At 35.7% G+C, this 66,710-nt stretch overlaps 4 protein-coding genes and 2 pseudogenes across 5 annotated transcripts; all 6 read left to right on the forward strand.

Moving 5' to 3' along the window:
• Positions 1–31,599: 31,599 nt before the first annotated feature.
• Positions 31,600–33,676, forward strand: LOC143598471 (ABSCISIC ACID-INSENSITIVE 5-like protein 2). Its single transcript, XM_077076675.1, has 3 exons — positions 31,600–32,544; positions 32,627–32,698; positions 33,451–33,676. Exons 1-3 carry the CDS (start codon positions 31,789–31,791, stop codon positions 33,529–33,531), a joined length of 909 nt encoding a protein of 302 aa, XP_076932790.1. The 5' UTR covers positions 31,600–31,788; the 3' UTR covers positions 33,532–33,676.
• Positions 33,677–35,299: 1,623 nt separating this feature from the next.
• Positions 35,300–37,427, forward strand: LOC143598473 (uncharacterized). Its single transcript, XM_077076677.1, has 3 exons — positions 35,300–35,572; positions 36,120–36,629; positions 36,989–37,427. Exons 1-3 carry the CDS (start codon positions 35,300–35,302, stop codon positions 37,223–37,225), a joined length of 1,020 nt encoding a protein of 339 aa, XP_076932792.1. The 3' UTR covers positions 37,226–37,427.
• Positions 37,428–40,565: 3,138 nt separating this feature from the next.
• LOC143598474 (ribonuclease II, chloroplastic/mitochondrial-like) lies at positions 40,566–45,494 on the forward strand. Its single transcript, XM_077076678.1, has 14 exons — positions 40,566–40,830; positions 41,614–41,776; positions 41,856–41,969; positions 42,043–42,120; positions 42,193–42,324; positions 42,986–43,207; positions 43,289–43,471; positions 43,576–43,638; positions 43,763–43,869; positions 43,948–44,097; positions 44,178–44,337; positions 44,410–44,805; positions 44,881–45,105; positions 45,184–45,494. The coding sequence occupies exons 1-14, from the start codon at positions 40,583–40,585 to the stop codon at positions 45,310–45,312; spliced, it is 2,370 nt and encodes a 789-aa protein (XP_076932793.1). The 5' UTR covers positions 40,566–40,582; the 3' UTR covers positions 45,313–45,494.
• Positions 45,495–48,230: 2,736 nt separating this feature from the next.
• LOC143598475 (protein ABA AND ROS SENSITIVE 1-like) lies at positions 48,231–55,033 on the forward strand. Its single transcript, XM_077076679.1, has 8 exons — positions 48,231–48,313; positions 48,510–48,609; positions 48,850–49,054; positions 50,868–51,105; positions 53,381–53,456; positions 53,559–53,605; positions 53,700–53,891; positions 54,826–55,033. Exons 1-7 carry the CDS (start codon positions 48,231–48,233, stop codon positions 53,872–53,874), a joined length of 924 nt encoding a protein of 307 aa, XP_076932794.1. The 3' UTR covers positions 53,875–53,891; positions 54,826–55,033.
• Positions 55,034–58,691: 3,658 nt separating this feature from the next.
• LOC143598466 (beta-glucuronosyltransferase GlcAT14A pseudogene) lies at positions 58,692–60,872 on the forward strand (annotated as a pseudogene). Its single transcript, XR_013147116.1, has 3 exons — positions 58,692–58,714; positions 59,853–59,969; positions 60,058–60,872. The product of XR_013147116.1 is annotated as a beta-glucuronosyltransferase GlcAT14A pseudogene (transcript).
• Positions 60,873–61,989: 1,117 nt separating this feature from the next.
• On the forward strand, positions 61,990–66,704 carry LOC143598467 (RHOMBOID-like protein 1; annotated as a pseudogene).
• The last annotated feature ends 6 nt before the right edge of the window (positions 66,705–66,710 follow it).

Genomic DNA, 66,710 nt, shown 5'->3' on the forward strand with positions numbered 1-66,710 from the left:
CAATTTCGGGTCTCGATTCGCATTCGTTTTGTAAACTTTTATTATGTAAAACGACCCGTTTTGTAAACCGAAGCTTATGATATAATCAAAATGATGGATTTTATGTTACAATATTGTTTCACACTTGTTGGGTCTTGAAAACATCCTTTTCGGTCTTGAAAACGCGTAAAAATCACATAAAACGAACTATAGGGACTAAAACTGCCATTTTTCAAAGTTTGGTGAAGCTGGTCATCACCCCATCGCGATACGCGATGGGGGACACCCTACCTTTATTGCGTGGCGCGACCACGTGCAGACCAGCAACCCGTTTTTTGTTCATTTTTATGAAAACGTGTGACTAAACCATCCCATTTTCATGCAAAACACTTTATACTTGACCATTTCAACTTACCCTATATATACACCACCATATCACTTTATTTTCCCTTACTACAACTTCAAATTCTCTCTCAAACTCAATAGATTCAAGGTTGTTTATTATTGTGTTCTGAAAGGTTTGACTTCTAAAAGTCAAATTGAGTTTAATCTTTCATTCTAATTAACTTATATAGTCTTATTAACACTTGTTTATGGTACTACAACATATATATAATATATTACCCCTTGTTACCTTTGGTAGTTACTTCTCCGGTTCCGATCGGTGAGGTTTCGGACCTTGTAAGGCAAAGCTTCATGGAGAACTTCGTGTTCTTGATATATATATATATATATATATATATATATATATATATATATACATATATACACTTAAATAACTTGTTTATACATACTAACCATGCTTAACTTCTGCTCATTTTAGTTTATTTACAAGTTCCATGGTTATGGGTTTAAGGGTCTATGCTTCGGTTTAACCATAAATAGCTCTAAACCGTAAACCGAACTTTGCTTACTAGTTTTAGTTAAATACTTGTTTTGAACATGTTTAATGTTAGATCTCAGTTTATAAAACCATTTTTATGAGTTCCATGGCTATGGGTTAGTAGATTATAAACTCGGTCTTAACCCGAAACTAGATCCGAACCGTAAACCAAACCTTGGTTTAAAGACTTTATTGTTAACTTCTTGGTTGTAAAACTTAAGTATTTTCATTTGAGCATTATTATACAAGTTCTTGGATCTTTGGGCATGTGGAAACCATCTATAAACTCTTTGTGAGATGGAAACCGAATTAAACCGATTTTCACTCGCTTAAGACACACAAGTGTGTTTTTAGCTATCAAGACTTGTATACTTCTTTAAAAATAGTTTACAAACTGATTTTAATTATTTTCTTAAGTACTTGGAAATGTTGGATCCAACTTGATCTCATAACAAAGTTTGGACCGACAAAACCGAATACTCGCTTAACGTAGGTTGTTAGTTCTAAATCAATACTTGGTTAAGTATTATTGGATTTTTATGAGTTATCTCATAACATTTAATATTTTGGAAAGTTGACTTTGGGTTTGACCAATTGTCAAGATCCGAACCAACAACCCGAACACTCATGAAAACCCGTATTTTTTATCTTTATCCCAGGGGACTTGCATTCTTGCATTTTACCCACCTTATTACTTAACATAGTTTGAGTAAATCTTAAGGTTAGATACTTTAACCCGGTTTCGTGCAAACTTATATTTTAAAGGGTTATTATTATAAATTCTTAAATATTTACATTTCAAACCTTGAACTTTAATTGTTTACTTTTCTCAACATTTATTTTACTTAAAGACTTTCAAGACAAACTTTCTAAATCCGAGACTTCTTTCCTTTTAGGCATTGTTCATTAAACCCGTCGTTCCGACAAATTTTCAAAATATCATCTTTCAAGTTTATTACTAACGTGAGTACTTTCATACCCCGTTTTCCATCTTTTATTTTGGGGGTGACATTTCATACTTATTCAACTAAATGCTTTATTTACTCGAGTCTTAAACCACAAACGTTATTGTATACTTTACTTAAATATTTGCTCGATTTGGTGTTCTATGATTATATGCTTATGTGTTTATCGCTTTTGGTTGGTGGAACTATAAAATCCTAGTCTATTTGACATCACCTTATAGCAAGGTGTCGATAACGTAATGCAATTTACGATAACTATAAAATCCTAGACTATTTGGCATCCCCTTATAGTTAGGTGTCGCTAACGTAAATCTATTAGCGATTTTATCCAAATTATTGCTTTTATTTATTGTTTCGTATACGATTTTTGTAGCTCTTTCTTACTATATATCTATATGCTCAAACTTATGAATTGCTCACCAACCTTTGTGTTGATAAACTTTATTTTATGAAATGTTACAGGTTTACATCTTGTTTGATTATGGAGCTTGAAGAAAACGTCACAAATACCTTTAGGATATTAGGAAAAATGAACAATATTTAATTTGCTATATTTTTGTGATATCTTGTTATGTTTATTTATGTTTATTTGTTATGTGACATTTTTGATGTTGTGAAATGAAATGAGTTTGTTAAATATTGTCGCTTTAATTAGTGTCATGTGCTTATGGGCAGTCAATACACATCGGCATGTTCTGCCACCTTTGGTCGAGGTGTGACATATTGGTATCAGAGCCATGACAATAAGATAAGTGGTTAGACATAACGACCTAGAATTGTTATGCTTAGGGTCCTATATGTGTGCTCATACGTGTTTACTCTATTTTAAATTGTTCATATTGCATGTTATTTATAATTTTTTTTAAAATTCACCAATATCTAAATGTTCACATACACACACTTTCATAGTATTTCCAAGGTATCCTTACCTTAAAACGCAAAAAGTAGATTTTCATTGTGTTTTATGGATTACAAGATTAACTTGGATCCCGTTGTTTCAAATCCCTTAAAAGTTGCGTTTATATCGGGTTTGTAGCCATCATAGCAAATGAGACATTATAAAACGACCATTTGACAAAAAGATTCCAAGAATCGAAAGTGATTTACTTACCTGGGATGGTTGGATTATAGTGCTCGTTTTCTAGGCCACAAATCGTGTTATACATGTCAATACTTTAAGTTGTCGAATGCGAGCGTTTCGGTCGCCATCCTAATTTTTCGGTGTCAAAACAATAGAACAATGGTGTTTCGTGGACTAGTGTTTTGACATGACATTGTATCTTGATTTATTGTGTTACTATCGTTATTTGAGTCAAAAACATGAAAAAGTTGTGGTGGTTCGTACACATGTTTAGACTCCAATATGTTGTTTTATAAAATTTTTTAGTGTTGGATTATCAAATCATGGTGGTTCATGTACGATTTTCCGACTCTATAAATCTCAAAATCTCAAATTTTCAAGCTTTAACCTCTCAAAAACCATTTACTATTGTTTTTGGTTTTGTTGTTTATATACAAAGATTTACATTTTTATCTAACACTAACATCTCCTCCTTACTAACTCTAGGATTCACAATCACTAATTTAAACTTCATCTTATTTTATTTTATACACCTTCATATTCATTTCTTTTTACCCAAAAACTTATTCCATTTTCTTTATAATCTTTTAGCATGCCTCCACTAAGACCGCGCAAGAACACCAACCGACGTATGGCTGCTTTTATCGTCAAGCAAATGGTCGCTGTGATTCCCGAACTTGTAACCCAAATCCAAGCTAACCAACCCGCGCCCGTTGAACCCAAACCCGCATCTTACTTGTATAAACAATTTACTAGTGCCAACCCGTCCGAGTTCCTTGGAACCAACTGCGCGACTACCTTGTTGCAATGGTTCAAATCGATCGAGAGTGTGCTTCGACACAGCGAATGCCCAGAAGAGAAAAAGACAAATTTCGCTTCAAGCATGTTTAGAAAGACCGTTCTAACATGGTGGGGTAGTGTTATGCATCTCCAAGTTTCGGATACGGCTACGGCTCTTCCATAGGCCGATCTCAAGGCGCTTATGATGAAGAAATTCTGTCCCAAACACGAGCTCCAAAAGCTTGAGGAAGAACTTTGGAACCTAAAGCAAGAAAGTGGTGATAACGTCGCTTATTCACTCCGATTTCACGAGTTGAGATTTCTTGTCCCTCACTTGGTTACCCCGACTGAGCGCGAAATTGACAAATATATTGGGGGTTTACAGATGCAAATCCGGGACTCAGTCAGAGTAGCAAACCCGTGAATCTTGAGGATGCCATCACTCTAGCCGGTGCGCTATCGGAGAATCATGTGAAGGCGGGTACCCTAACCCTCAAGAAATCAAACGAGAAAGCCAAGCCCGAGCCCGCACCTCAAGCCAAGGTTGAACCCGCACCATAAGCTATTATCTAACTCTTCCCGTCACAACAACAACAACAAGAAACCCAAAACCAACTACCGAAACTATGCCGTCACTCAACCTCAACCACAACAACAAACCCAAGCTCCACCCAAAACCAAAGACTCTATACCAGTACCGCCCCGCTATGTAACACTTGCCAACTCCACCACCCACCAAACACGCCTCGTCGTCATTATACTATTTGTAACCGACTTGGCCATCTCAATACCACTTGTCGATCTGCCCAGCGAACCAAACCAAACCAACCAAGGAACTTTCCCCAAAATGCCCAAAACCGATATGCACCTTATCCACCAAACCAACCCCAACAACCCCGAGCTTGCTTCAATTGTGGCGATCTTAACCATTTCTGCAACAATTGTCCTCGATTAACCTTTGCCAACCAAGCTCAAATCGTGACCGTTCCCTACTACCAAACCCAAGCTTACCAAGTTCAAACTTACCAACCCCAACTTCCCCAACTCAATGCACCACTCATCCAACCCATCCAAGCCATACAAGCACCACCTCCACCTCCACAACAAGCACCTCAAGTCAACCATGGCAACCAAGGGCGAGCTTTTATGATGAACACTAATCAAGCTCAAGTGGCAAACGTTGTTGTGAACGGTATGCTCTTGGTGAACCATCACTTGGCTTCTATTTTATTTGATACTATGCCTCGAACCAAGCTTTCCCGACCGTTTTCCGTTGAAGTCGCCAATGGAAATTCTATTACCATCAAATTCGTTGTCCGCGATTGTACTCTCATCCTTGCTAATCATAAATTCTCCATCGGTCTCATCCCGATGCAAATGGGAAGTTTAGATGCCAAGTAGGCATGGATTGGTTGTCTTTGCACCGTGCCGAAGTTGTTTGCTTCGATAATTTCATTCGCATTCCGCTCGTCAGTGGTAAAATTCTTAAAGTCTTTGGAAACGCTACTTCTAGAAGATTTAATCTCATTTCGTGCTCCCAATCGCCAAAGTACTTACGCCAAAAGTATGTTCCATTTCTAGTTCTCTCGGTGACTAAAGACAAAAAGGAAAGGAAAATCCAAGATATTTCCATTGTTCGCGATTTCCCTGATGTCTTTCCCGATGATGTCACCGATCTTCCACCCGTTCGTCCGATTGAGTTCCGAATCGATCTTGTGCCCGGCGCAATGCCTGTGGCCAAGGCTCCTTATCGTCTAGCCCCGTCGAAAATGCAAGAATTGTCAAACCAACTCGAAGAACTTTCCGATAAAGGTTTCATTCATCCTAGCTCTTCTCCTTGGGGCGTTCCTGTCTTATTCGTGAAGAAGAAGGATGGTTCGTTTCGTATGTGCATCGATTACCGAGAGCTTAACAAACTCACCATCAAAAATCGATATCCCTTGCCACGTATCGACGACCTATTCGACCAACTTCAAGGCGCAACTTGTTTCTCCAAAATCTATCTTCGATCAGGATATCACCAATTGCGTGTTCGCGAAGAAGACATTCTTAAAACCGCTTTCCGTACTCGATATGGACATTTCGAAATTTTGGTTATGCCCTTCGTGTTAACAAATGCACCCGCGGTATTTATGGACCTCATGAACCGCGTTTGCAAACCATTCCTCGATAAATTCGTCATTGTCTTTATTGATGACATCCTTATCTTCTCTAAATTCAAAGCCGAACATGAGCGTCATTTGTGTTCCATTCTCGAACTCCTTAGAAACAAACGAATTTACGCCAAATTCTCCAAATGTGAATTTTGGCTCGAGGAAGTTCAATTCTTGGGACATATCATAAACGACAAAGGTATTCATGTTGATCCCGCTAAAATTGAGGCCGTTAAGGATTGGAAAACTCCAACGACTCCCACGGAAATTCGATCCTTCCTCAGTTTGGTCGGCTATTATCGGCGTTTCATTCAAAACTTTTCTAAGATCTCTTTGCCTCTTACCTCCCTTACTCATAAAGGGAAACCATTCGTTTGGGGTTTGAAGCAAAAGGAAGCCTTTTGTACTCTCAATGACATGCTTTGCAATGCTCCCGTTCTAACCCTTCCCGATGGAAACGACGATTTTGTTGTATTTTGCGTTGCCTCTCATCAAGGACTTGGTTGTGTTCTCATGCAGCGAGGTCAAGCCATCACTTACGCATCAAGGCAACTAAAGGTCAACGAGAGGAACTATACGACTCATGATCTCGAACTTGGTGCCGTCGTTTTCGCTCTCAAAATTTGGAGACATTACCTTTACGGTACGAAATGTGTAGTTTTTTACCGATCATAAAAGCCTTCAACATATGTTTGACCAAAAAGATCTCAAAATGAGACAACTACGATGGGCGGAATTACTTAGTGATTACGATTGCGAGATTCGCTACCATCCCAGTAAAGGGAATGTTGTCGCCGACGCCCTAAGTCGAAAGATTAATGTTAAATCCATCATGCTCTTAAGCGTTGTTGTTCAAACCAATCTTCAAATTCGTATCTTCCAAGCTCAACATGCCTTCGTTGAAGAAGGTAAAATGTACGATGAAATGTCATGTGGTGCTGAACTTCAACTCGAAACCAAATCCTATGGTCTTTTGTACTTCCTTAATCATTTGTGGGTTCCTAATCACGATGACCTTCGTACTTGTATACTCGACGAAGCTCACAATTCGCGGTATTCCGTTCATCCCGGTGCAGATAAGATGTATTTCGATCTTCGTGCTTCCTTTCGGTGGCCGGGTATGAAAAAGGACGTAGCGTTGTTTGTATCTAAATGTCTTACTTACTCAAAAGTCAAAGCCGAACACCAAAGACCTTTTAGTCTACTTGAGCAACCACCGATTCCCGTTTGGAAATGGAAAGACATTGCTATGGACTTTATCACTAAACTACCCAACACCCAAAAAGGCAACGATAGTATTTGGGTGATCATTGATCGTTTAACCAAATCTGCTCATTTCATTCCGATCCGCGAAAAGTATTCTGTCGATCCGCTTGCTCAAATCTATGTTCGGGAAATTGTGTGCCGACACGGTTTACCATTGACTATCATTTCTGATCGCGATACTCGTTTTACCTCTCATTTTTGGCGATCTCTTCAAGAAGCCTTGGGAACTGTAATGCCCCGTTCCCGATAGCCCTACTTTAGCGTCAGATTTACTCATAAACACAGTTCTTACAAATCAGAGCTAATAAAAACTTTTGCGGAAACGTTAATCTTTAATCATTCATTACAAAACATTAAATCATTTCTTTGATACCATAACACAAAACATTATATTTAAAACATCATTTCTTCCATCTTTAGATGCCAGCCGTTCAATCCATGCCAAGTGTCATTCTCATTCTAGCTCTTCAGTCTGATCACCTGCGTGCATACTAAAAGTCAGCTACGCTGAATGGTTCTAGTTAATCAAGCAACTTACCATACAACCATTACATGCACTATATACGTATCCGAAGACACACAGTTCACTATCTAACCTGTTCACTTTACCACTTAACCCCTTAATTGCTCCTAACCACTTAGCCACTTGTTTACGGAAGCACATAGAGACTTGCTCTCCCACGTACTCACGTTATGCCACTTCAATAACGAAGACACGTATAGGCTTACCCAATCACGCACTCACATTATGCCACTTAATAACGAAGGCACGTATAGGCTTACCCCACCACGTACTATCGTCATGCCACTAACACCCTTACTAGACCCTTGCCACTTTTATCACACCCTACTTCTACTTGTCTACAACACACTTTATATCATTACGTCATTCACATAATAACCAAGTTACATCACAACATTTATATACACACTAATAACCACTTGGGGATCATTCCCGAATGAAGGTATGCGCAATATCCGTAGATCGTTCCCACACCGACTAATGTTACCTTCCCTGTCTACACGTGCAATATCCGAAGATAGTTCACGCACCAACAGACAACCATTCATAACATATATAAATATACCACATCAAACATTATAGCATACGCTTACCACTTAAGGTAAGTGTATTCACACTTTCACGTCGAGTATGCACACAGCCTCGAAAACGTAACAAGGAAGTGGGGCTAGAAACTCACCTGATCTCAGTTACATTCACTGATTATGGCTATTCCTTTCTCGAGTTGTGCACGGCTAACTGTATAATAATTACATGTATCAATTAACTATTACTACTCATCGTATTTCCAGTTTAATTATAACCCTCAACAAACGGGGGTCCGAGGGCAACGCCCCTGGCAGCGGGGTCTAGGGGTGGCATCCCCTAGCAGGGTCCAAGGGCAGAACCCTTGGCTGGGGTCGAGCTGCCAGGTCAGCTTGGAAAAATTTTATTTCTATTAACTGTCTTAACACATTTTCCATTAAGATTTTAAATTATTATTTTATTCACCCTCAAATTTTCTGTAACGAATTAATCATAATTCTTTATCATATCACAGTCTAATTCGTTATCTAGCACATGATCTGATTGGTTATCTTTCCTTAGCTGATTCGTTATACTAGTTCGTCACCTTTCATAACGAATTGGGCCTTTATAACGAACTGAACCCATAACGAACTGGGGATCATTCGTTAGTTCTTCCTTAACGAACTACTTAACGAATTGGAGATTCTTCGCTAGTTATCCTTAACCAATGACTTAACGAACTGCTTCTAGTTCGTTACTTCCAATTAACGAAATGGATTAACGAATTGCCTTCTAGTTCGCTAAGTCACCGCTAACGAACTAGGGTTAGGTCAGAATGTCAGAGAACATTCTCTGACATCCTTACCTCGTACACCCAACTCCGGCGCCGCCTTTCCGACGCCGCCTTCACCGGAAAACCGGGATATCGCCGGAAAAACGATATCTCAGCCGTTTCACCACCGTTTTCACCTTTTTTCGTCCCGTTCGTTCCAGATCTGAGCTAGGGTGACCCTTAAGCTGATCTTAGGTTCGGTTTATACCCGATTCCACCCGGATCTCATAACTTTAACGGTTGAAGGTGTCGGCTCGTCGTTTCGCGACTATATCTAACGGGTTTGGATCTCTACAATATCATACTATCATGACCTCGGGTTGATGCTTGGTTTCTTCTTGCTATTTCGGCTAGAGAGAGAGAGTTGGATGAGAGAGGGCTAAGTGTGTGTTTTGGGTGGTGTATGGAATATGTGTGAAATGAATGAAAAATGGGAATTTAAGGTTTATATAATTATGGATCATGGGCTTAAGCCCATGATCTCTTCCTTCTTTCCCAAGTCCACAACCCATATCCATTACCCATCACTAGCCCAACCCATACTAACTCCTACTTATTTAATTATTTTCCGTTAACCAGAGTAAACTTCCTCACTGACAATAAATAATATAACTAATATTATTTTAGAAATTTCGGGATGTTACAGGAACTCGTCTCGATCTTAGCTCCGATTATCATCCTCAAACGGACGGTCAATCCGAACGTACGATTCAAACACTCGAGGATATGCTACGAGCATGTGTTCTTGATTTCGGTGGAAATTGGGATTCTCACATTCCGTTCATCGAGTTCTCTTATAAAAATAGTCATCATTCTAGCATTGATATGTCTCCTTTTCAAGCTCTTTACGGTCGTAAATGTTGTTCTTCGATTAGTTGGAACAAAATCAGTGAAGCTCAAATCACGGGACCCAAAATGGTCCAAGAAGCTACCGACGTCATTTATCAAATCCGTAAGAACTTTCTAGCCGCTAGAAGTCGTCAAAAGAGTTACGCCGACAAACGGTGAAACCCGATCGAATTTAATGTTGGCATTCTTGTCCTTCTAAAAGTATCTCCTTGGAAGGGGGTAGTCCGTTTCGGAAAGAAGGGTAAGCTAGCTCCTCGTTTCCATGGTCCTTTCAAAATTCTTGAACGTGTTGGGAAGGTAGCTTATCGACTCGAACTACCACAAGAACTTGCTGGTGTTCATCCGACATTTCATGTTTCAAATATTAAAAAATGCTTAGACTAAGGTAATCTCCATATACCTCTCGACGAAGTACATGTCGATGAGTCAATAACCATGGTTGAACGACACATTAAGATCATGGATTGCAACGAGAAGAAAACCAATCGTAGTCGTATTCGGTTAGACAAAGTTCAATGGGAATCACGGCGTGGCGCGGAATTCACTTGGGAACGAGAGGACACAATGAAAGAGAAGTATCCACATTTGTTTGCATCATTGTCTTCATCTTAATTTCGGGACGAAATTTCCTAAGGTAGGGGATACTGTGATATTCGTCAATTTTGGGTCTCGATTCGTATTCGTTTTGTAAACTTTTATTATATAACACAACCCGTTTTGTAAACCGAAGCTTATGATATAATCCAAATGATGGATTTTATGTAACAATATTGTTTCACACTTGTTGGGTCTTGAAAACATCCTTTTCGTTCTTTAAAACGCGTAAAAATCACTTAAAACGAACGATATGGACTAAAACTGCCATTTTTCAAAGTTTGGTGAAGCTCGCGATGGGGGACACCCTACATTCATCGCGTGGCGCGACCACGTGCAGACCAGTAGCCCGTTTTTTTTTTCATTTTTATGCAAACATATGACTAAACTATCCCATTTTCATGCAAAACACTTTATACTTGACCATTTCAACTTATCCTATATATACACCACCATATCACTTTATTTTCCCCTGCTACAACTTCAAATTCTCTCTCAAACTCCATAGATTCAAGGTTGTTTATTATTGTGTTCTTGAAGGTTTGACTTCTAAAAGTCAAACGGAGTTTAATCTTTCATTCTAATTAACTTATATAGTCTTATTAATACTTGTTTATGGTGGTACAACATATATATAATATAATACCCCTTGTTACCTTTGGTAGGTACTTCTCCGGTTCCGATCTATGAGGTTTCGGACCTTGTAAGGCAAGGCTTCATGGAGAACTTCGTGTTCTTGATATATATATATATACATACATATATATATATATATATATACTTAAATAACTTGTTTATACATACTAACCATGCTTAAATACTGCTCATTCTAGTTTATTTACAAGTTCCATGGTTATGGATTTAAGGGTCTATGCTTCGGTTTAACCGAAAATAGCTCTAAACCGTAAACTGAACTTTGCTTACTAGTTTTAGTTAAATACTTGTTTTGAACATGTTTAATGTTAGATATCAGTTTATAAAACCATTTTTATGAGTTCCATGGTTATGGGTTTGTAGATTCTAAACTCGGTCTTAACCCGAAACTAGATCCTAACCGTAAACCAAACTTTTGTTTAAAGACTTTATTGTTAACTTATTTGTTGTAAAACTTAAGTATTTTCATTTGTGCATTATTATACAAGTTCTTGGATCTTTGGGCATGTGGAAACCATCTATGAACTCTTTGTGAGATGAAAACTGAACTAAACCGATTTTCACTCGCTTAAGACACACAAGTGTGTTTTTAGCTATCAAGAATTGTATATTTCTTTAAAAATAGTTTACAAACTGATTTTAATTATTTTTTTAAGTAATTGGAAATGTTGGATCCAACTTGATCTCATAACAAAGTTTGGACCGACAAAACCAAACGCTTAACGTACATTGTTAGTTTAAAACAATAGATCTACATACTTGGTTAAGTATTATTGGATTTTTTGAGTTATCTCATAACATTTAATATTTTGAAAGTTGACTTTGGGTTTGACCAATTGTCAAGATCCGAACCGACAACCCGAACACTCGTTAAAACCCGCTTTTTTATCTTTATCCCAGGGGACTTGCAGAACACACACTCGCATACCTACCCTATATTCGATTACAATACGATCGATTACAAGAACTAGATCCCATTGAACATTCAATTCGCTTACAAAGTATTCAATCACCACTCGCTTACACTAGTAATCGGTCACAGTCGATATACTCGATCACATTAGAGGCCAATTAGATCTGCTTAGACCTCAACCCAGATCGCTCAACATCCCAGAAACTCGATTACAAGGTGATTCGTGTACACCCAGCACTGATTACAACAAAACTCGCATACATTGTATGCGAGTTCAGAAACTGTGAATGAACACTTATACCCGTTCACAATTGGACTCGATCACAAATACAGCTCGGTTACAATGGAAGTTCTCACACACTGAAAATCGATTACATTGAAGATCGATTACAATAAACTCGATTACGCCGTATACATTCAGACTCGCTTACAATCCAACCTGAACATAATCAACATCGCTTACAATAGAACTCGATTACAGCAAGACTCGCAAACATGGTATTCTATGTATAGCTCGCATACAATACTTATAATATATAAAAATATACAAACTCGCTTACACAGACTTCGATTACAATAACTCAGATACATTGAAGTTCGATTACACCCAAATCCTATTACAATCAGTGTCCTGCCCTAAATCTCAAGCTTTGTGACTCGAATACAATTGGGATCGCATACAATACCTGATCGATTACACTGTTACACTCGATTACATTGTAATCGATTTAGAGGGACTCGATTTCTTGGAGCTGCTGTAGGGAAATAGAGAAGAAGACAAAAAAATAACGAAGGAGGAAGGATGGTGAGCAAATGGATGAGATAAGAAGGATGGGCCTATGTATCTTATTTATTTTATCAAAACCCGGCCCAAAACTTAGCCAAGCCCAATCACTCCTTACACTCAATCACTTGGGCCTAGTTCAAACTTCTTGATCAAACCCGGAGACCATCCTAGCTTACAATGAGACCCGAGTTCAAGAAAAAGAAAAGAGAGGCTAAAGCACGATTAGGGTTTTGAAATGGAAAGATAATATTAAGATAATCTAAATGTCCTATATTAATAATAAAATATTAAAGAAAGAAAGAGGAATATTAAATAATTAAAAGTCGTGTACACTAGAATTTATATAAAATATAATCTAAGTATCATGTAATACAATGACCCTAGATTACTCTAGACATAGAACCGATATTAATATGTGTACCCTATATACAGCTAGCAGGGCACAGTTAAAGAAGAGAATTACGATAAACGGAGAAAGAAACAGGATCCAGGTGAGTTTCTAGCCCCTTTCCTTGTTATGTTTTCGGGGCTGTGTGCATACTCGATGTGATAGTTAATACACTTACCTTAAATGGTAAGTGTATGCCATGTATGATATATGTGATAGATACGATTGATTGCTTGTCGGTACGTGAACGATCTTTGGATATTGCACGTATTGCCAAGGGAAGAGATTAGTTCCTTACATGGATATTAAATAATAGTTTATATACAGTGCTCCTTCTATGGATAATATAGAGTTATTTCTATGGATAATATATAATGTTCCTTCTATGGATAGCATAGTGTCCCTTTTATGGATAGTATAGTGTTCCTTCTATGGATAGTATAGTGTTCCTTCTATGGATAGTACAGTGTTCCTTCTATGGACAGTATAGTGTTCCTTTTATGGATAGTATAGTGTTCCTTCTATGGAAAGTATATAGGGTGTTCCTTCTATGGATAATATATATATAGTGTTCATTCTATGGATAATATATGTGTAGAGTGTTCCTTCTATGGAGAATACATATGGTATGAATAATAGTTATAGTTCTTTTAATAGGTATTATGTGACGTTCCTCTTATGGATATTTATACAAAGGTAAAAGTATCAATACGTGTCTTCGGATACGTTAAGAAGTATATAAGAATGAATTGTATGTTGCCTGATTAACTAGAACTCACTCAGCGTAGCTGACTTTTAGTATGCACGCATGTATACATGTTTATTGTGAGAGCATGAGGAGGACACATGACATGGATTGAATGGCTGACATCTGAAGATGGAAGAGAAATAAATAAGATGTTGAATATTATGTTTTAATGAAAAGATCAATTGTTTTGTATCGAATGATTAAAGTAAACATTTCCACGAAAGTTTTAATAAACTCTGATTTGTAGAACTGTGTTTATGAGTAAATTCGACGCTAAAGTAGGGCTACCGGGAACGGGGCCTTACAACTTGCATTCTTGCATTTTACTCACCTTATTACTTAACATAGGTTGAGTAAATCTTAAGGTTAGATACTTTAACCCTCTTTCGAGCAAACTTATATTTTAAAGGGTTATTATTATAAATTCTTAAATAGTTACATTTTAAACCTTGAACTTTAATTGTTTACTTTTCTCAACATTTATTTACTTAAAGACTTTCAAGACAACCTTTATAAATCCGAGACTTCTTTCCTTTTAGGCATTGTTCGTTAAACCCGTTGTTCCGACAAATCTTCAAAATATCATCTTTCAAGTTTATTACTTGAACGTGAGTACTTTCATACCCATTTTTCTATCTTTTATTTTGGGGGTGACATTTCATACTTATTCAACTAAATGCTTTATTTACTTGAGTCTTAAACCACAAACGTTATTGTATACTTTACTTAAATATTTGCTCGATTTGGTGTTCTATGATTATATGCTTATGTGTTTATCGCGTTTGGTTGGTGGAACTATAAAATCCTAGTCTATTTGGCATCACCTTATAGCAAGGTGTCGATAATGTAATGCAATTTACGATAACTATAAAATCCTAGACTATTTGGCATCCCCTTATAGTTAGGTGTCGCTAACGTAAATCTATTTGCGATTTTATCCAAATTATTGCTTTTATTTATTGTTTCGTATACGATTTTTGTGGCTCTTTCTTACTATATATCTATATGCTCAAACTTATGAGTTGCTCACCAACCTTTGTGTTGATAAACTTTATTTTATGAAATGTTACAGGTTTACATCTTGTTTGATTATGGAGCTTGAAGAAAACGTCACAAATACCTTTAGGATATTAGGAAAAAATGAACAATATTTAATTTGCTATATTTTTGTGATATCTTGTTATGACTATTTATGTTTATTTGTTATGTGACATTTTCGATGTTGTAAAATGAAATGAGTTTGTTAAATATTGTCACTTTAATTAGTGTATTGTGCTTATGGGCAATCGTTACACCTCGGCATGTTCCGCCGCTTTTGGTCGGGGTGTGACAATTATAGGTACGGGTAAAGATACAAGCACGTGTATTACGGGTACTGGTATTCGTTTAGAATATGTAGAGGCTTTTATTAGGTTTCCAACATTCATTACGTAACCTTCAAGCGGGATTTTCAAAACATAATATATATTAGTTGAATAGTTCATTCTTTATGAAATGTTACAGGTTTACATCTTGGTTGATTATGGAGCTTGAAGAAAACGTCACAAATACCTTTAGGATATTAGGAAAAAATGAACAATATTTAATTTGCTATATTTTTGTGATATCTTGTTATGACTATTTATGTTTATTTGTTATGTGACATTTTCGATGTTGTAAAATGAAATAAGTTTGTTAAATATTGTCGCTTTAATTAGTGTATTGTGCTTATGGGCAATCGTTACACCTCGGCATGTTCCGCCGCCTTTGGTCGGGGTGTGACAATTATAGGTACGGGTAAAGATACAAGCACGTGTATTACAGGTACTGGTATCCGTTTAGAATATGTAGAGGCTTTTATTAGGTTTTCAACATTCATTACTTAACCTTCAAGCGGGATTTTCAAAACATAATATATATTTGTTGAATAGTTCATTCTCAATCTATATGTGTATATTCATATATTGTGTATTCGTATATTTTTATTTCATGTGTGTGTAATTGTGTATATCATTAAATAACATGTATTAAATTTCTCTCTTGTTTTTTTTATAGAAATTGAGGAAGCAATAAACAAAGAAAATGAAAAGAGAATGGATTTTATATTATGGTGGATTTGTTTCATTTTTAGTTTTAGTATTATGTTTTGGTTGTGGTATTATGGCATGAGGTATTACAATTTTGGTATTATAGATAATTGATTGTTGGTACCGTACCGTTATCGATACCTAGTTTAATGGAGATTTTGTGTTAAAAGAACAAAGGGGTACCAAAGAGAGTAATACCCAAAGTACATGTACCCATACTCGTTCCTGTACCATATAATTCGGGTACGGGTATGGGTATCAAGATTTACTTATTTTAGGTACGGGTAATTTCGGGAACAAGTACGGGTACGGTCCCGATCTCATCCCTAAATTACAGAGAAGAAGGATATAAGCTTGCATAATTACTAATTCCTTCAGTTCCTAGCATTGTTTAATTAATCGATTATTCCGACTTACATTGGCAAACCTCATATTTTCGGGTACGGGTATATGGTACTTATTTGAGTTATATGTGAATTTGCAGGTCCGGGTGCCCGTCCGACGAAGAAATGACGAAAAGATGGTGTTTTTAGGACAATAATTGTCACACCCCGACCAAAGGGCGACGGAACATGCCGGGGTGCAACGATTGCCCATGAACACATGACACTATTTAAAGTGACAATATTTAAACAACTCATTTTATTTCATAACATCATAAAGTCACATAACATACTTGTTCACAAGATAATCATAACAAAATATAGCAAATAATATATTGTTCATTTTGCTAATATCCTAAAGGTCTTGATAACATTTCTCCACGATCTCGAGTCAACCAAAAGGCAAACCTGTAACATTGTATAAAATAAAGTTTATCAACACAAAGGTTGCTGAGCAATTCATAGTTTTGAACAATTATGTATATAATAAGAAATGCCACAACTTGTATACAAAATGATAAATAATAGCAACAATTAGGATAAATGAAATCGCTGATAAAAATACATTAGCGACACCTCGCTATAGGTTAGTTTAGGATTTTGTATGAAATCGTTAATAAGAATACATTAACGACACATTGCTATAAGAGAATACCAAATAGCTTAGGATTTATGAATCAACCCTCCAAAAGCGGTAAACACATTAGCATATAAGCATGTAAGCATAGAACACCAAATCGAGCATTTATTTAAGTAAAGTATACAATAAAGTTTGTGGTTTAAGACTCAAATATAAAACATTTAGTTTGAATAAGATATGCAATATCACCCCCAAAACGAAAGATGGAAAACGGTGTATAAAAGTACTCACATTCAAGTATAAAACTTGATTGGTAAAGACGAGTGATCGGAAGGACGAGGTTTAACGAGAAAAGCCTAAATGGAAGAAAGTCTTATATTAGAAAAGTTGCCTTGGAAGTCTTTAAATAAAAATAAATGATGAGAAAAGTAAACAATTAAAGTTTATGGTTTAAAATGTAAATATTCAAGAAATTATAACAATAGTCCTTTAAAAATATAAGTTTGCTCGAAACCAGATTAAAGTATCTAGCCTTAATATTTACTCAACCTATGTTAAGTAATAAGGTGGGAATAAATGCAAGAAAGCAAGTCACTTTGTAATGTAGATACTAAAACGTGTTTTAACGAGTGTTCGGGTTGTTGGTTCGGGTCCTGATAATTGGTCAAACCCAAAGTCAACTTTCCAAAATAATAAATGCTATGAGATAACTCCATATAATTTAAGAAGGCTTAACCAAGTATGTAGTTCTATTGTTTTAGAACTAACAACGCCCGTTAAGCGGGTGTGCGGTTTTGTTGGTCCAAACTTTGTTATAAGATCAAGTTGGACTCAACATTCCAAGTACTTTGAGAAATATTTATAATCAGTTTATAAACTATTTTTAAAGAAATATACAAGTCTTGATAGCTAGAAACACACTTGTGTGTCTTAAGGAGTGAAAATCAGTTTGGTTCGGTTTTCATCTCACAATAAGTTCATGGATGGTTCCACATGCCCATATATCAAAGAACTTGTATAATAATTTATAAATGATGATACCTAAGTTTTACAACCAAAAAGTTAACAATAAAGTCTTTAAATGAAAGTTCGGTTTTCGGTTTGAATCTTTTTTCGGGTTAAGACTGAGGTAAGATTCTACAAACCCATAACCATAGAACTTATGAAAATGATTTTAGAAACTTAAGTCTAACAATAAGCATTTTTAAACAATTATTTAACAAAACCAGTAAACAAAGTTCGGTTTACGGTTTAGAGCTATTTACGATTAAACCGAGGCTAGCCTCTACAACCCATAACCATGGAACTTCATAAATATGATATACAAACTAAAATGAGCAGAAGTTAAGCATGGTTATTATGTATAAACAAGTTATATAAGTATATATATATCAAGGACTACAAAAGTCCTCCATGTAGCCTTGCCTTACGAGGCCCAACAATTCACCGACCGAGGCCGGAAAAGTGACCACCAAAGGAACAACGGGTGTATATTATATATATGTTGTGCCATAAGCTTCAAGTATTAATTAAGACTAAATAAACTAATTAAAATGCAAGACTTGGTCAGTTTGACTACTAAAGTTAAACTTATCAAAAACATGAAAATAACCTTGAAAGAACCTTGAATTTGAGCTAGGAAAAGAATTATGAGCAGGAATGAATGTAGGAGAGGGTCTTGTATTTATAGGATAAGATTAAATGGGTTAAACAAGAGATTTAGTTTGTAAAAACCGGATTTTAGGTAATATAACAAACAAGAAAACACAAAACTGCAGATCTGGTCTGACTGTCGTCGCGCCACGAGACCACAAGAGGGCTCCCCCATCGTGTAGCGCGATGGGATGGGTGTCCAGGAAATTTCAAAGTTTTAAAATTGGCAAAAATGGTCCCTGAAGTTCGTTTTAAAAGTTTTTAAGGCGTTTTAAGGACCGAAAAGGATGTTTTCGAGAACCAACAAGTGTAAAACAATATTGTAACATAAAATCCATCATTTTTATTATATCATAAGTTTCGATTTACAAAACGGGTCGGTTTACATCAAACGATTACAAAATGAATACATATCGGGCCCGAAATTGACGAATGTCACAAGAATCAAGAATATGCCAAATGTGCATGAACATGCCAAGCAAATTCAAGACCATGCCAAGCTAAGATGACCTGCACTGGCAGTGCCAAGCCAAAAATGACCCAGCACGATCATGCACTTTATGTGCATGACCGTGCATGCCGAGAAGATGGTGCTGAGAGTTGACCCAACGCGACCGTGCACATTTCCAGGCACGAACATGCATATTTCCAAAGACAGATAGACCATGCACGATGGTGCATCAGAAAATGTCGGATATGCACGATCGTGCACTTTATGTGCATGACCGTGCCAATTCATAGAAACTGCAAATCTGGTCAGCCGAAAATGAACCATTGACTTACTAAATCGGTGCACGGCTGTGCACTTTTTGTGCATGACCATACACCACATCCAGACAACTTATAAACATTCATTTATCTTCATTTGTGGGGTGTGAAGCCTTGGTGATTCTCTCTCAATCTTTGCAAAATTTTTAGTGTGTTTCCAAGAGAGTTTAAAGGCTTCCATCATCCTCAAGATCCTTTATTCCAATCTCCAAGTTTGATCTTAGTTTGCATTCCTTTGTTTTTGAACATGTTTTTTAAGCTTATTTCTATTTTGTTCTATTAAGCCTTATGGGCTAATTACTTTGTTATCTAGACAATGTTTAAACTCTTGCTAATGTGATATATTATCTATGCATGATTTTGGTATATTGGTGTTCTTTCAAGAATATGGTTGAATTTATGAGTTGATATTGATGGTGTTCATGCTTTTTAGAGTTGCATAACCTTGTTGGTTTTACAAATGTTTAGGCATTCATGTTGGAAAACTATGTTCTAGATGTTTGCTTGTAAACTTTGAATGTTCATGTTTTCTCTGTTTACATTTCTATGTTAGGAATGACTAGTAAAGATTAACTTGGTTGTAATATTGTTGATGAGCATGGAACCTAACACTTAATATTGGAAAATTGATGAGTGTTGTTATGATTCTTGACTTGGAGACTTGCTAGTTAAAGTTATATAAGTTGATATTAATTTCATGAGTTTAATTGACTAGTTTATTGTAATTTTAGGTGGTTAAAATGTTTGTTCATGCTAGATTTCCTTTAATTATGAGACTTTGTTGTTTTGACAAACAAGTTTGTCTATATTTATATCTTGATTGAAAACCTATCATGACGATTATTTGCTAGTATTAGGTTGCTTGATCGTAATCTAATATTTATGTTTAGATTCATGATGTTTTGTCATATCATTGCTATTTTATCATGTTAATAGAGTGGATTCATGTCTAGGTAGTTTGTTGGAGTGATTGTTTTCTTGCATTGTTACTTGCTTTGTGTTCATTTCATGCTAGTTTAGTTCATTACAATTCAAATTTTGATTTACTTGTTTGGTTGGTCATTTACAAAGATTTAGTAGTAGAAAGTTGTTGTGTCCATGGATTGATACTTCATACTCGGTTCTTGCCAACACTTTATTACAAACGATAGGTACACTTGTCTTTCGTGTATTGGTTTAGTTGTAGGTGAAAACCTATTTTAAAACTCGATTTGTGTGGAACTTTTATTCATATATATATATATATATATATATATATATATATATATATATATATATATATATATATGAGCTAGTGTATGAAAAGTGGACTTCAACATAATCGAAATTTTAATAGTTAGGTTTCATCTTATTTGGTTGTTCTCACATAGATACACTGAATTTTGAAATACATAATTTTCTAAACTTAGAAAGCATGTTTAGTTAAAGGAAAGATATGTTTATTGAATTTGATTTTCTATTGCATATTGTAAAGTGAGAAAGGACTTGTAGGTTTTGGCTTTGTACTACTAGTTGTCAAAATATGGGAGTTCGGGACTATAATTTAAAAGCGTAGCATAAAAAATTTGCTATGTATTATGTATTGAGAATTATAATTTCAATAACGAAAAGAAATCCCCACTTGTAGTTAAATAGTTGGTGCGAATCCAAATTTTGCTATATGTTATTATGCAATTTTTTTTTTAATTTTAATGTATTCTATTAATTTAAATAACAAGGATTTGAGAAAATAATTTTTGGATAAAAATAAAGTAAAAAATAGATGAGATGTTGAAATTAATTGATGTTTGAAAGGGGGCGCATTAGTGAGAAATTGAATGTTTTTGAAAAATGGATACACTAAGAGAGTTTTGTGAAAATTTAAAATAAAAGTAAACAAGATAAAAGTATACATAGCTGATTTTGAAATTAAATGGCTTTTGAAAAAGGATAAACTTGAGAGAAAATGAATGTTTCTAACAAATGGATGAAAAGCTTATGCAGGAGTTGAAGTGGCGTGTTTGCTAGAACTTAAACTAAATGTAAAAACTAGATGTGTTGAAATTAAATGACGTTTGAAAGAAGATGGACTGGAGAGAAAATGATGTATATGAAAGATAGATGAAAATCTGATGTAAGGTGTGACGCGACGTGTTTGCAAGAGTTTAAAAAAGATGCATTGGAAGGTGTTATAAAAACTGCTCATAAATCAGACCGGTAAACAGATTCATAATTTTTAAATAAACCGCTCTATAAAAGTGTTTTGATATGGGTTCCTACCAAGCACTACAAGTGCTAATGATCTGGTTTCATACCAACTAGACAATGAATGAAGTGACATCCCACCCACAAGGCAACAAAGTGATTATTGGATAAACAAAATAGCTTACGATCAGTCACACTTTTATAAAATGAAGCATCATCTGTTTTGTAAATGTGAAAACCAACGAACCCACATAAAAAAGAGCAAGAACCAAATGGGATAAAGGCACCAAGAAAACATGTCCATAATAACAAAGAAACATAACAAATAAAATCTCACCAATAACAATGCTATTGATATAGTCTTAAAGTGTAGGATAAGGACAAGCCTTAAAATAGAGAGGTTGCTCCCTATGAGAGCCCCGTCTCCGAAGGCCCTTTCAGTGAGACACAAAATAGTAAGCCATGTTACATAAAATGACTATAAGCCTCGAAACAATCGGACAAGAGTACTAAATGATAATAGTAAAATACTGATAATGTATAAAGTTGATACAAATATAATAGCAACAAATAAAGAATCAAAGGGACAAAAAAACAATATACTAACACCATCAAAAGTACATTTGTGCTCTCTACCAATTTATATGTCAAGACATGCCAAAACAAGACTAAGGCTAAAGCAAAAGCAAATGGAAAAAAATTAAAGCAGAGTAACGGTCCATGACATATAAAAACAAGTTCTATACACTCCTAAAAATCCATGACCTTAAGCCGACGGCTCCAAGAAATCATATCCCCGATCATGTCCTTAGAGAGCTGCAAGTTTAACAAATCATGTTTGAGCCTTTCATCCAATGCTAGTTTTGATTTGCCTCTACCTCTCTGTCCCTCGACTATGAGGATTTCCACAGTTCTCACTAGAGTCGTCATGTCCATAATAACACATACTTTTAAAAAACGAATACTTAGACCACCCGCAATGCAGGTGGACCGCATTTTCTCTCCTCTATAATATTCTTCTTCTAAGCCTGCTTGTTAATATATATTTTTCACTCACTCTATTCTCCTCACGTTCTCTCCATTCGTTTTTTTCTCTTCCACTTCAGTCCATGGCCTTCACAGACGAGAACATATATAAGCTTGGCTAGCATGTGGTAATTATACTTTCAATGTACATAAAACAATTGTATTGTTTAATTAAATCTAAGGTGAATAACTAAGCACACTCGAAATGTGGTTAATTCATAGTGAAGTATACATAAGGGTGTAAAGAAAGTTTTTTGGTCATCTATAGTTTGAATGGTTATGGAATAATTATGTTGGGCATCTAAGTGTAACATGATTCGTTTGGTCGGATTTAAAATATATTTTATTAAAAAGTATACTTTAATTTAAACAAAAACATATATCAATAACCAAATTACATATAAAATATTACATGTTGATGTTCACACGTTAAAGTACTCCAATATATATATATTCTTTTAGCGTCTTAAAAGTTTTTCAAATTAATTTTCTATAACCATGAAAAATGATTGAAGAATATAGTTGTAAGATGATAATCTCATTTTTTTTTCTATTGATCTTAAATCGTCATCAAATTCAACTTGTCTAGAAAGATATTGGTGATACTCATAGGTTTTTTTTTAATTATTTTTTATTTTTTGCTGTGGTAAATGGTGTATTTTATAAACCCATGATGCATGAAGTTTAAAACAATTGTTTACGAAAATAAATACGATGCATAATTGCATCTCTCAAAAATAAAAATGGTTATTTATACAAAATTAAAGCAAAAGAATTAAGCAACATGCAAATGTTTTCCTTTTATCGTTTGGTGAACCGCTAGAAGTGTAATTGAGTTAAAGGTTGGCGTTTTAATGTCACCAAAGTTATAAAAATGTGAATAGTTATACAAATGGTGTGATATATATATAATATTTTTCAAGAATACCATGAAACATTCAAAAAGAACATATTCAAGCCTATTATCACTCGAAACGGATTGTCGTTTCTTTCAAGGATCTAATAGGTTGAAATTTTGCTTCCTCTTTCGTGATTGTGCGGGTTGGACCGTCAATTGCACTTAGTAGGATGGCTAAACTTTACCTATATCTGACCTGCGTGTAGGTTTTCCTCATCCTTTTGTTAGAAATTCTCTGTTTTGAATAACCGTTCGACGCGCGGTTGTTAATAGGTTAGTGTTCAGTTTCCTCTCATGATTCATGCGGATAGACCGGCACTTTCATTTAATGGGATAACTGAACTTTTCCCCTTCAACTGACCTGCGTGAAGGTTTGTCGTTTTTTGGGTTTATGCGGGTTTTGCCGCCTTCCCCACACAACGACTTCACGTAATTATGCGGTGAAAACCAGCATATCCGTGTTGAATAAATTAACCGTTCGACGCGCGGTTGTTAATAGGTTAGTGTTCAGTTTCCTCTATCATGATTCATGCGGATAGACCGGCACTTTCATTTAATGGGATAACTGAACTTTTCCCCTTCAACTGACCTGCGTGAAGGTTTGTCGTTTCTTGGGTTTATGCGGGTTTTGCCGCCATCCCCACGCAACGACTTCACGTAATTATGCGGTGAAAACCAGCATATCCGTGTTGAATAAATTAACCGTTCGACGCGCGGTTGTTAATAGGTTAGTGTTCAGTTTCCTCTATCATGATTCATGCGGATAGACCGGCACTTTCATTTAGTAGGATGACTGAACTTTTCCCCTTCAACTGACCTGCGTGACGGTTTGTCGTTTTTTGGGTTTATGCGGGTTTTGCCGCCTTCCCCACGCAACGACTTCACGTAATTATGCGGTGAAAACCAGCATATCCGTGTTGAATAAATTAACCGTTCGACGCGCGGTTGTTAATAGGTTAGTGTTCAGTTTCCTCTATCATGATTCATGCGGATAGACCGGCACTTTCATTTAGTAGGATGACTGAACTTTTCCCCTTCAACTGACCTGCGTGAAGGTTTGTCGTTTTTTGAGTTTATGCGGGTTTTGCCGCCTTCCCCACGCAACGACTTTCCACGTAATTATGCGGTGAAAACCGGCATATTAGTGTTGATAGTTCATAAAGTAAAAATGTAAAATCATCAGCGTCGATGTTCTAAGGAGAATCATTTCCATTAGAAGTGGCTCTTGGCCTTTTCTTTACAAATTTGGAATTGATCTACATGCAAACTGTGTAATTGAGCTCCCTTCCATGTTGTTGGGATGGGAGTGCCATCGAGCCGATACGCACCTGGTTCGGGATCTCGTTCTTTACGCAGCATGTAGTCTCCACATTGAAGCTGGAATTTTATTCGTGTTTTCCCCAGCTGGGGTTCTACACGCATCAGCCTGCTCAGCGATCATCGCGCCACGATGTGCGCGAGCGTCCCATCTCTGACAAATGCTTCGACCATGTCCTTTACGTCTATGCATTCTTCGGTGTTGTGGCCTTTTGTCCTGTGAAAGTCACAGTATTTGCTCTGATCAGCATTGTGACGATGTCGGATTATTTGAGGCTTTGGCCATGGGAGCTCTTCAGTAGCGAATATCTCGGTGACGCTTTTGGTGAGCGGCGTCCATCTGGAGTTCTTGTTTGACTGTACGTTATCCCTTCCGCCTAACCGATGCTGCAAGCCGGATGAGGTGTCAAAGTTTACCCTTGACTGCCAAATGCCTAGCTTTCGCTTTTTGTTTAATCGGGCGGTAAGGACGTTGTCTTCCCTTGTTTTCTGGGTGTAGAGGTTTGTGCTCTGAGGGAGATCTCTACCCAGTTGCTTCTCCGTTTCCGCAAAGCGTTTAGCTGCTGTCATGATGGCATCCCATGTGGATGGCATGCCATCTTTACCCGTTAAGGTGCGAATGAGCTCTGGGTCGTTCGCGCCCTGAATAAAGGCAGCGCGAACAAGATCTTCGCTAATGTTACCCAGACTTAGCTTCTTTGAATTGAAGCGAGTGATGAAGTCTAGCAAAGATTCATCTTTTTCTCGAATGCACTTGAGGATTGTCCATTGCTCTTCGGTATACTTTCGTTGTTGGCTGAAGTGTTGGCTAAACTTCTGTTGGAAGTCAGCCCAGTCGTAGATGTGGTTGACCGCTAGACGATCGAACCACGCTCTAGCAGCCCCGACAAGCGTCATTTGGAACATGTAACACCACGTGGGTTCCGTCCAACTACTGACGGTTGCCCCCGCTATGAATCTGTTCAAATGATCATCTGGGTCGGATATACCATCATATGTGCCTATGCTGGACATTTGTTTGGCACTTTTTGGGGCAATTGCTTCTGCAATGTCCCTTGCAAATTTGGACGTTCCTGCATTTGCAACATTTGGTCTGAATGTTTTGGAGAAGTCACGTGGACTTCCACCTGTGTTTTTTGGTTTGAAGGCTTCTCCAAAATGCCTTCTCGGTTGGGAGTCCGTTTCCTTACGCTTCCCTTTTGCCCTATGGCGAGGGTTCGCGTCGGAGTCGGACTCCTCCGAGTCATCGTCCAAGTATTCTTCGAATTCGTCAGCCTGTTGGACGGAACGCAAGCGTTCTTCCAACTCAGCTTGGAATTCCTTCTGACGTGCCTCCGCCCATGCCTTGACTTCATCGAGTGTTTGGCGGGGGAGTCTTGTTCGTTTTTCTAACTGGGTATCGGTGAATCCCAGTGAGCGATTATTTACTGCACTTGCCCCAGCTTGGGTAGCTGGGGTAGTGTTCGTAAAATTTACTTCACTTGCCCCGGCTTGGGTAACCGGGGTAGTGTTTGTAAAAACTGTGTAGCCGGTATTTCCCCCAGTAGCTGGGGTTGTGGTTACCGGAGTTTCTTTAACCATCTTTCCAGAAGTTTGAAAAAACTGGAGAAAAATGAAGTTCTAGCTTTATGCACGGATGGCGCCAATGAAGAAACACTAACCGGACCCCGGGCAGATTACGGGTAACCTGGGGGTTAGATAGATGTTTCCCACGAGGGGTTAGACCCGGTAAAGATGGTTCTTCTGATAACCTGCAAAATAGACACCGTGAGCTTGTCACTGAGAAGAGGGGGGTTCCTTCTTGTGACCACCCTCCGGCGTGAGAATCAGACTAGATTGCTCTTTAAATATAAAAGTATATTAAGAGATTGCTAGAGTAGATATCAGGTATAATATGATAAGATATGATAAGATAAGATGAGATGGTCATACCATTTGTGGTATTTATAGCCGAAGGTAGGTTTCCAAGGAGGTGTGGCCGGCTGCAACAGTATTCCTGTTCCACCAACAGTGGCCTACGCACGTGCCCTGCTGGTAGTTGGTGGGTAGGCAGCGGCTGATAGTGACCAGGCCTGCTGTGTACTATTCCTTTTCCACCAACTGCCGGCTATGCACGTGGTATGGCAGTAGTTGGTGAGTAGGCAGCGGCTAATAGTGACATACAGTACAGGAGCATGCTGCTCGCCATACTGTTGTCAATAAGCTGTCGTATCTTTAGTCAGATCTTTTGCCCATACCTCGTCAGGTACAGTACAGAAGATCTTCCCGTATCGTACGGACTGGCTTATTTGGGCGGGAGTATTCCCCCTCCCGCCCTTGTGCGGGATTGTTCCCGGCTTTGCTCATTCCTTCAGGTGACACTGAGTGATTTGAGAGCTAAGTGCCTTGTGCGTGTAGCCTTGCTGCGCGGGTGGCCTTCCCTGATGGCTTGTATCCGAAGCTGCGGGAACAGGCGGAGTCCTTCACCATTGGGAGGCATTTCCTGCGGGAACAGCTTGCGTACTGCGCGTAAGGACGTCACGTCTCTGAGCATGGTTGGTCCTGCGGATCCAGTTGGTTTCTGCGCAGACGTCCCTCTTCAAGGTGAGTCTTGCGGGTCCAACTGGGCTCTGCTGGGACCTACCTCTTCAGTTTCGTAAAATATTATGAAGATTAAAGACGTCTGAGTCAAACAATTAAACGGCCTCTATGGAGTCATGGGTCCTGATTTGAACATAGACGATGCGGGTTTCCCCAACTATGAATGTTGCAAGCGACATTATCATTTAATCAACAAGAGTCATGAAGATCATTTCGAAATTTAACATATTCACCAAATAAGATGTCTATGACCAAAAGCGAATTTGTTTGAAAAATGTGTGCGCCAGACATGAGGAACAAAGGGTGAGGTACATGGAAGAACAACAAAAGGAAAACGGTTTGAATTTTTCCTAAAGTCGCATGATAAGTTGACGGGATCGATGTTGAATGTGGTGGTTGGTCGAAAGTGAAAGGTAGCTGAATGTTAGGGTTGAGAGTTATATTATATTGTTTTTATTACTTTAATGTTTTTTAAGTGTTTATTTTTATTTAATTTTGTATAGGGGTAGTGACTAATGTAAAAAAATCGATGTTACGTTAATGAGTAGGAGAGCGGGTAGTGGAATGGGAATGTTGGAAAGATACGTGGTGGAGTATTCAAGATCAACCATCTCATGGTGTGTGTTGCGAAAATGTTCAAAACTCATGATGTGTGTTGGATTACTGACGGACCAATGACTCGTTCGATCATCTTCATTTCACCCTTAGAAGAAAATCCATTGTAGAAGAGAAAATCCATGGCCCAACTTGGAAACTTTTATTTATTATTTATTTAATTATTACTTTTTTTTATTACGAGTAGGACTTAAACCTAAGATCATCCTTTTTTTAAAAATTATAAAATGAAGTCTTCATATGAAAAACCTTTTATTTTTCCTTTGTCACGGGTAGCACTTGAACATAAGAACTTCATTTTAAAAATAAAGTCTTTTATGTCTCACACTCTCACTTCAATCATCCGGCCAGGATCATCAACAAACGTCGATTTAAATGGCTTAATATATTTATTTGATGCGAATGTATATGTTTATCTACTTTTCCAGTTGTATGCCAATGAAAACAAAGGTTATGTCATCCTAGTGTCAACCAAAGCTTAACTTTTTATCGTAGTTTTAACAATCTCTTTTCACACGTAATAATAAAATAAGTAATCTAGTTAATTAAGTTAAAACATATGCATATATTAATTTGCATGCATATACCTGTTTTGAAAAGCTTAGGCTCATACACCATTTTAGATCTTCACATGTTATTTTTGCCTATATGGCACGTATAGTGCTATACAGGTCTTATAACACCTGAGTCGTGTCAGTTTATGTCGGACATTATCGGTCATTGTTTGGAGTGTCTCGTATAGGCCAATATTGGCTGTATAGGCCTATACAGGTGGTATAGGGCTATACGAGTTGTATAGACAATTTTGTTACACAAATTTTGATTAACATATATTTATGTGATTTATGACTTTAACATCTTATATTTATGAAACCATCATCCAGACTTCCACCATATTTTTTTAGCAATTTTAGCCGCTTTGTTTTTTGACCATTGCATGTTTTGTTTCAATTATATAGAATTATGTTTTATATTGAAAGGTTGATTATTATAATAGAATAATTTGTCTATTAAAATTTACATAACATACTTTGCTAAGTAATTTGTAGTTTTACCCTAAGAACATTCGCTTAAATTTTATTATGTTACACAATAATCAATCAATGATTAAGCAAACAACAAAACATTTGGCTAAAATAACATATTGAAAAACATCTAGCCCGCATACATAAAATAAGTTTTCTATACGGTCGTATAGCTCTATACCACCCGTATAGAGGTTTATGGTGTATCAGGTGCTATACGAGCAATTAAATGTCTATACGGCTCGTATAGATCTATAGAGTCGTATAGGCTGCAAAAAGGCTGTTTTTTTGTCCCCTCCGTACACTTGTCAGTCATGCGTAGCCTATACGGCATGTATAAACCAATACGAGCCATATAGGCGTGTCCAATCAACTTGAAGTGATATATGAGGATAACATCCCATAATAAAATAAAGAAGAATTTCGTTTAATAAACCTCTCGCAATAAATTTCTTATAATAAATTTAAAAGTTGTTATCCATACTGATGAATAATTTTCCCGGAAACGCCCAAGCCAAACTCTAAAGCCAGCGTGAGCTCAGTTAAGACAACATAGTCTGGTCAGAGTGGGGCATTGGGACTCTCCAAATTTGGATAGTCAATTAATCAATCAATCATACCCAGTGAAGTCCCACCAACAGCAAAGCTATATGTAGGGTCTGGGGAGGGTGGGATGTAGGCACACCGTACCTCTATCCAAAGGGATAAAGAGGTGGCTTCCAGAGAGACCCTCAGCTCTAAAATACATATGTATGAAGCAATACAAAGGAAATCAAAGTTAAACAGTAGTAATAATAATAATAATAATAATAATAATAATAATAATAATAATAATAATAATATATTGAAAGTATATACTATTATGGTGTGTGACCTAAATAAGGTAAATAGAATACGGTAGCCTAAATACAAGAAAGTCATTATTATAAAAAATAATACAAAATAAGTATAACTATTTTAGAAATACAAAATCTCCCATCTCACGTATAAAAGGAAAAAAAGAAAAGGTATAAAAAATTACATAAAAGGAAAAAAAAGGCTACAAAATTACATAAAATGAAAAAAAAAAGCCTACAAAATTACACATGTTTTCATCTAACATTAAGAGAAAAAAGTGAGACACAAAACCCAAACTTATCATATGCGTTAAAAAGTTGTTTAAATTAAATTAGTGAGATTGAACCGTACGCTGTGAAGCTAGCACGATGAAAATTCGGTCTGCATCAATTCAGTTTCTTATGATATCGAAAAAACCCTAAATATAAAATCATGATATGCCTAAAAACATATTGATGCATATTTTACATAAATTTATTGATTGAAAACAATAAAACTGAATCGATAATAGCTTTAACCGATATTGTTCGATAAGTACTGATTCGTCATAGTTACGTCAATGCACCGACACTCACATAGCAATCTATTTTATTGACCGTGTACAAAAGTACTTGTATAATTAAAATTAACCACAAAGATTAAAGTAGATGATTGAGACTTTAGTATAACAAAATAACTTTTAACCCACTTTCTATTCTTTTAACATGTCTAGACAATTTAGAATCTTAATCTTATATTCAACAACTTTTTCAAGAAAAAGTATAAAGATATGCTAGTCTTTTTTATATAAAATTAGATTAAAGATGTAAAGCAACAAGCTTTCATACGGAGAAAAGACAATTTTTCATTGCGATAATCAATAGAATCGGTTTTATCATTTAAAAATGAGTTATAAACGTTAGGGATGAGCAAAATCGGGATCGGTACCGATTGATACCGGTACCGTACCGGTACCGAATCGGTACCAAAGTTTTAAGTTTCAGGAACGGTACGATACCGGTATTTCCCGATTTTTTACCTCAGGTACCGGTATAATCCCGGTACCGTCGCGGTACCGAACCGAATATTTCGATACCGGTACCAAAAATTAGAGATTTTCGGGATCGGGACTGGTCGGTACCGGTCCGGTACCATGCTCATCCCTAATAATCCTAATTTATTATACGCTTACATGCATCTCTTTTCTTTTGTAACGGAATACTTTTTATTGAAAATATTAAAATTTATTTCATAAATTCCAATTTTTATTTGTATATTTTAATAATAATTAAACAACTTCCGAAGGCTCCTTTACGTTTCCAAGTGACTCACTTAATTTGTACCCACTTGGCTGGCATCACAATTTCCCTCCCCCAATTCTTCTTGGTACGATTCTTGAAAAATAAAATAAAAAGTTCACCACTTTGTAACACTAATAATAATATTATTATTATTATTATTATTATTATTATTATTAAATTATTCTTTGGGAGTACGAGAATCTCTCTGGAATGTGAGCATATGTTTCGTCTCTGTTGGATTTAATGTAACCCATTTTATATTTATAATTTATAAATCCAATAGTAATAATAATAATAATAATCTTCCACACTCGTGTTCAAAATCTCTGATGATTTACTCAACCTATTGTTTGTCTTTGTCCTTGTCCTGATCCCATTCATTCTACTGCATGGATCAACAACTCAATTCAATCATCTGGGTTTTCTGTTTGTTTTTCCGGTGAGTTCTTCATCAATTCGTCTCCGATTCATATATTATTAGGTTTGAATCAAGAAACTGTAAACCCAATTTCGAATGCCGTGGATTCATTATTATTATTATAGGGTTTCGGAGTAACAACAGTTCTTGTCTCGGTATTAACGAAAGGGGTTATAAAAATTTGATCTTGATCTGGTTTTTAAGTTTTTAATTCAAGTGATTCATTGATTAATTGGGGGTAGTGGATAGTTTGATAATGGGATCGAACGGCCGGCATAAGTCTGGTGAATTGGCGAGGCAGGGATCGATTTATAACCTAACTTTAGATGAAGTTCATAACCAATTAGGGGATCTTGGAAAACCCTTGAGTAGTATGAATCTTGATGAGCTTTTGAAGAGTGTTTGTACTGCTGAAGATAATATGAATCTTGAGTACTCTCACGGTACTCAGCCCGCTCGCCAACCGAGCCTTAGTTTGGATCAGGATCTGAGAAAGAAGACGGTCGATGAGGTGTGGCAGGATATCCAACAGGGTCAGGAAAAGAATGATGATGTTGTTATCGGTAATGATGATAGTAATAATAATCGAGAGAGACAGGTTACGTTAGGTGAGATGACTTTGGAGGATTTCTTGGTAGTCGGGATTGTTTCGGGATCCGGGAAGAGTAATGTGGAGTCGAATGTGTCGGGTCAACAGAGTATGAATAGTCAACAGGCGCAGTGGATGCAGTATCAAGTTCCGCCGATACAGCAGCAGCCTGTGTATGTTACAAGTCATCATCCGGGACAACAATCTTTGGCTATTGGGGCGGGCCCGATGATGGAGATGGGTTATCCGGAGGCCCAAATGGCAATGTCGCCTTCGCAGTTGATGAGGAATTTATCGGATACGCAAACGCCTGGAAGGAAGCGGGTTGCTTCGGGTGATGTGGTGGAGAAGACTGTGGAAAGGAGGCAGAAGAGAATGATTAAGAATAGAGAATCTGCTGCACGATCACGGGCAAGAAAGCAGGTATGGTTTTAAAAAGGTTTAGTTTGATTTAAACTAGATTTTGTAAGCAAGTTGTAAAAATGGTTGCTTTTGGTTAAATTAGGCTTACACACATGAACTGGAGAACAAGATTTCACGCTTGGAAGAGGAAAACGAAAGACTTAAGAAACAGAAGGTATGCTTGTTGTTGAACTTCTTTTTTTCTTTATAAAGATTTGCTTTTTATGAGATAAAGCTGTCTGAATTCACCTAAAGATTATTCAAATAAATATATAAATATATTTTTAAGGCTACAAAAGAAGATTATTTAAGATTGACTATCTTGGAAGTATGGAACTTCTTTTTCATGGTTTAGGGTCAACAACCCATTCATTTTGATGAGATTTCAAGTATGATAAATTTATTATTGCCTTTAGATAAGTATAGTTAGGAAAATATTTATGTTCAAAGTAGTCTTATTATACATTAGAGATGCAATATCTGATTGGTTATCAGATGATTTAATGAAATTGTTACAAGTTTTATCATTTCTTTAGCGAAACCATCCCGCTTAGGTGAAATTATAAATCTGAAGAGATCCTTGTCTGTTGCTTGCATTTCCAAATTACATTCGTTATTATACATTGGAGAGTGACTTGTAATTCACCAAGTTTTGTTGAACATCATGGATTAATCTGCATTTTTGGGTTCAGGGGATCTTTACTTACTAAAAGTTTGGGCTGGTTTGCTACATTTAGAAAACTGCATGGTGTGTTTCATAATTTCTGCATTTGTAGGGGCTGAAAGTTTGAAACATCTTTAAATACAAAAATCGTACGATATATGTATGAACCTTAGGCTTATACAATGTAAAGGATCTGACTTTAAGTGCATCTTTTATGCTAAAGTATAACCTGGTTCGCTAAACTATTGTGGGCCCGTGTGCAGGAGGCAGGGCAGGTATTGCCAAGCGCACCGCCACCCAACCCCAAGTACCAGCTCAGGCAAACAAGTTCAGCTCCTATCTAACAAGATCTCTGAAACCGTGTCAAGAATTATGTTATGTAGAGGCGTTTTGTCTTGTTTTTATTTTTTCAGTTTTCCTTAGGGCCATGTCTTTGTTAGTGTTTGTTTCTTAGTTTTGCTAGTGTATTGGGTCAATATCATGGGCAATATACAGACTCTCGCCGGTCGGTCTCTTGTATTCCCCATGATTATGATTGCTATAAGACACGAAACACTTTTTCTTGTATGTATATTGTTTATGAATCTCTTTGATGCCAGTTCTGAGTTTCTTGCGCAATTAGTCATTTCTTGATTGTGTCGTTTCGCTTTACATGAACAATGTTGCCATTGTAGCTTCTATGTTGCAATGAATTTTGTACATTTTTAACGAGGTTTAAATTGTTAAAACCTCCAAACATTGCTTATTATGATCACGGATGAATCGAACTTGGCTCTCATGTTCATATCTTGCAGCTTATGGAACCAATTTTTTCAATTGAAGTAATAACCGAACCTTCTTTTCTACATTCATGTCGGTTAATCTGTTTGCGAAAATTTGAAATGTTAAATTACAATCAAAGTGAATGTTTAATGTGTGGGCGTCAATGGACCCCTCTAGTTCTGTTCATGTTTTAGACCGGTTGTTGTGGGCGTGAAAAGGGGCTTTAAAAGTTGATGTGGTATGGCTTTAAAGCCTGCTACACCACATCGAGGTGGTAAGTGTAACATTTGGGGTGTGAGAGAGTAACGGGAGAGGCTTCAAGGCAAAAAAAAAAAAAAAAACTTTAACACATGGTGGGGCTTTAACGTAACGTGACACTCTAACTTGGGCTCTAAACCCATTCATAACAACCGGCCTTATAGAGACTGGTGATAATTCAACATCAATGAACCTTTAAAGGGTGACAAACAAAGTGTATGATTTCTATTTAGCATGTTTAAATCCTGGTTTCTTGCCATAAACAAAGCTACAATTTACTTGATTTCCATGTGTAAACCAAAACTAACATTTGAATGAAAATCTTGATAACAATACATAAATTTCTTAAATTTAAATACATTAACGGTATCCACAATAAGAAGTTATAAAAACATAAACAAAACACACGCTTAATCAACAAATTTCATTATTTATAAACACTCAAAACTATCACAATAAAAAATTCTAAAAACACCAAAAAACATTGTCACACCTTTGTCAACTTTTACATTGGGAAACCCACATGGCCCCACCTTCATCTCATTATTTCTAGTTTAGAGCATATACAATAATATATTTGTATAGGCTTATGGGTGATGTTCGCAGCACTCATTTTGATCTATGGTGGTTGTAGCTTTTTTCTTGCATTTTTTATTACGTTTTTCCGCAAGAATAACAAAAAAACATGGCCTTTTGCAAGTGGTGGGGTCAAGGGTTTTTTTTGGGTGAAAAACGTGGTGATAATGGAACAATGTTTTTAGGATTTGTTATTAAATGAGTTTTTGGTGTTTTTAAAGAATGATTTTAATTTTTATGATGTGACAAATGATTAGACATTTCTATTGATTGTTTTAAGAGTTGTTATTGTGAATGCTGTTATACCCAAGAACATCTTATAAAAACGCCAAATAAAAATGATGTAAAAACTTAACTATGTATGATATAATTTGAATATTGGGTGGTTGTTTCTAGTTTCTACATATATTTCTAATTCTAAGAGTGTTTTTTTTTTTTTTGTTTTTTTTTTAGTTTTAGCAACCCCCCTATCCAATCCATAACATAACTCACTCAACTCCACCATCGTACCTGCCAATGGCTGCTTCTTCTACCACCTTCCAGATAACACCTTCCGCCTGCAATCTCAATCTCAATCCAAATCCAACACCAAACCGTCTTAACTCCATCTCAAACCTCTCTTTTGTCTCTCTCCGACGCACCAGGCCAACGCACTTTCCTCTTATTTCAATCACTTTCTCACCTCGTCTTCCCTTCGCCTTCAGTTTCTGCTCCGCCTCTTCACAGGACGAAGCCCTAGTTACCGAAGACCAAAACGACGTCGTTTCCAATGATGAATCTCACCCTCAGGTACTTTACTTTCATTTCATACAGTATTGTTTATTTATTTAGTATTGCATTATTTCTACAATTCATACTTAGATATAATAATATAATAGCCTCCACCAAATTAACTAATAGGTTTTCGGTTAACGGTTCGGTTAGTTATAAACCCAAATTAAATTTGGCCAATTACCTTCATACTCAAACTTAAGACAAAATTAGTCAACTAGCTCACAATTAAATCTATTGAAATTGGTCAAAATCGATCCGGAATCGATTGAACATGATTAATATTTGATCAAAATTCACTGCACCATGAAATGGTGGTATAAATACATAAAATGGAGGTATAAATACATGAATTGGTGGTATAAAACATGAAATGGAGGTATAACATCTAGACTTATATTATAATATGAATGATTTGGTTCAGTTATTTTTGGTTAACTGAGGATACAAAAAATAATCGATAACCGCTTTTCGTTTAATTCGGTTTCGTCGGCTTTCGGTTCGTTTTGGATATTGATGACCCCTACTCTAGATTTAATTTTGTGTTTTATTGTGTTGATAGCAGGAAGATACAGAAGGCACAGCTACAGATGATGACGTGGAGAGTGATGGTACAGGGTTGGAAGAATCACCTGCATCCATTTTAGTATCACTGCAGTCATACAAAGAGGCCTTGGCAGATAACGATGAGCCGAAACTCTCTGAAATAGAAGCTTATTTAAAGTCAATTGAGGATGAAAAACTGGTCTTGGAAACGAAACTAGCAACGCTATCGGATGAGCTTTCAAGTGCGAGAGATCGGGTTCTTAGAATAAGTGCAGACTTTGACAATTTCAGAAAACGGACAGAGCGGGAACGCACATCGTTGGTGGCAAATGCGCAAGGTGAGGTTGTTGAAAATCTGTTACCGGTTTTGGATAACTTTGAGCGCGCTAAAGCTTCGATTAAAGTGGAAACCGAGAAAGAGGAAAAGATTAACAACAGTTATCAAAGCATATACAAACAGTTTGTGGAGGTTTTGGGTTCTCTTGGTGTTGTTCCTGTGGAGACAACTGGACAGCCATTTGATCCATTGGTAAATCCTATTTTAGATTATAGTTAATTGTTTTTACAATGTATATTATATAAATATAATGGTAAATTGGTAATTGATGGTTTGCTGCAGGCAAAACCGAGAGTTGGCTCGAAATTCAGTCGAGCACTTGATGATCTTTTTCAAAGGCTGTCCGGTTTTATCAAGACTTAAATTCATTTTTGTATCTTAAAACCAAGTCTTGATTGATTCGAGCTAACTCACAAATAATTTTGTGTAACAAAACGTATTTCTTTTTATTAATGGTTATATTTATTGTTTCTAGAGCAATTGTGATTTATGATAGATTGATAGTTACGGTTTTCAAAGTTGTTTGACATTTGACTTTTTCATGGTCAAAGCTGCATGAAGCGATTATGCGTGAAGAGTCAACTGAATTTGAGGAAGGTGTGGTAATTCAAGAGTTTCGCAAGGGGTTCAGGATTGGTGAAAGACTATTACGCCCTTCAATGGTTAAGGTCTCGGCTGGTCCAGGACCTGGAAAGACTGAACCGGAGGCTCAAGCTTCAGGTGCAGACTCGGTTGAGGAAGCAGAGGATGCTGACCAGTCCGAACCGTCTCCAGCCCAGGACGAATGATACGGTCATGTGTTGTCTTGCAGTTAGTGAACACATTGGTAGGAGGGGTGTGTCATGCCTTTGCCTCCTATAGTCAAGAAATTGAAATTGATTTTAAAAAAAAACTATGATTATAATGCTTGGAAACATTTATTGTTCTATTTTTGTTATGTTTTTTTGCCTGTTTGCTTAGTACATGTATGACTGTTGTGGCACTAGTAGAATTAGCTAAAGATCTAGTTTCAACATGATCTTATTCGTGAGAGTCCTGTTTCATCTCAACTTCAACTCCAGAAACCTTACTTTCAAGATCATGATTTCATCTCATCCAAAAGTGATTCTGGAACCTTGGAGTCTGATTCAGAATCTTTTGAAAATGCTGAGTTTCAAGATCATGATATGGTTTGTATGAGTCTTGTTTCATCTCATCTAAGGTTGTTCCAACATCCGTGGAATAAAGATTCTTGCTTTCAGTCGTGTCGCTTACATATGCAGGGCTTTCGGGTGCGTTAGTTAGAAAGAGTATCCCTTACACAACGGATTACAAAGTAGAAGCAAGGTGTTTTGTATATGAGAAAAATATTTGTATTGTGAAAACCAACTTTCTTGGTGAAAAGTAGGGAGGCGAATATTAAATTACTGGCAGGATGTTTATATATTGGTGGTTTCTACCGTTTAAATAAACATCTAACAAACTACTCTTGGCTGAAGACCTAAGAATGGATGTATAATGAGTTTGTTAACATTTATATAAATCACTATGCATTATTGCTTCTAGTGGTGAATATACTTTTATCTTGATCATTTACAACGGCAATTGATATGATGACTCGATTGTAAAAGAAAGAAGGTAAAGCTTGGCACTCAAATTTTTAGGGTTAAGTATAGTTAACTTTTAGGTTTCGATAAGTATAACAAAGAATCAATATACATTGAAGTTTCTTTTTTCATAAACACTCACTCAAACTCTAATACGTGTAGTTATGTCTTTTTAGAGATTGTATATAAAAAAAATATGTGTTATTATATTCTCACGTGTTAGGATTCTAAAAACCAATTTTAAAATCTGTTTTAGGACCCATAAAGGTTGATCCAATTCTACTTGTTCATATTCTTGGCCAATAACACTCAAATGTGATCATGTAGTTACTGAATATCCCTTCAATAAGGATGCATACTTAGACCATGTGTACTCCAGTAACGCCCACGATGCCAACACCACCCACATCAGAGTCACATGCCACACCTCCATCGTGCCTCCCCCTTTGCCCATGTAGGCATTAGCAAGCTAGCTGTCACAGAGCAATCCTCTCAGACTTCATATGGCGTCCGAAGGGTAGCCAAACCGTCTGCTTATGGCATGGGTCTACTGGTTTCATCATGCCTTGGACTCATCAGGTGGATAGCAACAACTTGCTACTAGAGATGTGTTCGTCGTTCAAGCACAACCAAGCATGTACGCTTTCTTTCTCGTTGAGGCCGTGCTCGATAAAGTCCGAGACGAGTCCAACAAACCCAGAGTTAAGCACCATCCAAGCAATTTGATCTTCAAATATTTGATACGTGATATAGCGCTACCCCCTTTCATGTCCCATGTGACACCGTATTTGGCATCCTTTACACCCAAAAACCTACAACATAGTTGACAATTGAATAGTTGTCGCACCATTTACGTAAAGCCCGGATCGAATTAAACACGAGAATATATTTGGCACAACTCACCAATTTTATTAATCAAGAAAATAACTCAAAACTTGATCAATTCTCTCTTCTGACCCTTACATGAATTCTTTGGGGTTATATAGAGGCTCGATTACAATTAGAGTAAAACACAAACTCCTATTTATCTATTAAATAAAATTCCATCTCTATCTAATAAATAAAATAGATAATTATCTCTAATTACAATAATTAAATAATTAATGAGATCGATCCATCAGCTCGAACCGGCCCCACCTTCCCGACCCATAACTCGGTTCGGGAATTAACTCCAACAATACGCCCCATGATACGTTTCTACTACCTAGCCACGTTTCTCTCATCTTTAGTATACCATAATTTATGTTTTCATTAGTTGGTTGTTATTTTTATGCTAGTGTGTTAGTTATGTACCTGGTTATTTTCTTTTGTAGTTATCATTGTAAGCCTATTTAAAGGCATGACTCTTAATATTTTATTAAGAAGAAAATTAGCAAAGTTTTATTGTATGTTTACCTCTCTAATGTATTTTGGAGTCTAACCCGTTCAAAGTAGGGATGAGATCGGGACCGTACCGGTACCGACCGGTCCCGGTCCCGAAATTTGGGAATTCTTGGTACCGGTACCACTACATCCCTAAAACAAAAACCTACATTTTGCTGACTAGACATCACATGACATAAATCGTCCAATTTTGTATCCCAATCCACTACACATAACCTAATTATAAAGGTTTGGTTTAACCTTTTTTTAGCATAAAAGGTTTGATTCGACATTTTTTAATTTAATCATTACCTATAGGGGTGTACACGGACCGGACCGAACCGGACGAGAGCATGTCCGTGTTCGTCCGTTAAGCTTTTGACGGACAAATGGACGGTTCACGAACACTCTACCGAACGAAAATTCATGTCCGTGTCCATCCATTAAGAAATAGAGTTTGTCCATGTCCGTGCATGTCCGCCCGTTAATATTTTTAAACGGACGTTAACGGACACTCATGGACATTAATGGACAAACAAACATGTGAACATTAATGGACAACGAACACTAATGGACAAATATAAACGGTTACATATTAACACCAAACATATATCTAAACAACTTCACATACAAATTAGGAATTACACCATATAACATCCAAATATACTTAACACTTAATATATTAACATAAAGTGGATCACTATAATATAAGAGACATCAAACATGTGTAGTAATATAAAAGTGTTATTAATAATACTAGAAATTCCGCAGTTAAATTACAATACTGGATAGATATAAACACGATACCTGACGGACATTACCGGACGTAATCGGACGAACGTTACCGAACGTTCACGAACACTATCGAACGGACTTGGCCATTGTCCGTGTTCGTCCGTTAAGCTTACCGAACGAAATTCTTGTGTCCATGTCCGGTTCGTTTATTAAACGGACGAACATAAACGAACTTTTTGCCGAACGGACGCCCGGACGTCCGGTTCGCTTACAGCCCTAATTACCTATGCCTTTGCGTGTGACAGGAAAGCCATAGTCACTTCCTATTAAACGGGTAACTAAAAGTTAATTACCATCGATCCGACCCGGTTGACTTTCGGAGCTTCCGACTCGTTTCTCCTTGTGTCTATTTCCATTTGGTTTATCAACAACACAACACTGGTTGCTTATGCTGAAACAAACATGGTGGTCCGAACAGTGAATTCAATTCCACTCTTCCGTTCCACCTCACCGCCGTCGTTAACCGCCTTCCGCCGGTACCACCAAATTCGTTTTCCACTTTGTAAACCGATTATGCTGCTCAATCTCAATTATCATCATAATAACATCATTCGTTTAAAAACCCGAAGATATTCCGTCCCAAGCTTCGTAGATTCCGTCATTCAAGAGTTTGAAGCCTTACGCCGCAGACGGATTCGTGCCTCTAACAAGTTCGTTTTCTCTCATTTACGGACTTCATATTATTATTATTATTATTAATCGATGATGATTTATGTCTAATGACTAAATGTATTGGAAACTAATTGTTGAACCTAGGGTTTAGTTACTACTTACATGCTCAATTTCAATTATAAAACCTGTAGGTTAACTAGTTTTCTGATTGCTTTCATGCTTACCAGTTATTATTATTATTATTATTGTGTTTAATAGGCGGTCTATAGATAGTAATTTAACACCTGAAGTAAATAGATGAAACGTTAGCACGCTATGACTCAATTCTATGCAGTTAATGCGGTAAAAAATCACTTGACTGGTATTTGAGATATCGTTTAACGCGGTGGGATATCGATATTGCAGAAACTATAGATATATACATGTATATAATATTATTAGTAATATCAAAAGCCAAACTCAAAAGTGTCAATATTTGAAACATGATCTAATCGTAAGCCATGAAATCTTCCTCCGAGTCCACATCAACCAAGGCATCCGATATTTCACTTAAATATCGGTCAATATTGCCGATAATATCGGTACCGATTTTCTGACATATATTTGAACCTATATTTTGGTTGGGGACTGATAATCGATGTATCACCGATGTATCATTGATATTAACTGCTTAGATTCAATTACATTATCTTATTCTTCATCATAATTATAGCTGATGATGGATCATTTGTTTTATAAGTGTCATTGTTTTCATTGTTATATGCTGTTGTGTACGGATTGGCAGTTCATGTGATTTTTTTAATTTTATTTTTACTTTTTAGGTCAGTTTTAAAAAGCAACAAGGAGCTTCTTGATGATAAATTGAGGAAGCAAGTAGTACTGCAGAAAGGATTGCTGCTAGAGTTTAAAAAGGATTCTGAAAGATTATTGCTTGCTGTAGCTCAGAAGCCTGATGGCAGAAGGAATTGGATAGTCTCGGATCAGGTTTTTATTTGTAGAAACAGTTACACTGCATGTTGCATAGATTAAGTTTCTGATTGTTATTTGGTTTTAAAACATGCAGAATGGTGCTACAAGTTCTATTAAACCTCAACAAATCACTTATATAGTTCCAGGAGTTGATAATTTCAACACTACGGAGATAGCAGACTTCAATCAGAGAGCTCAGAATAATTTGGTTGGTTCTCTATGTAAGATGTACACCCTTATGAATTTTGGTGATATTTAACTACTTAAGTAAACTGTTACAGGATCCTACACTCCTTGAGTTTGCTTGGCTTGAGCTTCTGGAAGGGAACAAGTCAGTAACAGTTGAAGAATTGGCTGAGGCATGTGTGCTTGAATGTAATATTTTGTTGTTTCATTCTCTCTTCATTGACCATATTTTTACATTCTTACAGATGATTTTTGGCAGTGCGGAACCTATTGAATGCTATTGTGCACACTTACTGCTATCAAGAGATGAAATTTACTTCACAAAGCTTGACAGCAAAGGCTCTTTTTCTGTTTATGGTCCTCGGCCAATTGTTCAGGTATGTAACATGTTATGAATGAGTAACCAACTAACCACATTAAACTGAGCAAGTTTAGGAAGTCAGTGAATTCATACATTTTCCAAATTATTATAAATGCTATGAGATTGCCACAATTAGCTATTATTCTGTAACCATGATTCATAGCAATAGTTCTATATCGTTAGCATTTACCTCAGATCTCATGTAGGTGTGATTATTATACTTTTTAGAAAAGTGATATTTCTAGTATTCTCTTTCTTTTCTTCTTTTATATCAGCCTATCTGTCTTCGTATTTTCCCCTTTTATTATTCTTAGTTTGCGTAAGTTGCCTGTAGTAGTTGTGTCTTATGGATGCCATGGATTATGGTCAACGATAATTCTCCTATTTTTCCTGACTAATAATTATTTTAGATGTTTGATTAATAGTCAGAACGTTTTAATTTAATTTTGGTGCTGTCAGACAGTGCATAATTATTCGGAGACAGATCTTGGCCCTTTAACTGCATGTTTCTTTGTTTTTATACTTAGATTTTGACATTTTCTAATCAAATTGCTATTGACAAATCTCGTTGCGAATGCAGTTTAATGTTATCTTTTTCTAAGTAATTGTTATCATTTTTGTTCTCCTTATTCATTTAAAGTGATTAAACGCTATATTCTTTATCAACAATAATTTAGGTAGAAGAAATTAAACGTAGAGTGCTTGCCAAGGAGGCTTCTGATAAGGAACTGGAAGAGTTTGCACAGTTGTTAAAATCTGCAAAAGCAATGCCTCCACGTGGCAAACCTTCAAAATGTTCCTGGAAAGCTGAAGATAAAATCTGGCAGAAAATCGAATCTCTTGAGGCTTTTGCTATAGATGCTTGTAAAGATGATGCACAAAAGAATACTGCTGGAGCGGTAATATTCTGTATACAAACACACTATTTTCATGGACAAAAAAACAACAATGACCCTTGTGTTTATGTTTACTTTTATCAGATCCTGAAGTCGATGGGGTTATCAAAGACAGCTAGTTCAGCAGTAAATCTTCTTACAGATATTGGTTATTTCCCAGTCCATGTCAATCTTGATCTCCTGAAGTTCAACATACGTACCAGTTATCCAGATCATATTTTGTCAGCTGCTGAAATTATTCTGCAAGAATCACATGATCCAGACAAGGTACTTTTGATTTTTTTATATAAAATGCTTGTATTACCATATATAAGGTCTTAAAGTTGCAGTTTAAGTTCTCCTTTTTACTAATGAAATTGCATGGACTGTAGGACAATAGGATAGATCTGACACATCTGAAGGTATATGCAATTGATGTGGATGAAGCAGATGAGGTAAACATGTTTTATTACCTTAATTTCATCATTCATGTAACATGCTGTGTTTAGTTTGTATCCACTTATATGCATACGAATATGTTCAAACTGACATTCAACTACAAATGACAATATTCTACAGCTTGATGATGCGTTAAGTGCAACAAAGTTGCAAGATGGGCGTATTAAAGTTTGGATACATGTTGCTGATCCAGCTAGCTTTGTTAAACCAGGCAGCGCGATCGACAGGTACATTTGGTTTCATACAACTCATAGTTATAATAACCTTAATGTTTGCTTAGGTTGTTAGACATGGTTTCTCTGTAGAGAAGCATTGCACAGAGGAACATCTGTTTTCTTACCAACCGCCACTTATCCAATGTTCCCTGAGAAACTTGCCATGGAAGGAATGAGCTTGAAGCAAGGAACAATTTGCAGGGCAGTTACGGTATCAGTCGTATTGCATTCTGATGGCAGGTAAACAATTATTACTTGATATAAATATATAATTTGTTTATAGTTTCTTTTTGTGAACTTACTATATTACTTGATAACAGTATTGCAGAATATTCAGTGAATAATTCAATTATTAAACCAACCTATATGTTAACATACGAGAGTGCATCCGAGCTTCTTAATCTGAATCTGGAAGAAGAGTTGGAACTGAGGATTCTTGCAGAGGCTGCACGTCTTCGGCTTCAATGGCGACGTGGACAGGTTTAAGTCACTATTTAATTAGAAACTGATAAATTAATTAGTAACTTATTTTATGAAATAATAATGGTTTAGGGTGCAATTGAGACGGGATCATTAGAACCTAGAATAAAGGTGGAAAATCCAGACGATCCAGAACCGTCAATCAGATTATATGTTGAAGACCAAACGGACCCCGCCATGCGACTTGTATCTGAGATGATGATACTGTGTGGGGAAGCTATAGCCACATTTGGTTCTGCTAATAAGATTCCTTTGCCATACAGAGGACAACCCCAGACCAAAATTGACACGTCAGCATATGATCATCTGCCTGAAGGTCCAGTCAGAAGTTCTGCTATTGTAAAACTTATGCGTGCTGCTGAAATGGATTACAGAAAAGCCATACGCCATGGTATTCTCGGGATTCCTGGTTATGTTCAGTTCACATCTCCCATTCGCAGATATATGGACCTTCTTGCTCATTACCAGGTTTTTGTTTATTTATTTATTTAATTTTATTATTTTCATTATCATTATATTATAGTAGTATTATTTTCTTCACAGGTGAAAGCTTTTATTAAAGGCGATGCTCTTCCATTTACATCTGGTCAAATGGAAGGAATGGCTGCATCTGTGAACATGAATGCAAGGATTGCAAAGAAGCTATTTAGTAGCAGCTTACGCTATTGGATATTGGAATACTTGAAAAGGCAGCCTAAACAAAGAAAGTTTCGCGCGTTGATCCTTAAATTCCTCAAAGATCGTAATGCATCTTTACTACTTTTGGAGGTAAAAACATTGGCTGTAAAAGATGTCTCTAATGCTTTCTGTTCAGTTTGGTTTCGTGAATCCTTGTTGTTTCAATAGGTTGGTTTTCAAGCATCTGCATGGGTGTCAATCGGGTCACATGTTGGGGATGAAGTGGAGGTTCGGGTTGAAGAAGCTCACCCGCGTGATGACATTATCTCACTTAAAGAAGTTGTACAAGTTACATGAGTCTATTGAAAATAGTATTGCAATATATAGTAGCTACTTTGAAAACCATATTTTGGAGTGAACACAACATGGAGCAGTTGTTTTTGCAGTTTTGACCTGTAAACAGGTGTGGTTCTACCGACGAAAGACTAGTGGTTCAATCCCGAGTAGAATGTTCTTGAAAGTTCCATGTAGAAGATATGCATCGACAGGGGCGGACCCACATAGTGTGGATCGGTGTCCCGGGACACCAATGTTTTTTAAAAATTTATTAGAAGCGGTATATTAAATTTTTTAAGGACCCCATAAGATTTAATACTTGGAACCCATACTATTAATGTTGATGTGGTCTGGTGGAAAGTCCCTTGTTTTATCTTTGAAAGGTCATGGGTTCAAGTCTTACAAGGCTCAGTTTTTGGTTTTTTGTGTTAATTTTTAGTGTTAATCAATCATTTGATTGCTAATGTTGCAATGATAACTTTGGAAACATTCAAACACCTCTAAAATACATATCATTGTTTTCAACTTTATGCATGGTTTTCTTTAGAAACATTCAAACACTTTAAAATATCAGTTTTATTTTTCACTAGTTTAAGTTAATGGTTTTCAACACATGCTTATGAAAGGGTGGATCTAGGTTCTATCTCAAAAATGTTTAAGAAAGGGAAAACAAAGTGTTTATGTGTCAACCCGACCCATTTTGACTCGTTCAGGTAGTGATGATTGAAAAGAAAGTTTTATTATAATATTGTTTTTTATTATGTTCTTCGCCTCGACCCGACCTGAACAACGACCGACCCGAAAAATTTGAACACCGAAAATATGGGACCCCATTGGCAAAAAAATCCTGGGTCCGCCACTGTGCATCGAGCTTATCGACTTGTATATGGGGGTGAAATGTAGAGATCCTAAAATAGATTTCTATGGATATTATTCTCAGACTGAACAAATATTTTGTGTTCCAGAATAGGTGGTTCCAAATCTCTCATATCTTGTATTATTCAATGCTTTATATTTACTTTACTTTCTAACAAAGTGTAATCAAATTTATTAAATATTATTATATATTATTAACGAATTGTTAAGTTTATCTACTTTTATTATTTTATTGAACTTAAATAACCTTCATATATATATATATATATATATATATTTGACCATTTTCTTTTATTTACTTCGAGTGTCAACATTGTTAAAAGGAAAACCTTATAAAGCATTTTGAACTACGTGTGTAAAGATAAAAATTAAAGTAAAAGGTTAACACTTTTTAAAACGTAACATTTAAAAAAATTACTACAAAGTCATGGTTATATTAAAAATATAAAAACAATTGTTATTATGGTGATTTTTTTAAATGTAGTATGGACAAGTAATAAGCCGTTTTAAACTGATGGAGGAAATAACATGTGCTTTGCATGTGTCAAGATACGTCAACAAATGTGAGTTATTCATTTTATGTCATTCTCATCCCTTTAGAGTTAGGAGATGAGAAAAGAAAGTTAAAAGGGGTTACGTTATAACAACCAGACGGGTGACCGTTATAACAACCAGACGGGTGACGTACGAAAAACTATCTATAAAATAACTCTCTAAAAATAGCAATTCAACACTTAGTTTAAAAAACATAAAACCTAACTAAACTCACACAATTGACAAGTGTACTGATCGCGTAAAGACAAACACAGGAAGTCCGAACATCGAACTCAAGGACGCGTTCTACGAATCTAAGTAAAGAACCTAAACAAAGATTTGGCTGCCAGCTTAATTGGTTTATTTTATTCTAATTATTTTTTAACCAACTTAGTTAACGGGAAAACTTAACGAAGCTTTAATTGATATGATGAAACGACTACCTTTGTCAGAATCCTACTGACAGCTTAACAGTTAACGGGATTAACTAATCACACGGCACCGAGATCTTAAAAATAAATCAACTAAGGCTCGATACAACTTGCTAGATCACGTCTCGGTCTCACTAACTAACCGTAACAAATCTAAGAAGATCGAAAATTTGCAATCAGGTCCCTCAACTTCTAGTATCCGTCTAGTTTAGGTTTGTAATTTTTAATTAAGGAGGTGTTTGAGATTCCTTATTTTTATTAATTTATAACTTATAAACTTTTTGAAAAGTTAATAAGGTGTATAAGATGTTTTGACAAACCATAAGACCTTATTGATTTTAACTTATGGGGAAGGCAAATAAAGGGGTTTTGAAAAGTTAGGAATTTGTAACTTATTAACTTAATGGATTTGATTTACCTATTAAACCCCTCTAACTCTCAAAACCCATCATACTTCTTTTAAAAAATAGTATCAATTTTGGTTTTTCCTAACACATAAGCTAACCCAAACATTTTTGTACACAGTTATTTTAAAATATTCATAAGTTTGTAAGTTCTGTTAACAAAAAGATCATTTTTCACTTGCACCCTAACATGATTATAAGTCATTTTCTAATTATATGCTTTCATTTAATATGGAGTAATTCATAATAATCACAAAAAAATATTCATTGGCAACACCCTTTCCATCGTTCACTCAGCCTTAACCCTAGCCGCCTCTCAAATCTCCATCGTCGATTTAAACAACTCATCAATCATCTTTTCAAGTTTACAGGATATCCGATTTGTACTCTCTGGGTATTAGCAATATCCGATTATACAACCCTAACTTCTCACAAATTCGATTCATATACTAACCCTAAGTTTTGATTTACAGATTGGATTATACATGAAGTGAAATATTGAGCATCGTCTTCAAGTTTAAAGGTATTAAGTAGCAGCGGCGGCGCAAAGGGTAAACACCACTTGGTCTTTTATTTATTTCATCATCAATTTGTTTCTGCAAAATACCAAGTAATAAATCTCTAACCCTAACTCTAACTAAGTATTATTATTATTATTCAATTTGTTGCAGAGTAGTATATTATTAATTAATTCATGGATCAGAAGAAGGCACTGTATCGCGCTAAATTAAAAGCACAAAAACAGCAGGACAAACGTATCGATTCTCCTCTCATAAGGTAATCATTTTACTTGATAATAATAACATCAGATGTCTTGTAATTTAGTTTTCATGTTTCTTTACTTAGATAACAACACTTATAATAGCCCAAATGACTAATAGATACTTCTGACTTCCACTTAACTTAACTATGCTTTGTTTATATTAACATAAGAAAGAAATGCTGTTCTTCGTCCATGTTTCTCTTTTTCTAGGTATAATGAATCTGACCTCCCCGTCTGTAAAGTTTGTGATGTTGTTCTCAAATCCGACTCTGCTTGGACTGCACACCAAATTTCTGCAAAGCATCGTCAGGTAATATTTGGAACTACATATATTCATCCAATATACAAATTATGATGCTTAATTAGTATTCACCTATTGATCCTTAAGTTATAGATGTTGATTTGCCACCGAATGTGTTTGTGTTATCAGCGTTTTCGTTTGCATGTGTGTGTGTGTGTCTACATATATGAATGATTGCTCTATTTTTTATTGCTCTTTTTATTCTCTTCCCTCTTAAGTTAATAATAATAAAATTGCTGATTTTGACAGGCGATTAAAAACGTAAAAGAAAAAGCCGCTGCAGCTACTTTAGTTGACAATGTGAAATCCGCAGATTCTACAGAACATAATAAAGCTAAACCAGAGCATCCTGCTGAGTCATATCAAAGTCAAACCAGACCACCTCAAGCTCAGTCAACATCTGCACTCCCTTCCGACTTCTTTGATAATCCAGGGAAAAAAATAAAACAAAATGGTAAAATTACATCACATTATCATCATAATTTTACAAGTATTTAAGTGGACTGGTTAGGTGTGATATTTGGGGGTGGGCATGGGTCGGTTTCGGTGTTTAGTTTTCTAGGGGTGGGCAATGGGCGTGGGTTGGTTTCAACTTTTTTGGTTTTCAAAGAGGGTTTGATTCGGTTGCGCTTTTATTATTTGGCCTTTAAATTTCACTTCGAAAAAATGGCCTAAATTAAAGTTGGGCCTAAAACTTTGGGCCCAAATCTTTTTGTTTTTTTAATGATTAATTGATTATTAGACATTTGGACTTAAAAATTACTTGAAGTTGGCCTTTTCAATTTGCTTCGGGTTTGTCGATTTTAGGCTCAAACTGAACCAAAAATAGAAATTTCAGCTTTTTGGTTATTGAAAATTATTTGGTTTTGGTTTTTTCTGATTTGGTTTTAAAAAATGGATTCAATTCGGTTTTACCATTTGGGCATGGAAATTTTGGGCTGAAAAAATGGCCTAAAATGATGAATTTGGGCCGAAATCTTTTTGTTATTTAATGATTAATTGATTATTACGCATTTCGATCTACATTTCTTGGAAAACACCATTGTTAATTTCTTCAAATTATATAAAATTGTTTTTTAATTTTTTCATTTTGGTTCGGTTCCAGTCTGGTTGGTTTTTGGTTGATGTAAAACCAAAACCAAATCATTTGGTTTTTAAAATAGCATAAAACGGAACTGTCGGTTTTTTATTAGGTTCAGTTATTTTAGAGGGATACATGATCTATCTTTTGTTTTTAACTTGTCTCAACTCTCAGTCCCTGTTGTCGATTGTGCTCGTAGCGCCTGCTATAGTGAATAGCTTAGTTTATAGGTGATTCTCATTAAATGGGTTGTAGCGACCTCATAGCGCTAAATAATGGTTTCAGTTATTTATTTATTTATTTTTTAAATTATTTTTTCGCTATTTTGGTGGTATTTAATAATTATAATTGCATTGGGTATTTATTGATAATAATTGCTATTTTGGTGGTATTTATCGATTCTACTTGCTGTTTTGGTGGTATTTGTTGCTACTTTTTTTCCCTAATACCTTATCGCCAAACATCAATTAGCCTCCGCCATTTCATCGCTATCGCTACGTAGCGTATGGGTAGCTTGTTGCTAGTAACTAATATTGACAGCTATGGTCTCAGCTGAGTACTATCATTAAATAGTTATATCTTTATATACAGCAAAAGAAACTGTTCTTTTTTGCAACTAGCCATTGAATATAGGTAGAATTTGATATATACCTTTATAAACTTAGTGAAATATCATTATACCTAACTCAAACTTAAAAAATCATGTATGCCTGTTTTTAGTGAGTATTTAATTTATGGCCATTTTACCCTGATCAAGTATATGATTTTTTTAACCTGATTTAGTTTTCAGTTTTACTTGTGCCGTTATTGGTTAAATTCTTTTAAAGAAAGCGAGAAGGTCAAAAGCTACTCGTTTAAAATGAAATGATTAAATCATATCATTTAAAAACATTGTTGGTGAGTAAATATAAATTTTTAGGGTTAAAACAGGTAAATAAGAAATTATAAAGTTTTAGTAAGTTATGACATTTCACAAGTTCTCAGGGGTGTTCATGGAATTCTCCCATTACAATGTTCACATATTTGTTCTCTTAAATAACGAATATGAAGGTTGGTAAAGAGTAACTGATGACAAACATTCTCTGTTTTGGATAAAAGTATACAGTGGGCTATTTGTGTAATTTCTATGCTAATTGTATATATCATTTCTACCGAATACTGAAACTGAGTGTTGTTCGTTGGCTAGAAACTAGTAATTCCAAGCTAATTGACAACGCTAAAAAGAAAACACTGGGTTCTGTGCAAGCTCAAGCTGCGTATCCGTTTGATGGCGATTATAACAAAACAATTGAAGTCTCGAGTGGCATGGTTTCAGAGACAGTGGGTGCTGAGACTCAAACACAGGCTCTTCCTGAAGGCTTCTTTGATGATAAAGATGCTGATCTTCGTGCACGTGGGATCGCTCCTGCTAAGCTGGATATCAAGTAAGCCCTCAGATTGTATTGGTTTTATGATTATTTGTTTTTCTGTTAGTTTGTTTCCAACACAAGCAATTGGCTTATCAAAATAAGGGTTCAAAATCACTTTTAAGTTGTTTAGAATTTTCTGATCAAGTTTATGATCTTTTGGTAGAAATATACTCTCTAGGCTTGTAAATGAACCGAACGTTCAGTGAGCCGTTTGTGAAGGGTTCAAGGGAAATTTGTTTGTTTGATAAATGAACATTTTTTTGTTTTATTAATTAACTGAATGGATGAACATGGACACATGTTTTGTTTGTTCATTCACGTTCGTTTATGTTCATTCATGTATGTTCGTGCTCATTACTTTCGTTCATATATGCTTGTGTTCGTTACGCTCATTCATATGTGTTTGTCTTTGTTATGTTCGTTCATGTTTGTTCGTGGTTGTTACGTTATATATGTTCGTTTATGTTTGTTCATTTATATCCGTTTGTTTATGTTCTTTTAAATACTAATAGAAACCTTCAAGTATATAAAGTATACACACACACACACACATATAGGGGAGGGATAATTTGAGAACTTGTTGAGTTTTAAGAACTTTAAGAGCTTCATTTTTAACCACACATTTAATTAAATAGGTTAGATTATGTGGTTGAGATTAAATCTTATTAAAAATTTAAGTAGGAGAGAGAATAAAGATGTACAGTGATTACACTAATTTAAACGTCTGTTACACCTATGTAAAAAGTCGTCTTGGTGCGTAAAAATGTTGTAATTTTTCTACGTACATGTAACCTACATATATTACATATATGCATCAAAGATTCAAAAGGAAAATCAATTGTTACGTTGAGTTCTTTTGAGTTCTTAAAACTCAAAGTGGTTATCAAAACAATTAAACTCTCTCTCTATATATATTCTTTTCAAAACTTTAAGGGGGTGTTTGGTTCGCAGAATGTTTTCAAAAGAGATTGGAAATGGAATTGGAATTGGAATTTGAATGGAATCCATTGTAATTTTATGTGATGTTTGGTTGATAACTTAAATTAAGGAATTGGAATGCTAATAATGTAAATTACTATATTAGTCTTATCGTCAAATCTCCACATCTTCCCTGCTATCACCATTCCTAGAAATTAAACCTTAAGACGTTTGCCCCTGTTAGATATAGATTTTAGATCGATTGTTTTGGGATAAAAGTCAGAATATTCATTTAATATACACATTACGGTAAAGCTTTGGTAAAGAAAAAAAACACAGTTTCAATATTTTTTTTTATTTTGGTTGGCTGGAAATATTGTTGAAGCCCCAAAGTGGCTAAAACAAGGTTATGTTAGTAAACTTCAAACATTCCAATAGAATGTTTTAAATTCCTGGGTAAGTGTATGGAATGTTGAAATCCAGAGAAGGGTGGAATTAAACATGATTTTTTATTGAACAAATTCCAATTCTATACCCAATTCCTGCAAATTCCACGGACCAAATGGACCCAAGAACTCCTAACACCGAATTATTTCATTTATTTATTTTTTATATTTAATATTATTTTTGTGATTTCATATATGTAATCACAAGTTTGCATATGTTTAAATTAACAAATTAGATATATATATATAATAACCAATTTACACGTGTCTAAAATATTTTATATGTGTAAAACTAATTTCCGTAATTACAATCCTAAATTTACATATAGTAAGTGACAAAACTACCCTTACATATTATTAATATAAATAAATGGCTGGTTTTTAAGAGTTCTTAAATTTTGTGTGTGTTTATGTTTTTATTTTTTTCGTTTACACTCATTTACTGTTCGTTTAGATTCTTAATTAACGGGCATGAACAAAAATTAAACGAACATGAACATGCGTGCTCGTTCGGTTCATCTGCATGTCTTATGTTCTCCAAATTGTAAAAAAAAGGATATTGAATGTATAGAAACTGTGATTATTACTCAGATATTCCATATTTACTAGATGTTATCACTTGAGTATGAATCCTTTGAACATACTTGAATTATATGAAATACACTTTGAGGTTAAATACTTCATATTTACTAGAAGTTATCACTTGAGTACACATCCTTAGAATTACACGAATTTTTAAAGAAAAATAAAGCTTCCATTTCTAATTCTATTAAACATAAAGCAAAATAAATTGTTGCTATATAAACTAGATGGAATATATTTTGGTCTCATAATATTATCGTTTTGACTAAGTGATAATACAAAAATGGAATTATATTGTTAATTTTCACAAATCAGCTAATTTTATTCATTAAAAATCTGAGCAGAGATGAGTACAAGGAATTTGAAAAATTGATACAAGAAGACTTGAAGGAGGTTGACAACCGCCTTGAAGAAGAAGAGGTTTTGATAAATATTTTCGTAATCAATATCAAATATTCATTTGTTTCACTTTTCCATTTCCCCGCAATTCTAATGTTTAAGTTTGTAATGATAATAATGCAGTATGATGCAGCTGAGATGATTGAAGAAGCAGAAACTGTGGAGCAAAAGTAAGTGGTTTTTCGGTAAAGGGTAAAATCATAAATAAGAAAATTATGATGGCTCACGAGTGACTGAAAATAAAATACGTGCAACTTATTGCAGGTCTTACAGGGAGAGAGTGGAAATGTTCAAGAGGAAGAAAATGGAGCTGAAGGCCGCCAGGTCAGCAAAGCGTGTTAAAGAGGTTAAAGTGGTGGAAAAGGAAAGTAGCGTCGATGAGTCATCGAGTGATGAAGATAGTGATGATGCTGTTGACTGGAGAGCTAAACATTTATAGGCATTATTCACTTGGCGGTAGCTTTCTCTTTTCTATCTCTGTGTACGGGTGTGTATGAGTCGGTTTTTAAGTTTTTTGAAAACCGTTCGGTTTCGGGTTTTTTGGGTTTGTCATTTGCGCTTTAAATTTTTGGGCCACAAAATAATGGTTATGGGTCTTAACACTTTGGTTATTTCGGTTCGGTTATTGCCTTTTTTTTTATAACGGATCGTTTTTAAGTTTCATACACATCCCTATCTTTGTTCCTTTGATAATCTTTATCAATTCAGAGGTGATTCAGTGGAAGGGTTAGGGCAACGGGTCAAACTGTATTTTTTTGTGGGTCAGGTTAACCCGCAAACATCTTGTTTAAAAAGGCAAATTATGTAATAGTAATCTGAAGTTTAAAAATTCACAACTTTAGATTGTTATTACAATAATATTTTGCTTTTAAACAAACTGTTTGTGGGTTGCCATTGGGCTTCATAATTTTTTTCAGTCGGAAAACAAGTTAGTTCAAAATAATAAACTCGGGCCTAAACTTAAGTTTTTAATAGTTAGTTGATTATTACACATTTGGACCTATAATATTTGGTTACGCCATTTATTAACTATTTTTTAAAATTGATTTTTGGTTCAATTCTGTTTGGGTTTTTCGGGGTTTCATTGATAGAAAAACTGAAACTTAACTGAAAAATGGTTTCTTAAAAAAGCATAAAATCAGATGGTTTTTTTTTGTTCGATTATGTCGATTTCGTATGACCCCTTGTTTGGATGTTGTAATCACTCGATGACACCTACCACCTGTTATTTTCAAGCAATTCAAGTTCAAAAAAATTAAACCGGTTTGGTTAGTTCGAATTAAAACATAACCAAAATTGACCCATTCACTAGTATACTGTCAGTTGGGAATATATTTGTACTCTTTGTGCATAGATTCTCAACTACTTTAATTTTTCAATATTTTAGCAGATTAGTGTTTTTGACTAAGCGATTGAGCTTCACAAAATGAGATGTTAATGTCGTTTTAAATATTAAGCAAAGGCAAAGGAGATGATTACTATTGTAAACTGAACTTTAAATGTGACAAAGCGTCAAGGGTGAACGAACATGTTTGATTGATATATGATTACATTTCTCTGTTATGTGATGCTTGCATCTTTCTTCCTACTCCACAAATCCATATCAACAACTGTTTTTAACACAGGTTTGTACGACTTGTATCAAATATACTTGTGGATGTTTCCCGCTATGACCCATTTATTTTTGTGACATTCGGATCATGAACGAGCCGCTCCATTTGATCCGTTAGTTAATATCACTAATCCTAACAAACCCGCCCTAATGTTGCATATATCCCTTCAATGGCGTTGATTTTATTTGATTGATTTTTTTAGGTTATAAGCGATTCAAAGATCACCGTACGTATTACAAACAAGGTAACTGTTCGATTTCTTTGTATGATTTTGATTCATAAATTTCACATTCAGTTAGGTTTTATTGAAATCATAAATAGATTCGATTACATAGCTTTAGTTATGATTCTGCAATTACATAGGGCTGTTAATTTTTGGTAGTATTAAATTGTCTTATATATGTAGGATTGTTGGTTGGGCAAAATAATACATTCTATGGCTGTAAATATTAGTGTATTAAGTATTAATACACCAAATGAGTTCTGGTCGCGCAATAGGTTAAGGTTATGATCGGAGTGTTCGAGTTGAACATGTTTTAAAAGAGTATCAAATGTCCGGTCAAAACGGGTTACGATAAGAATGAGTTCGGGTCAAAATCAGTTGTTTTAAGTAATAGTATTTTCTAACTTAAATGACAAGTTCGTTATTCATGTATTCTCAGTTTTGTATATCAACTTAATTAAAAGGGCTCGTCAGGTTCATATTTTGTTCAAAACAAGTTCAGGTCAATGGGTTTTTGAGTAAATGAGTTCAAGTCTAAACGGGCTATGTTCAGAATGAGTTCAGGTTGAAACATGTTTTTTTAAAGAGTATCAAATTTGTTTGAGTAAGAAGCGGGCGGGCGAAAAAATGTTCGAGTTAGTTCAAGTAGCCCACGGTATCCCATCGGATCCCTTGAAAGGATTCATTTCATGTCTTTTTTTTTCTTTTATTAATCTGTTTATTTACTTTTGCCATATTATTTGTATTGGTATTAATAAGCTAGATCACTAGAAGTTTTATGTATAAACTCATTTTACTTATCGTAGTCCAATATGATTTAACCTAACTTATATAATAGATTATTTTCTTAATTTTATATGTTATTTACAAAACCGTTAATATTTTGTCCACATTCTTTTTAGTTTTTCCCTTTTTTTGTATTTATATTATTCGTACTATCCCATGTATTACACGGGTTCTAAAGCTAGTTATTAATGACTCGAATTACAAATATGGGTCGGATTACAAATACAGATTTATCAGATTTATTGATCGAATGCTAATTGATTTACAAAACGGGTCAAGTAATCAAATTCGAATTTTGACGGATGTCATAGTAAATAGTAAGATCGAGTTCCCGGTAACAATGGTTGATAATATTATAGAGCATATATAATTAGGGCTTATTATATTTTTTTAACGTTTAGTAGGTATTATGATTATTGGTCAACTATATATGGAGATATTATGAGAATGAATACAAAGGGAACCTAATCAAAGCCTAATGATATATATATATATATATCTTTCAATTAGCGGGATCGAAGGATGTTGGCCAATTTAAGTAGATAGTCAGCGGCGTATGGTTTTTGGTTCTATAATCACAACTGAGCTAGGACTTGGTAGTTTGATCTGATTTTTAAATTTCACTTGACAGAATAATTTTTTGATTCTTAGGATTCATCTTGTTTGGTACCTTAATTTGATTAAAGTTTCAAGTTTAATTGATATGATATTTTTTTCTAATTTGTAAGTTGCCATCATCCAATCCAACAAATGGTTAACATTTAATATGATTGCTAAATGGTATATACTAGTTCATTGTTTCCAATATTATTATATCATTATAATAAATTTCTAAACTTGTCATCTTCTTTCTTTCTTTCTAGTTTGGGATAAGTAATTATGTTCATAACATAAAATTGTAGAATTGAAATTGATGGTCAACAGCATAAACTTAATTGCATGCAATTAAATAATTGTTTAGAAAATTCTAACCTAAAGGGTTCCTAATTATTTTTTTATGATGCAGGGTGCTATCTTGTCAATGATGACGGACGAACAACATCTCACCTGTAGAGTTTCCAAGGGTTCTCCAAATGTTGTTAATGAGGAACCAGCTGCTACCGAGTAAGTCAAGTCTTCTTTCACAAGATGACTAATGCTATGGTTATTGACAACTATGACAGGTACATAAACCATATTTACAGTTTTGTTTTTCTTTGCCTGCAGGTACCCGCCTCTTTCGTATCCTCGCCAAGTGCATCTTCTTTATATGGTTCTTCTAATACTAGTTATGAAGAATCTCCCGAAATATCACGCTTACCGTGTTACCATGTCATATATGTGGTTTCTTTCTTTGCGGGCTATACTAGCCTCTTTGTCATGGACATGTTATATAATGCTATTATATACCCGTCAACCTTGTCAACAGAAAAGTACCAAAGCTACCAACGCATGTTCGCAATCGCTAAAAAAGTTTATTACCCCTCCTGTCTCTACGCAATCTCCTTGCTTACCTTGGTAATTCTCGAAAAGTTGGTATAACCGCTCAACCATTTTGGAAAGTTAAGTGACATTACGGAACCCTCTACTTTTTGTTTGTTTGTTTGTAGTTTCCATTTGACATTTGCTATTTTATGCATCATGAAAGTTGTCAGCAACAAACTTATATAGCCATCAGTTTATAAAGTAGAGGGTTTTTTGTATTGTTAATATATGTTTCTTAGCACATTAAGTAGCAGGTGTGGATAACTCACTAGTAAAAACTAGTTGTGGGAAAGTTATTTGTATATTTTCGGTGCGATTAGTTGAAGTCGCATGGGTGGGTTGCGACCAGGGTCGGCATGTGGGCCAGTGAAATGAAGATAGGGTTTTAGGCCAACACTCAGTTAAGACATTCAAAATTAATTAAAAAAAACAAAAATACTTTATATAAAGATATATATTTAATTGGTGGATTATAAAAATATGTCTATTTGTGTGGTGGTAAGTTTGTGTGTTGCTAACTTGCAAGTCATGAGTTTGAGACTTATTATTCGCAGTGGTTTTTGATTTTTTAAAACACAAAATCTCATTTTCAATTTAGGTCTCTAAAATCGTTAAGCTGGCTTGTGACCCATATGTTAATTCTGACAAAAGGCTAAAGTTGAATGGATGGGGTGCAACCCATTGTGAAATCAACATCAAACACACACTGTCTTGGTAATTCTTGATGAAATTTGAATCTTTTATCATTTGGCTAGTAAATATCTTGCAATTTTAGCTTTTAATGATTAAGCCTCGTTCATGATGAAGTGGCTCGGAACTGGAAGGACTGTGACTTTACACGCACGGGTTAGGTTTCGCACGCGAGAACGACCATATAAACAATATTCTTTTCAATAAAAAGTTCTACGGCTTGTAAAGAAAGATACTTTTGTGTTTAAAAAGGCATCACGTCAGACTAGTCGTCTTAGCCGACTAGTCTAACACTATGGCCTCTTATTAGTTTAAAAAGAGATTGTTTATAAACTTTTATCTATAAAGTAAAAAGTTGTGTATATTGGTATTTTTCACTAAGGATAATCTAGAAACACTACTATTTTTAAACTTGCAACTTATCTTTGCTATTATGAACGTTCCCCTGTTTATAGGTTGGTTAGTTTATAATTACCCAAAATGTCTAATTCTATACCCCTTTGGTGAGTGAGATGTATATGGTTACAATTAACGAAGAAAACTTAAATTCTAACTATTGACTAAAATATTAGCTTAAGGAAAAGAAAATTTATATATCATAATTGTCCAACTATAAAACCATTGTTTGAGGTTTTAGCTTTCAACTTTAACATCCAACAATATGCTATGCTCTCTATTGGGTGTTTTGTCATGTTTTAAAAACAGTTTCTGAAACATTTTCAGCAATAAACTATTTATTTGTGTGTTTTGAAATTAAAATATATGTTATTTGGTAGATTCTTTGTTATTATGTATAGTTGAAGAACAAAATTCCACTTTAAAATTATTTGAATTCACAACCTGACATTTAAAAGAGGGACACCGTATCACTAAACGAGATCATACATACTCCAATTGAACACCACTATTTCCCCTTATACTTGATTCAAAGGAAAGTAAACTTTTTAATATTTTTTTTTGATTCGGTTAATCGAGCCCCGTTTATTATTAAAAAGCACCTTATTCATTTGCTTTCATAAGCACCAACACATCGTAAGAATCACTGATTGTATTGCTCGCCTTTTGTCTTCATTTGCTCTTTTATTTTGATGGATCTTGACTAGGTCGTGGACCTCAAATGCAAAACCCGGTGGGATTTCATACCAACAACTAATGAATTGCCATATAACTAAAGCCACATTACAGAATATTAGTGTGTGTTTCACCGAATCAAGTGTATCGCTACATTATGGACACCATATTGGCCGTTCATAAACATATAGATATTTTCATGAGAATATATAGCAAGTTAACAATCGTATACCTGTATAAGAGATCTACCATCTACGTGAATGCAATTAACATAAAGGTAAATATCATTTAACTTTTTATAAAAAAATTAAATTGTAAATTAAAAACGGATATATTAATTAAAATTAACACATAAATTAAAAAACAATATCATTACAACAACACAATCTTAGTTGATTTGTGATTTGTGTTTTTAGATCTGATATCAGCCTTCTCTGGGATGCCAAAACACCTTAATTTCGTACAACATACGAGCCGCTTAGGTTGGAAATTGTAAGTATGTTTCGAATTCATTGCTGCGATTCTGTTGTTATTGATTTTGGTATTTAACGTCTGCGTTGATGTGTTAAGCAACAAGAGAGGGAAGCCGATACTGATCGACCCGGGGCTTTACAGTTCAAAACAAATCGGAGATTTGGTTTGCGATTAAGCAAAGGACTCTCCCTACTGCTTTCAAGTTATACACAGGTTAAATTTTCATGTTCGGTTTCTCCTTATATTATTAACGGTAATGGTAATAGTAATAGTAATAGTGATGGTAATGGTAATAATATAGGATCGGCGTGGACTATATTATCAAGATCATTTGCGGAATATTGCATAGTCGGTTGGGAAAACTTACCACGAACGCTCCTACTTTACTACACTAATTTCGTGTCATCGCCCGAAGGATACTTTCAAACAGTTATATGCAACTCGAAAGACTACAAAAACACAACGGTCAACCATGATCTTCACTACATTACATGGGACACGCCACCTAAACAGCATCCAAGGTTGCTTGGACCGCGTGACTATAGGAAAATGGTTCTTAGCAGTCGTCCGTTTGCAAGAAAGTTCAAGCATAATAACGCGGTTCTTGATAGAATTGATCGTGAACTACTGAAGAGACGTCGCAACCAATTTAGTGACGGAGGGTGGTGTTCAGTGGGTGGTGGTAAGCATGAAACGTGCTCGGGTTTGAATAATGACGGGTTTGGTGTTTTGAGGCCCGGGGCGGGTGCAAGGAGGTTGAGAACTTTGCTAACGAAGTTGACGTCTAATCCGAATTTCAGTAAACGACAATGTAAATGATTTTGTGTGCGATGATATGAATATAAATAAGTCGCGAGTGACGCGATTTATACGAGGATTCGGGTTGTAGTATTAGTAACACTTGGGTGGAATATTTGTTATTTTTTGGTGGTTGATGGTTTAGGATGATATATTCATGAATAATGTAACAGTTTAGATTGAATTCAATGTACCCTTTATTATGACGTTATATTTCAAGAAGATTACAATAACTTTTCATGTGTAAGGTTTTAGAGGCGTGTTCTTTAACCGTACCCGAAACCACTCTAACATGAATGAGAGAATACCTAAAAAAACTCGAACCCGAATAACCTGAACCCGGTCAATTGATGAATGTGTCATTACTGTTGGATGTATATAGAAGATGTGATTTATGCTATCGTTATTTACTAGTGTAGTAGGCCGTCGTTGTTTGTTGTTTGTGATAAGTTGCAATTAAATAAAGTGGTTGGTTAGGCTATATATCCCACCTGCTTTGTGATTTGACCAAAAAAGGTGTGGGTTTGCCTGAGTTGGTGACAAGGTTTATTTGTGTACGTTTTGTTTTTGTTTTTGTTTTTGTATTTATTCACTGTTACATTTTTACCCCCTCAATGTTTCCATACATTAGGTAACACGCCCCACATTTATTACATAATATACCTCCTAACTAGGCATCCATTAAATCGTTTAGGCATTCTTTAAAAAGAAGTTGAAAACATACAAAATTGGTGTTTAATAACTGCATGATGATTTTAAATACCAAAATCAATTTACATAATATCATAAAATTACATTTGTTGTGAATTATAAACATACGTACCATATAAAATTTTACTCATATGGTAGGGTCTGGGTAGTGTGGAACGAGGGCAAGCCCTTCCTCTATCCAAGATGTAGAGATACCGCTCCCATATGTTGGTGATCAAAGGGCAATTAACATTCACAACTGAAGAACAATATTGAAACACAAACTTGTAACACTTGATTATAATAATATACTTAATTACAATTGTCGATTACAATGAATGTATGAACTAGGGTGGGTTTTTATATACTATTTATTAACCGGCGCAATCTAAAGGACACGTCAATTGCAAATAACTGGTTATACATATTGACATTCTAACCTCTTAAATAATTACAACATGACAAATTGACCCTAAACATATATTTTAAGTATATTAAACTAGATAAAACAGATAATATTAGGGTCATGATAACAAGGAAACAACAAATACTGAAAATAAAAGTGTATGAAATCAGTAACATATTGTTGATGCGCAAACAAGTAATATCTAAGCAAGTAAAACACAATAAAACTATAATAGTTACGTCTAAGCAAGCAAAGCATGAGAAAACTATCAAAGCACAAAGAAACTAAAAAATAAAGCTAATAAAATAATTTATACACTGCCTAAAAGTTCATAAAACCATGTTGGTTGTAAGACTGGTGGAAGTGGGCGAATACATGAAAACCAGTGCCGATCGGTATCAGAGGGAACACCACTCACTTCCTTTGGTATGGAAGATCGGAAAGGATTATTGGGGACTACACGGCAATTTGGAGAAGGAACAAAGAAGAGCAGGAATGATTATCGAGATGGAAGTTGAATTTGGTTCGGGATGGAGTGGAAACATCGTCCTGCCCATTTAGGTACCAAATCAGGAGAGGGGTGGTGGTGGGATGACTCCATTCACCCTAAATGTAAACATACTTATAAAATATCATTGTCATTAATAAAACAAATATCATGCTTAATAAATCTTTTTCTAAGAATCAACACAAACCGTGTTCATACGTTATATAAGAGGTAACCCCTACAAAACATAGCAGTTTATCCAAGGTTGGATCAGCAATGCTTGTATAGATGGGAGCCAACAAAAAAGTTAGAATTAGCACTCCTGTATATAAACTTTGGATCAACATGTTCAGAATCACGAGGCGTGAATAGCATAAGCCACACACCAAAACCTTGAAACTAAACAAACGGTGATTTCTGATGAAACACAAGCATTTAATGTGATGTGCGTTTATCTACGTCACATTAAATACAACATCGTAGGCAAATGTGCCGATAACATACGTAGGAAATAGACGATTGGACATCTCGTACTTTGTTTCATTCGTTCCATCCAAAAGATGATTGAACACCCTTTCAATCAAAAGATACTTATTCTCGTGTCATATTAATGACGAGGCTGATAAATGTTGTTTAGTGTAAACTGTGAAGCACATATAAAAGATCCCGTTCACTGAATCAGATGTATTAATCCACCAACCTTATTCCTTATATGACCTAAATAATATCATAATAACATAAACACAATAAGCTACCTAAGGCTATGTGTAGTGGAGGGGCTACAATCGGGGGCGAATTGTGACACGTGGCGCCCAATCAGCATGGAGTGGAAATTTGTTTTTGGGGTGTAATGGTGTAGGGGCTACAAGTTGGGCCCACAGTGTGTTTTTTATTATTTTCTTTTTATAATTAAACTAATTAAATAAAAACCAATTTATTTAAATAATTAAATTAAAATGCATTAAAATTAAAAAGAAATACAAAAAAAAACATAAATAAAAAAAATACATAACTAAAAATATTAAAAAACATAACTAAAGAAAAAAAAACATAACTAAAAAAGAAACTAATATCCGTAATATTCGCGCATTTTTCACGTCGGCGTTGCATCAATAATTCGGCATCCTCGTGAAACCCCTCCGCTTTGAGGGATTCGTAGTCGTCTTTCATTTGTTTTAATTCGAAGGTCTGGTTCAGCTTTTCTTGTTGTTTGTTGGATGCTCGAATGTCGGCTCCAATTACGGTGGCATTTATTTCCAAACGACCGACCCACTCGTTTATTTCAACGGGCTCCGTATTGAATCGTGTTAACGACGAACCTTCCCCCTTATTTTTCCTCGATCTCCCGCGTGGTCGAGGCAACTCCTCTACCTCATCTTCGTCGGGTATATTCAAATCATCAGCTAAATTGACCGTGTCGTCGAGAAGAAGCTACGAGCATCGGAGGGTGTGTTTGGTGTGCTCGGATTTGTTGACGACGATGTCTTCGACCTTTTTGAAGGCCGGGATGAGCCGGCTAAAGGGCGGCCGGAACGGTTGGTACCACATTCCATTTCGAGCAACGACGTAGCTTTTCCCAAGAACTCAAATACTTGAACGGTTCCCCGGGCCGCTCAACAGTGTGACCCTGAGCTCGAAAGTCGCTCAAGGCTTGACCTATAATGTCGACATCGTTATTTCCGCTACGCCAGCCGGACCCCTTCAACCGGTTAATTATCCCGGCAAATTTTTGACAATCGGCGTTAAGCCCCTTCCAGTGGGCTTGAACCGCTTCTTTTCCCCGGTAGTCTTCGGGTTTAACGGTTATTGCGAGCCAAGCTTCAGATACTTTCTTCCAAAACACCCCAGTGGTTTGAAAGTTAGCTACAAATTAAATTTATTTGTAACAATTAGTATATATTTTAATAAACACTAAATACATTTTTTAAAATACTTAATATTAAAAAACTTACCGACGTCGGGATCCTCCGAAATGTTAATCCAAGCCCTTGCAAGGGCCACCTCCTCCTCGTTCCAATGCTTGTATGGATCACGTTGCGCCATCGTCTCCCCCGGTTGTTTTTTTTTGTGTTTACGGGTCGGCTTTTTTGCTTGAACCGGAGGCCCGTGACGTTTGCGTATCCGGTACCGACTCCGGTGGTGTAGACCCAAACGCCGGCATTGTGTTTTGGGGGCTGAGAAAGTTGGCGTACATGTTTAGGTTGGGGTCGGAAAGTTGATACGGATAGCTCGGTTGGTTCGGTTGGCTCGGTTGGCTCGGTTGGTTCCATTATAAGTTCGGTTGGCTTGATTGCGAACCATACGTTTGACCGAAACCAGGGAATTGGTAGTTCGGTTGGTTCGGGTTGTTTCTAGGATTCATTTTGTTTATTTTTTGTAAGAAATTGGGTATGATTTGTGTATAAAATGGATAAGAAGGGTGTATGCTTATATATATATATATTGTTTAATTTTAATTTTTTTTTTTTAAATTTGACCGTTTCACAACGGTCGTTTTAATATATTATTATTATTATCTTTTTCTTCAACCGAACGACAAATATATCCCGCCCCCGCCCCTTTTCGCCCAATTATCGCCGGGGGAGTGGGGGTGTTCCTCCAAAAATCGCGCCTCTTCGCCCCTTATTCCCGCCCGCTACACACACCGTAAGTGACATAACAAACACCAATGTTACTTGCAATCAACGCAATAAAAAGACAGAATTACAAATTTTGTCCTTTAAAATAAGACGAATTACGGTTCGTGTCATTTTCTAAGTTTCCTTGCAGGCGGTGTACTTTAAACTTTTTTTTTCTACACGTTATGTCCTTTACGCTAACTGGGTTAGAAAAACTCAGTTAAATGCCCTCACGTGAGGCGCATGTGAGGGCATTTTTGTCTTTTCACCTGTACCTGCAAACACCATCATCAATCACCATCATCAATCTCACCAACCAATTCTCCATCACAGGCTAAGAAAAATCCCTCCAATATGTGCAATCAACGCAATAAAAACGAATAACAAGGGTTACAAAAAACGTAACCCAAATATTTAGAGGAGGTCTATTATAAAATATAAATACACCGCTTTACTTACATCATCATCATCATCATCATCATCATATTAATTACAAACTCCATACATAACCCCATCATCTCTATATATTCGCCGGACATTGCTCCATTCAGACAGACATGTCCGCCGGATATCCAAATCAAGGTTAACTCCAACAACTCTAGACGTGGTGGTGGTAACATCATTCACCCAGTCGAACTCGACTCATCATCACCGACACCTATAAATCAAAATCAAAGACAAATGCCAACTTTGTCTCCGTTCCGGCAAATCAATCAATTCAAGAAGTGGTTCCCGTGGCTGATACCTGGGATTGTGATAGCGGATACTGTCGTGTTTGTAATCATTATGTACGTTAATGATTGCCCCAAAAACTCCGTTTCTTGCATTGCTGCTAGCTTCTTCGGCAGGTTTTCGTTCCAGCCCTTTAACGAAAACCCTCTTCTCGGGCCTTCTGCAACCACGTAATTCTATTAATTCATTGTTTGTTACTTTGTTATTATTATATTCAGAAATTAGGGTTTATCATACACAGTAATTGACATACATTGTTAATATTTGTTATGGAATTTTAAGGTATGCTTGATGTCGGGTTAATCGGGTAAATGACTCTATTTTATCGGGTTAATCGGGTATGTTACAAAACCCATACCCGTCTCAAACCCGCAAATATTTTCAAAAGTTATCCCAAACACGCGAAGTTTTTCTAAAGTTATCTCAAACCCGTTAATAATTTCAAAGGTTATCCTAAACCCGTGAAAATTTTCAAAAGTTATCCCAAACCCGTCTCATAAAGTTTCGGGTTTTGGGTTTTAGCATTGGGTTCAGGTTTCTTTGCTATCTTTAGCTGTGAATTCTTGATCATGAACAACTATTTGTTAATGCTAATTTTATGCGTAGGCGTGATTGAAACGAGTTTTAGTTTGGTTTGTGATATGGTTCTTTGTTTGTAATGGAAAGCTTACATTTGGGATTTGTGTTTGTATTTTAGGTTAGAGACGATGGGGGCTTTGGATGTGAGTCTAGTGGTGGGTGATCACCAGGGGTGGCGGTTGATTACGTGCATCTGGTTGCACGGTGGGCTTTTTCATTTGCTGGCTAATATGTTGAGTCTGTTGGTTATTGGCATTCGGCTCGAGCACAAGTTTGGGTTCAGTAAGTAGATTGATTACAATGTTCAAGTTATTTCGTTATTATCACTGCTTAAATGTTGTATGTTATTATCACGCGTATCTTACGGCATTCATTATATAAGTGACATATATAGAATAGGATCAAAGTAAGATAATATATGGATACATGTTTGGTTGATTTTCTGTATTTATTTTGCATATTGACTTAATTTTAGTTCTTCGTTACTCGTTTGCAGTACGCATTGGATTGCTTTATCTGATATCAGGATTTGGTGGCAGTCTATTGTCTGCACTTTTCCTTCAGGGCGGCATATCAGTTGGTGCTTCTGGTGCGGTTTTCGGGTTGTTGGGTGGCATGCTTTCAGAACTTTTACTAATTGGACC

This window comes from Bidens hawaiensis, unplaced genomic scaffold (assembly GCF_021521415.1).
Source record: "Bidens hawaiensis isolate Kalapana, Puna unplaced genomic scaffold, B.hawaiensis_p1.1 tig00050418_1, whole genome shotgun sequence".
NCBI lineage: Eukaryota > Viridiplantae > Streptophyta > Magnoliopsida > Asterales > Asteraceae > Bidens > Bidens hawaiensis.

What these genes read in the sequence shown, in the direction of transcription:
- LOC143598473 (XM_077076677.1), top strand. Translation starts at nt 35,300, where the DNA reads ATGGCTGCTTCTTCTACCACCTTCCAGATAACACCTTCCGCCTGCAAT. An exon ending in ATGATGAATCTCACCCTCAG is followed by an intron (nt 35,573 to 36,119) that starts GTACTTTACTTT and finishes TGTTGATAGCAG; the next exon opens with GAAGATACAGAAGGCACAGC. An exon ending in GACAGCCATTTGATCCATTG is followed by an intron (nt 36,630 to 36,988) that starts GTAAATCCTATT and finishes TCATGGTCAAAG; the next exon opens with CTGCATGAAGCGATTATGCG.
- LOC143598474 (XM_077076678.1), top strand. Translation starts at nt 40,583, where the DNA reads ATGGTGGTCCGAACAGTGAATTCAATTCCACTCTTCCGTTCCACCTCA. An exon ending in ATGTGGATGAAGCAGATGAG is followed by an intron (nt 43,639 to 43,762) that starts GTAAACATGTTT and finishes AATATTCTACAG; the next exon opens with CTTGATGATGCGTTAAGTGC. An exon ending in CATCTTTACTACTTTTGGAG is followed by an intron (nt 45,106 to 45,183) that starts GTAAAAACATTG and finishes TTGTTTCAATAG; the next exon opens with GTTGGTTTTCAAGCATCTGC.
- LOC143598471 (XM_077076675.1), top strand. Translation starts at nt 31,789, where the DNA reads ATGGGATCGAACGGCCGGCATAAGTCTGGTGAATTGGCGAGGCAGGGA. An exon ending in GATCACGGGCAAGAAAGCAG is followed by an intron (nt 32,545 to 32,626) that starts GTATGGTTTTAA and finishes TGGTTAAATTAG; the next exon opens with GCTTACACACATGAACTGGA. An exon ending in AAAGACTTAAGAAACAGAAG is followed by an intron (nt 32,699 to 33,450) that starts GTATGCTTGTTG and finishes GCCCGTGTGCAG; the next exon opens with GAGGCAGGGCAGGTATTGCC.
- LOC143598475 (XM_077076679.1), top strand. Translation starts at nt 48,231, where the DNA reads ATGGATCAGAAGAAGGCACTGTATCGCGCTAAATTAAAAGCACAAAAA. An exon ending in ACCGCCTTGAAGAAGAAGAG is followed by an intron (nt 53,457 to 53,558) that starts GTTTTGATAAAT and finishes ATAATAATGCAG; the next exon opens with TATGATGCAGCTGAGATGAT. An exon ending in GCAGAAACTGTGGAGCAAAA is followed by an intron (nt 53,606 to 53,699) that starts GTAAGTGGTTTT and finishes AACTTATTGCAG; the next exon opens with GTCTTACAGGGAGAGAGTGG.